This window comes from Dipodomys spectabilis, unplaced genomic scaffold, assembly GCF_019054845.1.
Source record: "Dipodomys spectabilis isolate Male_0828 unplaced genomic scaffold, ASM1905484v1 ptg000042l, whole genome shotgun sequence".
Taxonomy (NCBI): Eukaryota; Metazoa; Chordata; class Mammalia; order Rodentia; family Heteromyidae; genus Dipodomys; species Dipodomys spectabilis.
In genome coordinates this window covers 1,809,415-1,870,362 of record NW_024870719.1, presented here as the reverse complement: position 1 = coordinate 1,870,362, position 60,948 = coordinate 1,809,415, and the positions used below count along the sequence as shown (strand labels likewise).

Below are 60,948 nucleotides of genomic sequence, written 5' to 3'. Positions count from 1 at the left end.
CTTAAGTATAACTTCTTTTTAATTGTTTTAAAATCAGGGGCTGATGCCACTATGATCTTTACATTTTTAAAATGTAAATTTTCAACTCTGACATCTAATTTAAGTATAATAAAAGGTATTTTTCCTTATACTAGGGTTTGAATTAAGGGCCTGTGATTACTTGGCTTTTGTGCTCATGGCTGGTGCTCTACCATTTGAGCCACATCTAGCCTGAGTATGATACTTTTTTTGGGGGGGGGTCTGGTCATGGGGCCTGAACTCTGGGCCTGGGCGCTGTCCCTCAGCTCTTTAGCTCAAGACTAGCACTGTACCACTTGAGCCACAGCGCTACTTCCGGCTTTTTTCTTTTTGCTTATGTGGTGCTGAGGAATGGAACCCAGGGCCTCATGCATGCAAAGCAAGCGCTCTACCACTGAGCCACCTTCCCAGCCCAGTTGTGGGGCTTGAACTCTGGGCCTGAGCGCTGTCCCTCAGCTCTTCAGCTCAAGGTGAGCACTCTACTATTTGAGCTACAGCACCGCTTCCAGTTTTCTGGTGGTTTATTGGAGATAAGAGTTTCATGGACTTTCCTGCCTCGGCTGGCTTTGAGCCATGATCCTCAGATCTCATCCTCCTGAGTAGCTAGAATTACAGTCATGAGCCACTGGTGCCCAGCCTTCAATGTTGTTTTGATTTGCATTTCTTTTACGGCCAGAGATATTGAACATTTCTTCATGTGTTTACAGGCCATCCTTACTTCTTCTGAGGACTCTCTCTTTAAGACTTTAGCCCATTTATTAATTGGATTGTTATTTTGAGGGTTTTTCTGGCGGGGGGGTGGGTAAGTTTTTGAGCTCTAAGTATTTTTTTGATGTGGGGCCTTTGTCTGATGCATAGCTAGTAAAAATCTCCCATTCTGTGGGCTCTTTTCTATCTTATTAGCCATGTCCTTTGCCATGCAGAAATTCTTCAGTTTGATGCAATCCCATTTATTCAGGCTTTGTTTGATTTGTTGTGATTCTGGATCTGAAGCTTTGACCTTTGCCAAGGAGCCGTAGTGTTTTCCCTATTCCTTCCTGTAATATTTTTATGGTATCTGGCCTTACATTGAGGTCTTTGATCCCTTTGGAATTGATTCTGGTTCAGGGTAATATATAAGGATCTAGCTTCAGTTTTCTGCACAGGTATAGCTAATTCTACCAGCACCATTGTTGAAGAGGTTGTCCTTTTTCCTGTAATATTTTCATAGTATCTGGCCTTACACTGAGGTCTAGCTATGTACATATGATCACATAGAATGATATTTGTTGAAATCAATTCCAAGAAACAGAAACAAGAATTTTTTTTGTTATTTTACTTTTCCCCTCTCCTCTCCTTTGTTGCTGTTTTTGGTTTCTGAACCTTTTTTTTCTTTTTTGGCAGTCATGGATCTTGAACTCTGGGCCTGGGCGCTATCCCTCAGCTCTTCAGCTCAGGTGAGCACTCTACCACTTGAGCCACAGTGCCACTTCCGATTTTCTGAGTGGTTTATTGGAGATAAGAGTCTCAGGAGTTTCCTGCCCTGGCTGGCTTTGAATGGTGGTCCTCAGATCTCAGCCTCCTGAGTAGCTTAGGATTACAAGCATGAGCCACTGACACCGGCTTTCTGTACCTTTTACCTTGTATGCGTTTATGTGTTTTGGAGAGGGTAAGGAGAACACAGAAATGGTGGGATAAAGGGTGAACAAATGCAGCAGTGATACTTATTAGACACTACGTTGAAAATGAGCTATGTAACTTGTTGGGAAGGGAGGGAAGTAGGAGAGAACAAGGGAAAAGTTGACAGCATTCAAAAAGAAATGTACTCATTACCTGACATACATAACTGCAACCCTCTGTATATCACCTTTATAATAAAAATAAATAAAAAAAGAGTCTCACAGACTTTTCTGCTTTCCTGCTTGATCTTGAGAGTAGCTACGATTAAAGTCATGAGCCACTGGCACCTAGCAACAGGGAGTTATGAAACTAGTTGAATGTCAGTATTAGTCTAGCTTGCTGATTTATTTTGAGAGGTATCAGAGAGACTGATTCCTAGAACTTGTTAGGGTAATGATACTCTGGATTTTATTGCATATATACTTTATAAAATTATAATGTGTTAGGTCAGTCTTAGATAATTCAAATTTTATTGTAGACATAATAAAATGATAAAGAGATAATATATGGTGTGATATAATGCTATGAGGCAGCTGGCCTACATAATGAACATTCCAGATGGGGTTAAGATTTGCATTGTAGCCTCAATGACAGCAAACACTAATTTGCTTTAATGAGCATATGTTCAATTTAAACAGCTGTAAACCACCTCCAACTTAGGTTTGGAATAAACAGTTCTAGAACTTTCAATTAATTTAATTATGTCCAGATCACAAGGCATAATCCAAGACCTAGTGTTTGTAATTTTTAGAGCTATTAGAGGAAAGTTATTTTACTTTATCAAATGATTTTTTTGTAGATTTCTCTTTCAGAGGTGAACTGCTGATCAACTTGAGGATCTTCCTAAAACAGCCGAATCTCCTACATCTGCTGTTTAGACTTTAATTAAAACTGATCATCACCTGTCAAAATGGTTAACTTTTCACAGCCAGGCTTTGCGGTAAATTATTCTATTTGCATCCCTGGGAGATGTTAAAAACAAGGGCCGGGCTTGGTGGCTTATATCTGTAATACTAGCTGAAGATCTTCAAGATCACAGTTTGAAAGCTAGTCTGGGCAGAAAAGTCTGTGAGACTCTGTCTCTAAAATTACCAGCAAAAAACTAAACTGGATACTGGGCACCAGTGGCTCACATTGGTAATCCTAGCTACTCAGGAGACTGAGTTCTGAGGACTGAAGTTCAAACTGACACTGGCAGACCTTAGAGATTTTTTTTTTTTAATTGTGAAAATACTGTACAGAGGGGTTACAATTACATGGGCAAGACAATGAGTAAATTTCTTATCAAGCATTGATTCTTTTTTTTTTTTTGGGTCTTGTCGTGGGGCCTGAACTCTGGGCCTGGGTGCTGTCCCTCAGCTCTTCAGCTCAAGGCTAGCGCTCTACCACTTGAGCCACAGCGCCACTTCCAGCTTTTTTCTTTTTGTTTATGTGGTGCTGAGGAATCGAACCCAGGGCCTCATGCATGCAAGGCAAGCGCTCTACCACTGAGCCACCTTCCCAGCCCACATTGAGAGATTCTTATCTCCAATTAAACACCAAAAAGCCAGGAAGTGGAGCTATGGCTCAAGTGGTAGAACATCAGCCTTGTGCAAAAGAAGGTAAGGCTTCTGAGTGCAAGCCCCAGTAATGAAACAACAACAAAACAACAGGTCTGGAGACATGGCTCAAGTGGTAGAGCAAAAACTAAATATAAGCAAGCCACTGAAGCAAGCTTAAGGCCCTAGGTTCAAACCCAAATACTGGCGAAAACATAACTGCAGAATCTCATCTTTCTAGCCAATAGTTCCCCATCTCCCTCTTTTTGCAGCAGCCTCAACTTCATATCCTTGGGGTTTCTGGCTCTTTTTCCTGCATCCTCTGTTTCTAATTTCCCAAGTAGCAGGCCTCTCAGTCTCCTCAGTTTTCATCTGGACATTCCCTTTCTCTCTTCCCCCTCCCCTCAGAGATGATGGGTATTTGAATAAACTCTTCTTGTGTTAAAGATAGCTTATTGCTTTAATTATATTTAAATATATTCTACCAACAAAATTAAATGCATGAAGGGATATTTGGGATTGAGAGGGTGGCAGGAATAAACTGAGAACAGGTGTGAGTTTTGAGAAGCAGAGAGTCCAGTAGGACTTTAGAGATGAGGAAGAAAATAGGTTTTCTTAAGGGCAGAACTCCAAGATGAGGTTGGATTGGGCAGTTTGGTTTTTTTTTTTTTTTTTTTGGTCCGGTTGTGGGGCCTGAACTCTGGGTCTGGGCACTGTCCCTCAGCTCTTCAGTTCAAGGCTAGTGCTCTACCACTTGAGCCACAGCACCACTTCCGGCTTTTTTCTTTTTGCTTATGTGGTGCTGAGGAATCGAACCCAGGGCCTCAGGCATGCAAGGCAAGCGCTCTACCACTGAGCCAACTTCCCAGCCCTGGACAGTGCAGTTTGGTAGAAACCAAGACAATGTCTTTTTTTTTTTTTTCCTACTCTTATTCCAAAAAAGATGTGAATGAGTCAAAGGAGATGGAACTTGGGAATAGCTCAATAGGGTCATAAAAATTAATTGAGGTTGGTTGTAGGATTCAGGAAGTAAAGTGGAGAGGAGATTTTTTTGACTCCTGGACAGAAGGTAATATCCAAAGTTCAAGTGGTGGGAGTAGCCTTACTGATTAAAAATTACTCGAGGCTGGCAGGAAATGTGAAGTATTAAGTATAGGGCTGTGATAGTTGGGAGGGGAAGAATTTTTGGAGCATTTCAGAGCATTGTGGGGAATAGAGGGAGAAAAGAGCCAGAGGGCTTAAGAATATCTATCCTGGAAAAAAGTGCTAGCTGGTAAATGTTTCTTGTGGTATAAAAAGCATATACAGAGGCTGGGAAGGTGGCTCAGTGGTAGAGTGCTTGCCTTGCATGCATGAGACCCTGGGTTTGATTCCTCAGCACCACATAAGCAGAAAAAGCCGGAAGTGGCGCTGTGGCTCAAGTGATAGAGCACTAGCCTTGAGTTGAAGAGCTGAGGACCAGCACCCAGGCCCAGAGCTCAGGCCCCATGGCCGACAAAAAAAAAAAAAAAAAAAAAGCATATACAAATTGGAAATTGCAAATGCTCACTTGTCTTACCCATTAAGAACTATTAACTTTGTCACAAATATAAAAATAGATGGTAACCAGTTGTATAATAAATGCTGGCTACATTGTTATATTCATTAGATGTCAATTAGGCACTGACCTTATTTGTGAATACAGCTAGGTGGCTAGTTCTCCTGTTTATTTATTTATTTTTTTTTGGGTCCGGTCGTGGGGCCTGAACTCTGGGCCTGGGCGCTGTCCCTCAGCTCTTCAGCTCAAGGCTAGCGCTCTACCACTGGAGCCACAGCGCCACTTCCGGCTTTTTTCTTTTTGCTTATGTGGTGCTAAGGAATCGAACCCAGGGCCTCAGGCATGCAAGGCAAGTGCTCTACCACTGAGTCACCTTCCCAGCCCCTGTTTATTTTTTTTAATTTATTTTTTGGTCATAGTTTGCCTTGTTTTTTTCCACATTCAACTGAGACCTAATTGAGCCACTCAGCTTTTGTGCATGGCTCTACTTTTCAGAGGTCAGAAATCCTGGGCTGACATGCTTTTTTCTTTTTTTTCTTTTTCTTTTTTGGGTCCGGTCGTGGGGCCTGAACTCTGGGCCTGGGCACTGTCCGTCAGCTCTTCAGCTCAAGGCTAGCGCTCTACCACTTGAGCCACAGTGCCACTTCCAGCTTTTTTTTTTCCTGCTTATGTGGTGCTGAGGAATAGAACTCAGGGCCTCAGGCATGCAAGGCAAGCGCTCTACCAATGAGCCACCTTCCCAGCCCCTATGCTGCTTTTTTTCTGGCCAGAGGGTTCTGAAGTTGGATGGTATGTGTGGGCCTTCTCTGGCTTCCAACACATGCACCACTGGCTATCCCAAGGCGGGGCTTATTCACTTGTATTTGAAAGATACGCTGAGAATGAATGTAAATCTTGATTTGTTCACTGGACCACAATCAGTGGTTGCCATGAAACAGCAGGATTTCATGTAAGGATGCTATGATCCTGTGCTCAGATTATTTGTCTCCCTCTCCTTTCTAGCATCATTCATTTTTCCATTCCTACTTTTCCATCAACTTCTCAGCTCAAACATTAGTTTCCAACTGCCTTCTACAATCCCAGTCTGATTTTTCTTTGTTTTTATGCATAACATAAATATACTCTTTCCTACACTTCACTATAGTCAGTTAATTTGCCTCTCTTTCCTAGTTGACTTCATGAAGACACATCTCTGACCGTCTGGCATGCTATTCTTAATGTCTGGAGCAACATTTGATACTTCCAAATGAATGAAGAGTTATAAATCATGAAAAAACAAAGTTTGAGCAGTAGGCTATTTAATCGAGAGCCATCTAAACACATAAACTCCAGGCCATCTAAATGTATCATTTCAGATGCTATCAGTGCATGGAATTTTTGATGGAGAGTGGAAATATTCCTGGTTCATTTGCTAGCCAGGAACTTGGCCTTTCAGAGTGTATCTCACGGAGTGTGGAGCCATTTTTCTGCCAAGGGCCATTTGGACATTTATATTATCAATCACTTGGAGTCATAAGAAAATGATCAATAAAGTCAGACTACTGCGGGCAGCCACTGAGCAGCATGAGGACAAGCATACGTGTTTGTCCCATCACGTACCAAATCATTTCAGGGCCTTATATGGTTCACCAGCCTGGCATCTCTCACCCCAGCCCCACCCACCGGCACACTGGTCTGTCATTTGCTGCCTGTCATTTGCGAATCCAATAGATCTGTGCTCATCTTGGCCTAATTTACAAGGTCTGTATCTATAGGCCCTAGAGGCAGTCAGATTATGCTAAAACTCTGTTGTCTTTTACTGGGTGTGAACCGGTCTGGAACCAGAAAGAAGAGGTGAAGAATGCAACGGTTCTACAGAGAGCCTTCCTAGATCTCCTTGGGAGGTGTGATTCCCCTCCCTGTTCCCGCGACCCCAGGGCCCCGCCATCCTAGGCAGAGCAGCTCTGAGCTTTACCTGCGTTCATGTGAACGCTACACAGTTGATGGCACGAGGTAACCAACCGGATACATTTTCATTCAGTCTTTTAATTCTCCTGCCCAGAAAGATGCCAGAAGCAGAACTAGGTATTTCACAAATTATTTCCTGGCTTGGCCTCCGGGTCTGGTCTGGGAGATCCGACGGCCACTAGGGCCCGCTTCACTTGCCCTCCGAACTCCAACAGCCACCACCCCTATCCCTGCCCCCGCCCATCAGGGGGCGGGGCGCAGTAGGGCGCTCTCGCGGGGTCCGTTCTCCGGTTGGGGCGGGGGAGGGAGGGTTACTAGAGGGAGGGGGGGCCGGGGCGACGCGCGGTGGCGGCTTGGCCAATGAGCGCCGGCCGGGCGGGGCTGGCGGCGGCTCGGGCGCGGGCGGGGCGGGGCGTCTATGGGTGACGCGCCGAGCTCGGCAGGCCAATGGGCGCAGGGGGGCCGGCGGGCGGGTCTGGAGGCCTGGGGCTTTAGGACGCGAGCGGGCGGCGGGACAGACTGACGTGTGGCTGCATCGCGGGAGACGCATGGCTGGGATGGCGCTGGCGCGGGCCTGGAAACAAATGTCCTGGTTCTACTACCAATACCTGCTGGTCACGGCGCTTTACATGCTGGAGCCCTGGGAACGGACTGTGTTCAGTATCCTGCCAAGGGACGCGGGGCTGGGGCCGGGGCTGGGGCCGGGGTCACATCCTCCCTGTCCTCGGCTGGACAGGGTCTGGGGGAGGGGGTGGCTGGGTGCGTCTGATTCAAGGACCTGGCTTCTGGGCGGTGCGCGGCGGGGGCGGAGGGAGTGGCGGTGGTCTCGGGGCCGAAGGCAGTGATCATGCGATCTAGGAGGGGCTCGAACCAGCGATCACAGGTTTCCGATGAAGTCACGATGAAGTCACCGGGTTAGACGCACTTTCATTTCTGCAGAAACTCCCCGACGGCGTCGTGGCGCCCGGTGCGTCCTCGCCTCCACTTGGGTCTTGTCTGCCTTTGGTCTCCGGTTCTTGGGCGAGGTGGGCGCGGTGTGAGTGGAGCACCGTCGCTCCGGGCTTCCGACGTCGTTGACCTTTAAGTGTCCCCGATTTACCTGGTTTAGGACCTAATGAAGATTCCCATCCATTTAGCAGCTTTTTAACGACGTCCGGTACTTGTGTTCCTGATAGCCCAATGCAGTTCTGGAAAGCAGCTTTAAAAGTTACTGGACCTTTTTGAGCTTCAAGATGGCAATTTTAAAAGTGGGCTTTATTGATTACTTCTTTGCACTGTAGGGCCCGGAGAGGAACCGTAACTTACCCGTTAGAGTTTTAAACTGTTTTGGTTTATAATTAGCAAATTTTTGTTCCGAACATACTGATTAGGAGCAAGTCAGTTAACTATACTGAGAGCAGTTTGCTCGTGTCTTAATCTCGTGTAACTTTCACAGCAATCCCAATGATTGCTTGAGGTTGTGAAGGCTGTGATGTTTGTTGTCTCCTATTAAAGCTGACATCCTCTGATAGTGTTCTTACAAAATAAGTACTGAGTGGGAGTGAGGTATGTCTTTTCTTTTTCACTTTCGGGTCCAATATGAATCAGATATTTCACATTAGATATGTACAAAGCTCTCCCTTTTCCATCCGGGGTCAGTGGAAATAGCTTCCTTGGAAATAATTTTATAACTGCATTGTTGCATTCCAGTAAATGACCGGAATTCCAAGCTTTTAAGTGTGTTGGTGTTAAAATTGCATGAGATTGTACTCAAAGCTGGCTTTTGTTTCAGCCCTTTTGAAGAATTTTAGCTGCTTATAAGGCGATTAATTTATTATAGTTAGCATTCCTCCCACCCCCAAATGTGGAACTTAACTGTTTAGTTGAAGTCTGCTTTATTTCCTGCATTGTTTATTTATTTGGTCTCTAGGTTCTGTAGATTAGATCTCATCAGGTCATACCTTGTAAAATGCATGTTTAATTTAAAAGCTAGTAATCCTGACTCAGAATCATCTTAGTAGAGTTAAAACAATGTGAGATAGATTGAAATTCTCTAAATCAGAGGTTGGGATATAGACTCCAGTACTGTAGTAAAGTCTGGAGTTCACACATACATAGGTTGATTGACATATATGTAAATGCTAGTGTCAATGGTGTTAAGATTTTTCTGTATTATATTGCAATAGTAATAATGCCCAGTAAGCACTCCTTTTTGAAAGTGGAGAAATAAATAAGAAAGTGAAATATAATGCCTTAGGTTTTTAGTTTTGATGTTTTTTTGACTTCTCACTTGTTTATGAGATTAAGGGATTTCTTTTTTCTTTATATTTTTTAGAATAGTGAGAACTGAAATGAAATGGAATCTTGTGGTTCTTAGGATTTTAAATCTTATTTCAAAGTTCATGTTATTGGATTATCCGAGATAGAAATGCAATCCTTTGACATAGATAACTCTTAAATGAATATCAGCTGCTGCATTTGTTGTTTTTCACCTGACTTCTAGATTATTTACTCATTTATTTAGTGTGGTTACTGTGACTTGAACCTCAGAGCCTGGGTGATGTCCCTGAGCTTTTTTTTTGTTTTTGCTCAAGAATTGTGCTTTAGGGCTGGGAAGGTGGCTCAGTGGTAGAGTGCTTGCCTTGCATGCATGCGTGAGGCCCTGGGTTTGATTCCTTAGCACCACATAAGCAGAAAAAGCTGGAAGCGGCCCTGTGGCTCAAGTGGTAGAGTGCTAGCCTTGAGCTGAAGAGCTGAGGGACAGCGCCCAGGCCCAGAGTTCAGGCCCCATGACCTACAAAAAAAAATAGTGCTCTACCACTTGAACCACAGCTCTATTTCTAGCTTTTTGACGATTAATTTTAGTTAAGAGTCTTATGGATGCTGGGTGCTAGTGGCTCACACCTGTAATTCTAGCTACTCAGGAGGCTGAGATCTGAGAATCTCCATTCAAAGCCAGTCTGGGCAGGAAAAGTCTATGAGACTTTTATCTCCAATTAACCACCAGAAAACCAGAAGTGGTGCTGTGGTTCAAGTGGTAGAGCACTTGCCTTGAACTGAAGAGCTCAGGGACAGTGCCCAGGCTCAGAGTTCAGGCCCAGAGTTCAAGCCCCATGACAAAAAAAAAAAAAGTCTAATGGACTTTGCTGTCTGGGCTGACTTTGAAGCTCAATCCTCATAGTTAAGCCTCATGAGTAGTTAGGATTCTAGGCATGAGCCAGCAGTACCTGGCTGACCTATATTCTAAAGGAAATGTATCTGCTGTCAAGTTAGATACATTGTTAAGTACTTGAAAAATAAGATTTATGAGTTTTATAAATTCTTCCCTTTCCATCTATCTTCTGATAGAACATTTGAAGTGATATATTAACTTTTGGTTTATCAACCAATACTTGAACTTTTTTCATATGTAAACACAGTTTTTATGACTCTTGTGTTAAGACAAAATAACAATAAAGAGTTTTTTAAATACTAGTACTTTATACTAGTATTTACTACTAGTATTAAAGTTATTATTAGGAAAGGAGTTGGATACTGAACAAGAACCACTGGCTTTATGTGGGGAAGGAAAGTGTTAACTTTTAGATAATTTTCAAAGGTCTTCTTTTCCTCCTAGAAGCCTAAGGTAGCAAGGAAAAGAGAAAGTTTTGTAACCAGGAAGATTTTGTAACTAGTCAGATATTTCCTGTACAGCCTCATATAATAAATAATAACATTGTTACCAAGTCTGTTACAGAAAGATGAGCCACTTAAAAACAGTTCAAATGAATTTTACCAATCTGGAAGCCAGTGGGTCATGGCTGTAATCCTAGCAGTTTGGGAGGCTGGGATCAGAGGATGACAATTTCAGGCTAACCTTGGTAAAAAGTTCTTGAGACCCTCATCTCACTTGAAAAAAAAAACAACAAAAGCTGAGTGTGGTGGTGTCTGTCATCTCAGTTATACAGAAATATACATAGAAGGATTGAGGTCCAGGCTGGGCTGGTCTGTACAAAAAAGAAACCAAGACCATGTAAACAAACGAACAAGCCAGAGCTATGAACGCTGGTGGCTGATGCTTGTAATCCTAGCTATTCAGGAAGCTGAGATCTGAGGATTACAGTTTGAAGCTAGCCAGCCAGGCTAGGCTATGAGACTCTTATCTCCAGTAAACTACTCAGAAAAAAGTGAGAAGTGAAGTGGCACTGTGGCTGAAGTGGTAGAGTGCTAGCCTTGAGCACCAAGAAGCTCAGGGACAGTGCCCCGGTTCTGAGTTCAAGCCCCAGGACCAACCAACAAACGACAACAATAAAAACACAGGAGAAAGGGCTTGGGGGTCTGCCTAGCAAGCATGAAGCCTCAAGTTGTCCCCCCCCCTACTCCTTTTTAAAGGAATCAGGATATATTTGATTTACTAGGAATTGAACATAGGTCCTTGTTTCTGCTAGTAAATACTCCACCAGTAAGAAACCTGACCTTAAACCACTTTTAAGGTAGTTCTGGAGCTTGTCTGATTTTTTTGCAATCCACAGTGCTACAAATTCAACCCAACACCTTATGCATGCTAGCAAGTGGTCTAGCACTGAGCTATAACCCCAGCCCTGAGCTTGCCTGTTTAATAGAATTCAGTTCACAGAACTCAAAATTTTAGAGTTAAATCTGGCATAGTGTTGCAGTTCTGTAATCCTTGCATGCAGGAGGCTGAGGACTATGAATTCAAGGCAAGTTAGAGGCAGCTAGGGCTGAATAGCAATACCGGTCTAAAAAAAAAAAATCAAATTTAGAGAAGAAAATACTATTGGAAAACTTTTTTGTTGTTGTTGTTGTTGATTATGGGGTTTGAACTCTGGGCCTGAGCGCTGTCCCTCAGCTCTTCAGCTCTACCACTTAAGCCACAGTGCCATTTCCAGTTTTCTGGTGGTTTATTGGCGATAAAGAGTTTCACAGCTTTTCCTTCCTGGGCTGGCTTTGAACCATGATTCTCAGATCTCAGCTCCTGAGTAGCTAGGATTACAGGTGTGAGCCACTGGTGCCTGGCTTGTTTAAGAGAACTTTGATTTATCTTGGCGTTGTTAACGATAGTAAAATGGTTACTGAGTTCTATCTGCCTGTATTATGTACCTTCTACTTGTCAGATGCTATTCTACATACAAGAGCTACAGCTAGGAATAAATCAAATTTCTTCTAATGCCACTAGATAAGTAAGTAAAGTATATGGACTATTAGATTTTTTTTTGTCACTGGAATAAAAACAGGAGAAAAAACATGGAAGTTTTGAAGAGGGAGGGAACATATGGAAAGCTAATTAGGGGTATAAGCATTACAGGCCTAGAGCACAATGTTAGATGCCTCCAGCATGAGCATGTCTAGTGCAGGTCTGGTGTGTTCCAGGCTCTGTTCAGAGTAACAGAGGCAGTGGCTGGAGCCAATAAGGGAATGGTATGAATAATAGGAAAGGAAATTAGCTGACATGGGACCTCCTAGGCCAGTGGAATAGGGTTTGAGGAAAATAAGGAAGATGTGTATACTTTTTGAATAGATTTACTGGCTAAAAATCTGGTAACAATTTTCCCAGTGACATTTGATACTTAATAAAGTGGAAAAATAAACCTCTGTAGCTATGGGCTCCACAGGTATGGATTCAATCAGGGATCCAAAATATTATTTTTTAAGTTAGCATATCTTAATAGTAATGAATCAAATTTATTCTGTTTTTTTTTTTTTTGTTGTCTTTTTGTCAGTACTTGGGCTTTAATGCTTTATTACTTTAAGCCATACTTCCAGTCCTTCCCTTTGGGTTTTTTTGTTTTTTGTTTTTTGTTTTTTTTGGTCGTGGGGCTTGAACTCGGCTTGGGCGCTGTCCCTGGGCTCTTCAGCTCAAGGCTAATACTCTACCACTTGAGCCACAATGCCACTTCTGGTTTTCTGGTGGTTAATTGGAGATAAGAGTCTCACGGACGTTCCTGTCTGGGCTGGCTTTGAACCTTGATCCTCAGATCTCAGTTTTCTGAGTAGCTAGGATTACAGCGTGAGCCACCAGTACTGGGCTTGGCAGTATATTCTATATTCTATCCACTAGAAAAGAAAGCCCTGCTCCATCTGAGCTGCCTGGCCACACTCTTGAAAATGTACTCTTAATAAATAAGATATTTTGGTATGTGAGGATTGGTTGAGGAAAATATTTTGCTATGCTACTTTTGGAGATTAACAGTGATTGGCATAATTTTCAACAATTATGTTTCTGTAGCATGTTTGGCTATAGACATAATAAACAAGACTAGTATAGAAAAGCCTGTGTGCGCCCAGCAGTACCATTCAGTCATCATCTGTTCCTGTTTGGAGAGTTTCTACTGAGCTAGTTAATAAAAGGAACTATTCAAACACAACTCAGCAGTGTTTAGGACTTCTTTACTAACCAGCTCCTTCTTGAAGAAAAATATAGAATCATCTGAAATAGTAACTAAAATTCTCAGTATGTTCAATAAAATCAGTGTGATTTGATCATTAGGAAAAAATTCTCAGTATCAGTGAAAATTAACTACTAGAAAAAATACTCATAGTAAGCTGAATGCCAGTCTTGAAGAAGTTTTTTGTTTTTTGGTGCTACTACTGGAGCTTGAATTCTAGGCCTAGGCATTGTCCTTTAGCTTGTTTTGCCTGTGTCATTTTGGGACGTTTGTTGAGTTATGCTTATCACTTGAATCATAGCTCCATTTCTGGCTTTTTGGGGGTTAATTGGAGATGAGTCTTAAGAGACTTTCCTTCCTTAGGCTGCCTTAGAACTGTGATCCTCAGATTTCAGCCTCTGGAGGAGCTAGTATCATAGGCCTGAGCCACCAGTGCCAGGCCCCAAAGAAAAGGATTTTTAAAAATCAAGATACTTAAACGTAAAGGGAGGGCTGGGATGTAGCTCATTTCAAGATGCTTGCTTAGCAAGTGCAATATCCTGGTTTGATGTGCAAAAAAGAAAAGACAAAAAAATACAGTTTAAAAAAAGAGTAGGGGGGGCTGGGAAGGTGGCTCAGTGGTAGAGCGCTTGCCTTGCATGCCTGAGGCCCTGGGTTCGATTCCTCAGCACCACATAAGCAAAAAGAAAAAAAGCCAGAAGTGGCGCTGTGGCTCAAGTGGTAGAGCCTTGAGCTGAAGAGCTGAGGGACAGCGCCCAGGCCCAGAGTTCAGGCCCCACAACCAGACCCCCCCCCCAAAAAAAAAAGAGTAGGGGCTGGGAATGTGGCTTAGTGGTAGAGTGCTTGCCTAGCCTGCATGAAGCACTGGGTTCGATTCATCAGTACCATATAAACAGAAAAAGACAGAAGCGGTGCTGTGGCTCAACTGATAGAGCACTAGCTGTGAACAAAAGAATCTCAGGGACAGTGCCCAGGCCCTGAGTTCAAGCCCCAGGACTGGCAAAAAAAAAAAAAAAAAAGTAAAGGAGGAATTCAGAATAACCTTGAAATAACTTGAACAGTTTGGACTGCCTTCAAACTTCAATAGAGAAAGAATTTTCCCTGGGGATCTTGGTTTTGTATTTTCTACCTTTATATTTGACACTCCCTTTATATTTGACACTTTGGTTTATTACAAAGTCCCTTGCTCTCATTTTACAGCATATATATCTCTATCATAGGTAATAAGTTAAATACAGTCAGTTATGCTTGTAAGGATAGGTTATGTTTTCTTTGATTTTTAAGCATTAAAATGATTATTTTGGAGGTTAAAGAAAACTGCCCCCCATGAAGGCAGTGGCTCAATCTGTAAGCTAATGGGAAGCAGCACAAAAATGTTAATGCTGTATTCTTTCAATATTTAATATTTACATGGACTGATAGCAAAGCAAAATGAGTCCTTTCACTTCAAATGGATGATTTCATATTTATTATGTATTTATTTTAGTACTGGTTATTAAAAAGTCATTACTTCTAATAAGGGGAGGGGCCACTGAGCAGGAGGGGAACTTAACGGAGAGCTTTGCTTAGGACTTGCTTTTCATGAACTCAGATCCTTTCTTGTTTGGAAATTTGAGAAGAAAGCACAGCTTTGGCCCTTGACCTTCCCTTTGTAGGAATGCATGAGTCTTTGTTTTACTGGGGAGAACTACCTGCCTAGAAGCAGAGGCAGGAGGAATTATAGTGGATAAAATAATGCTTCCAATTCATTAGCCCAGTGGTCTTCAGATTTTGTTTTCCGTATCCCTTCAAAGAACTGGAAGCAAGGACTATGCATTTCCTTGTCCACTTACATTGATATTTGACTCCTTCTAGTAAATTAAAGGATCTTATTTATGCTTGCTTTTCATACATATATTTATATACTGTATATTTTCTAAATATTTACAACTCATAGAAAATGTTCATCATGTAACCCTTCGCAAAGCTAGTCCTCAATATGAAGCCAAATGCATAAAATCAGCTGTAATTGCTATGGGCCTTAATTGCTTTAGTGACATTTTTTTTGTCTGATTAATCATATTCATATAACACCTTTACGGTTCTATGACTTTTTTTTTTTTTTTTTTTTGGGTCCAGTTGTGGGGCCTGAACTCTGGGCCTTAGTGCTGTCCCTCAGCTCTTCAGCTCAAGGCTAGCGCTCTACCACTTGAGCCACAGCGCCACTTCCGGCTTTTTTCTTTTTGCTTATGTGGTGCTGAGAAATCGAACCCAGGGCCTCAGGCATGCAAGGCAAGCGCTCTACCACTGAGCCAACTTCCCAGCCCGGCTCTATGACTTTTTAAAAAACATTTAAGTTGTTTTATTTTTAAGCTTTTGCCTTTAAGCATGTAATATCTTATATTTTTTTGGTCCCGTTGTGGGGCCTGAACTCTGGGCCTAGGCGCTGGCCCTCAGCTCTTCAGCTCAAGGCTAGCGCTCTACCACTTGAACCACAGCGCCACTTCCAGCTTTTGTCTTTTTTTGCTTATGTGGTGCTGAGGAATTGAACCCAGGGCCTCATACATGCAAGGCAAGCGGTCTACCACTGAGCCACCTTCCCAGCCCAAGCATGTAATATCTTTTATTGATTTGGTGGTGGTGTGAGGGAGCTGCTACCAGCTCCTGGGAAGACGATCCTGTCTTCACATATTTACTAGCACCTCAATTTACATACAGGAGCCATCTTGGGAGGTTTGTTGAGTTATGTTCATCAGTGAAAAGCAAGATATTAAAATCTTTTTATTCCCTCCTCCTCTTCTATATCCAAGCTTTGTTCATTTGGCAAAAGGACATTATACTGGGACAACTCCAGGAAGGTTCCACTGTGGACATAGGGGTCTAAAAGTTTCAGAGCTAGAACATTCCAAACCATCTTTTTATTTTCTATTTGCTGGTACTGGAGAGCTTGAACTCATGCCTCAGCTCTCACTTGGCTTTTTTTTTCCCCACTTAAGGCTGGAGCTCTACCACCACTTGATCCATATTTCTACTTCTGGTCTCTTTGGCTGGTTAATTGGAGATAAGAGTCTTACAGACTTTGCCACCCAGGCTAGTTTTGAATGATGATCCTTAGATCTCAGCCTCCTAAATAGTATTACTGGTGTGAGCCACCAACATAGCTTGAAACCCAGCTTTTTGAGAGAGAGGGGGAAAAAAGCTATATAAATGGACTTATTAGTTATAAGACACATTCTGGTTTCAGAATCATTAAAATGAATGTCTTGGACTAAAAGAAATACCTTAACAGGGCTGGTCCCCAGCTATAAAGGCACTGTACTTAAGTTGTTTTTCTAAGTCTTTATCTAACAGCAGATGTTACTATTTCTACTTCCTGGTCAGGAAATTGTCTGAACATGGAGAGTTTGAGTCTCATGTTTTCAAGACCATACAACCAGGAAGTCAGGCGTGGAGGCAAGCCTTCTTAATTCCAAAATATTTACCCTTATCTGGCTTAAGGGTCAGAGGACAGCTTTCAACAGAGAAATGGTTTGTGAATGTGATACTTTGAATATGTTTCAGTCTCTCTAAGGTAACCAGGAAAGACACAGGTGCATAGGTACCACTGAATTGTTAGTTTCTTAGTCTTTGTCTAGTCTCTGGATGCAAAAGAACTGATAGAGCTTCTCAGAATCCAAATAAAGAGAGGTTAGGTTATAGACAGTTGCCACCACACTCTGCTCTTGTAACAACTTTTCTTCTTTCCCTTTTTTTTTTTTAAATTGTGAAAATACCGTGCGGAGGGGTTACAATTACATGGCCAAGGAAATGAGTACATTTCTTTTTTTTTTTTTTTTTAAATTTTATTTTATTTTATTTGAGAACATACTGTACAGAGGGGTTACAATTACATGGTCAGGATAATGCATACATTTCTTACCAAGCATTGCAGCCTCCTCCTTTGTTTACTTCACCTCCCTTCCCAGCCTCCCCCCTCCCCCCCACCCAATCATACCCGCCCTCCCCCCCCTCCGACATTGTAAAGATGGTTTTGACATGACATTTTGTACTTCTCATTGTTGCAACAGGTCCACCTGAATCCTTAAACGACTTGTTTGTCCCCATCTCCTCCACATGTTATACTGACATCAAATATAGTGAAAGCAGGGGTTACACTGTGGGGGAGGGACATACAAAGCAACCAAGAAATAATCTTATAAATGCGTTAGAAACACATGCATGAAAGAAACAAAAACATTAAAATACATATTTGAGGGTTCGTTTTCCTAACATCACCTTCTCTGACTTTTTCCGCTTGACTCATACCTATACTAGATATTGCAAATAAGGGAAACCATGGGACCTATGTTTCTTTGGGCCTGGCTTACTTCACTTAATATAATTTTTTCCAAGCCTTTCCATTTCCTAACAAATGGGGCAATGTCATTCTTTCTGATGGAGGCATAGAATTCCATTGTGTATATATACCACATTTTCTTGATCCATTCATCTATTGAGGGGCATCTGGGTTGGTTCCATATCTTAGCTATGGTAAATAATGCTGCAATAAACATAGTTGTGCTGGTAGCTTTAGTGTGGTCTTTTTTGTAAACATTAGGGTAAATGCCCAAAAGTGGGATTGCTGGGTCATAGGGGAGCTCTATGTGGAGTCTTTTGAGGAACCTCCATACTGCTTTCCAAAGTGGTTGAACAAGTTTACATTCCCACCAACAATGAAGTAAGGTTCCTTTCTGTCCACATCCCCTCCAGCATCTGTTGTTGTTAGAGTTCTTGATTTTTGCTGTTCTAACTGGAGTGAGGTGATATCTCAATGTTGTTTTGATTTGCATTTCTTTTATGGCTAGGGATGTTGAACATTTCTTCATGTGTCTATTGGCCATCCTTCTTTCTTCTTCAGAGAAGCTTCTCTTTAAGTCTTTCGCCCACTTACTTATTGGGCAGTTGTTTCTTTGAGGGTTTGTTGTTGGGTGGTTTAATTTTTTGAGTTCCAAGTATATTTTAGATATGAGACCCTTGTCTGTTGTATGGCTAGTAAAGATCTTCTCCCAGTCCGTGGGCTTTCTATTGATCTTGCTAGCTATGTCATTTGCCCTGCAGAAGCTCTGCAACCTTATACAATCCCATTTGTCCAACCTTTCTTTGATTTGTTGTGTTTCCGGGTCTCTATTCAGAAAATTTCGGCCTGAGCCAAGGAGACCCAGGGTTTCTCCTATTCCATCCTGTAATGTTTTCAGAGTGTCTGCTTTGGGTTCAAGGTCTTTGATCCATTTGGAGTTGATTCTGGTGCAGGGTGATATATAAGGATCTAGCTTTAGTTTTCTACATGTAGTTAACCAGTTTTGCCAGCACCATTTACTGAAGAGGCTGTCTGTCTTCCATTCTATTGTTTTAGCTCCCTTATCGAAGATTAGATGGCTATAGGTCTGTAGGTTCAGGAAATGAGTACATTTCTTATCAAGCATTGTTGCCTCCTCCTTTGTTTCCCCTTCCCATCTCCCACTCTCCTCCCCTCCTCCCCCCACTCCTTTTTTTTTCCTTTCTTCAGTATTGAGATTTTGAACTCAGGGACTTATGTTTGTTAGGCAGGAGCTTAGGTGATCTACCATTTGAACCATACCCCTAACCCTCTTGTAACCTTTTAGCTCACTAACACAGTGAGCTGTCATACCAAACTAGCTGTAGTCATCTAGTACTGGAACAGATTAAACATTACCATGTTTGTTTTCTTAGTTGGTAGTTCAAGTTAGTTCCCTTACCTCTGCTGCTGTCCATAGGACTGATTGTCTTGCTCTGTATAGCTGTGCAGATAGCAGATTCAAGCTGATCCCAATGGCAGACCATGAGTGCTCTCTCAGGGGCATTTTCTGACTCTTCAACAGATGACAAAAGAACATTCCACAGCCTTTTGAGTAAGGTGGCAGCAGGGATGTGGACCCAGCTGGGTAGGCTGGAGCAGAACCAGGTTAAGAGTTGCAGCAATTGCATGAAGGATGCTTTGGTCCAGCTGGCCAGAAGGAACTCATATGAAGCTGCAAAGAAGCTATGTGGAGAAGACAGAGGTGGGGGTAGGGAGATCCTACTGGGGGTCACTGAGTCTCCTAGGGCATGTCTACAAGACTTGAAGGTCACAGTCGCAGACTAGTTGTCTTTTGGAGTCTAGGGCAGGAGAGGTAGCTAGATTGGGGCCCCTGGATTCCAGTTCCTGCCTGGTCCTCATTCTCCTGTTGTACAGCTTGAGCAGAATCAGAACTGTGGTGAAGATGATGATGACCACCACAACGACAGCAACAATAGCTCCTGAACTCTAATACAGGAAGGCTTCTCCCTTGGTACTCATGTGGTCATGAGAAGATAGCATCTCCCAAAATTGTGGCTGTGGTCATCTGGATCTAATAGTAAGCAATACCTAGGGACATAGGATACAGCACATAGGCTGCTCCCGGGTGGCTGCTGAGTGCCAGAATCCAAGTACAGACTCCTTTTTGAATGCCCAAGTCATTCCACTTTCTGGGAGAGCAGTGAGTGGTTGCAGAGCAGGTCTTGCCTCATCTTGGGATTGGGGACTCTTAATTACATCTCTGTTTTGTTCCTTCAGAGATGGTAGGAAGGCAGGTATGCTGTAGAACATCAATGGCCAAGTTGTGGGTGTTTTCATGTGTATTAACCAAATGAGGTCCAACAGATAGGTTGCATTGCTTGGAGCTAGCGTCCATGGCTACAGAAAATGCAGATTCCGTGGAGGGTGAGGCTGGTTTTCACTACTCAGGGACTCTGTTCTGCCTCTGCTGGGCCCACCACTCTTTGGTGCTTGTTCTATCACTTTTATTTCAGAAGATGGATAGATGAAGTTTGGTGTTGTGCCAGAAATATGTTAAACTGAATGAAACAGAATACAACCCATGTTATTAGCCCTTTGTTTGGTGTCCCAGAAGTTGTTTAAATATGCAGTTAGGACATTCCAGAAGTAAAGAGGGGGAAGTGACCCTGAGAGAGGGCATGGGAAGAAGAGAACAGTATGGGACAATTCTCAGGTCAGCTTTAGGACAAGGCAGTGGAGCAGATCTGTGAATGGATTCTCCTGAAACCATCCTGACTTCCTGGGATGTTACCCTGGCACCTCTAGGGTTTCTGAACTCTGGTTTGAAGAAAGCTGCTCTAGCCTGTTTCAATTTGCTTTTATATTCAGCTGGCTAAGTTCTAGAACACTAGAACATCTCTTGGCTGTACTCCTTAGGGTATTATAACATCTTCTTTAGTAACTGTCAGGTAAGGTGGAAGAAAATGAAAACATTGGCTGAAGTGGAAGAGCATCTACCTAGCAAACTCAAGGCCCTGAGTTCAAACCCCAGTACCACCAAAAAGAGAAAAGAAAAGCAGGCTGAACAAGATCTAGGTAAGCCGTGTCAGGACAGGTGGGAAAGATCCTGGGTGGATAGTGGTAATGGGCCGTGAGCACACATCAGTATTCTCAGTGTTTTAGCAAATCTGTCAGTGACAGTGCCTGTACATCTTTTTTTTTTTTTTTTTTTTTTATTGATTTTAGCAAATGGTATGTGTTAAGTCTACAAATATGGAGCACCAGGCCAACGGCCAGCATAGGGGCTTTGTCTGCATTGGTGTACTAGGGTGGCATCGTTCCTCAATCAGTGTAAATTACATCCATGTCTCCAGATTTGTTTCCATGAACTATACTAGAAAAATGCATCTTAACCAAAGATAGATATATATTATCACAGATACAAGATCATATATAGTATGTGATACATCATTGTATGATTCAATTCATACAAAGCTGAAGGCATAAAAATAACTTAAGTGGATATTGTTCAAAGTGGTGGTCATTCTGGAAGGTAGCACCTTGGAGAGACCTTAACTTATAAGGCACTTTTTGGAGTGCTGGAAGCGTTCCATTTCTGATGGGAGTGGTATGTATAGGGGGACTCATGTGTATATTTTGCCATTGGATTTTATAATTTCTAGTATGTGAGTCATTCCTCACCAAAAAGAAAAAAAAAAATCTACCAAGTAAGTTCAGTGATCATTGATGACTTCTTTAAAATCCATTAATTTTGCCAAATCCAAAAAAAAAATCTGTGAGAAAAAAACAGATTCTTTGCTCTGTTCATTATGAGAGCAAAATCAAATGTGAATAATTTAGTGATGGGTTGAGGTTTGACATCTCAAAGCGTTTGGGGCCTAAATTTTTCAGAAGCTCTTGGTTTCACGGTTCACGTTGGCACTCCAGGGCTTCACACCATCAGAATTCAGATATCTGCACTGAGTGCCTGTACATCTTATCTCCACTGTTGTTGCTGCTTTTTTTTTTTTTCTTCCAGTCCTGGGACTGGAACTCAGGGCCTGGGCAGTGTCCCTGAGCTCCTTTTGCTCAAGGCTAGCACTCTATTATTTGAGCCACAGCACCACTTGCGGCCTTTTCTGTTTATGTGGCACTAAGGAATTGAACCCGGGGCTTCATGCATGCAAAGCAAGCACTCTACTACTATGCCCTATTCCTAACCTTGATGCTTTTTTTTGTGCCTGTCCTGGGGCTTGAACTCAGGGTATTGATGCTGTCTCTGAGCTTTTGTGTTCTGGGCTAGTGCTCTACCACTTGAGCCACAGCTACATTTCTGGCTTTTTGATGGTTAACTGGAGATAAGAGTCTTAACAGAGTCTTCCTGGCCTGGCTTCAAACTTCTATCCTCAGATTTTAGCCTTCTGAGTAGCTACTATTTCAGGCATGAGCCACCAATGCCCAGCTTGCTGCATCGTTTTTTAAAGACGTGTGATCCCTCTAGGCATCCAGTGTTGTAGCATTTGTAGCACTTATAAGCTCAGATGAGTTCTTTCATTTTTTTTTCCTTTTGTGCCAGTATTGAGGCTTTAATTTAGGGCTTTGAGTTCTTGCTTTTCCTTCTTTGGTCATGGGGCTTGAACTCTGGGCCTGGGCGCTGTCCTTCAGCTCTTCAGTTCAAGGCTAGCACTCTACCACTTGAGCCACAGCACCACTTCTGTTTTTCTGGCTGTTTATTGGAAATAAGAATCTCACAGACTTTTCTGTGACTTTTCAAAGCCTGGGCTGGCTTTGAACTGCGATCCTCAGATCTCAGCCTCCTGGGTAGCTAGGATTACAGGTGTGAGCTACCGGCGCCTGGCAAGTTCTTGCTTTATTTTTGAATAGCATACACTATATGCTCAAATTTAATAATTAAAGGCTGAGTTCTGGAGACCTGATGGAGTATATGTACTTTGCATAAATTAAAAATAATTGTGGGACAAGGTGCCAGTGGCTCATGCATGTAATCCTAGCTAATGAGAAGGCTGAAATTTGAGGATCATGGTTTCGAAGGCAATGTCTGTGAGAATCTTATCTTCAATTAATCACCAAAAAGCTGGAAGTGAAGCTGTGGCTAGCCTTGAGAAAAAAGGCTAAGAGACCTGCTCAGGCCCTGAGTTCAAATTAATCACCAAAAAGCTGGAAGTGAAGCTGTGGCTAGCCTTGAGAAAAAAGGCTAAGAGACCTGCTCAGGCCCTGAGTTCAAGTACGAGTATTGGAGTTCAAGTACACACACACACACACACCCCAAGTACGAGTATTGGAGTTCAAGTACACACACACACACACACACACACACACACACACAGTTCAAGTACACACACACACACACACACGTATTGGAGTTCAAGTACACACACACACACACACACACACACAGTTCAAGTACACACACACACACACACACACACACACACACACACACACACACACACACACACACACACACACACACACACACACACACACACACACACACACACACACACACACACACACACACACACACACACACACACACACACACACACACACACACCCAAGTTGTAGATTGAGAGGTAGAGCTGTGGCTAGCCTTGAGAAAAAAGGCTAAGAGACCTGCTCAGGCCCTGAGTTCAAGTACGAGTATTGGAGTTCAAGTACACACACACACACCCCAAGTCGTAGATTGAGAGGTAGATAATGTTTTATGATCTGTACTTATGAAAAGTGGAAGTTTTACTCATAAAAGAATTTAAACCATTAAACCAGTGTGTGTTATATATGTCTTGAAAAAAAAATCTCAAAATAATAGAAATGGTTAGAAAACAATGTGGAGGCAGACCGCAGACCAGATCTGTGCAAACTAATAAACACTAACTGGAACAATAATTGACAGTTGGGGGGCAACTTGGATAGCAGCTGGCAGACAGCTAAGAGCACCGACCAAGGTGGTAGCTACTAATTTGTCATAACCTGCAGGGTGCCATTGAGGCTACAGAGGACCAGACTGCAGTACAGGACGCCATGCCTCCCGTCCTCTGCTGAGAACTGTGCTAGCCTGGAGCTGTCCCGGAAAGGGAGCCCAGGTGCAGATGCTGATTTCTAATGTTCTTAAAATAGAGTTCAAAGGACTGTCTATGCAGCAGCTGAGCAGAGAGAGCTTTCCTGCTGAAAGTTATTTTCCCCCCCACCCTACTAATCTGACAGTCCTAACCAATGAAAACTCTCATTTGAAATAATATAGCTCCCATATTGTCCAAGTGTTATACTATGAGCTCACTGATGTTCCAGAAACATAATCTATAGCAGAATAGATTCTTTTTTTTTTTTTGGGTCCGGTCGTGGGGCCTGAACTCTGGGCCTGGGCGCTGTCCCTCAGCTCTTCAGCTCAAGGCTAGCGCTCTACCAGTTGAGCCACAGCGCCACTTCCGGCTTTTTTCTTTTTGCTTATGTGGTGCTGAGGAATCGAACCCAGGGCCTCCTGCATGCAAGGCAAGCTCTCTACCACTGAGCCACCTTCCCAGCCCAGAATAGATTCTTTTTTTTGAGTCCGGTCGTGGGGCCTGAACTCTGGGCCTGGCCACTGTCCCTCAGCTCTTCAGCTCCAAGGCTAGCACTCTACCACTTGAGCCACAGCACCACTTCCGGCTTTTTTCTTTTTGCTTATGTGGTGCTGAGGAATCGAACCCAGGGCCTCATGCATGCAAGGCAAGCTCTCTACCACTGAGCCACCTTCCCAGCCCAGAATAGATTCTTTTTTTTGAGTCCGGTCGTGGGGCCTGAACTCTGGGCCTGGCCACTGTCCCTCAGCTCTTCAGCTCCAAGGCTAGCACTCTACCACTTGAGGCACAGTGCCACTTCAGGCTTTTTTCTTTTTTTGCTTATGTGGTGTTGAGGAATCGAACCCAGGGCCTCATGCATGCAAGGCAAGTGCTCTACCACTAAGCCATCTTCCCAGCCCAGCAGAATAGGTTCTATTTTGGAGTAGATGGAGATTTTTCTCCCCTCACACTGGGACTTTTTTGTGTGTTTTCAGTCTTGGGACTTGAACTCAGGGCTTAGGCACTGTCCCTGAGCTTTTTTGCTCAAGGTTGGTGCTCTACTGTTTTGAGCCACAGCCCCACTTCCTGTTTTCTGGTGGTTAATTGGAGATAAGAGTCTCACAGACTTTCCTGCCCGGGCTGGCTTTGAACCACGATCCTCAGATCTCAACCTCCTGAGTAGCTGGAAATATAGGCATCAGCCACCAGTGCCCAGCTTACACTGGGACTTAAAAAAAAAAATTATTGCTGGGCATCGGTGGCTCATGCCTGTAATCCTAGCTACTAAGGAGACTGAGATCTAAGGATCTTATTTCCAGTTAACTACCAAAAAGCCAGTAGTAGAGCTGTGGCTCAAGTGGTAAAGCACTAGCCTTGAGCAAAAGAAGCTCAGGGACAATGAGTTTAAGCCTTAGGACTAGCACCAAAACAAAAAGGATGTGTGTGTGTGTGTGTGTGTGTGTGTGTGTGTGTGTGTGTGTGTGTGTGTGTGTGTGTGTGTGTGTGTGTGTGTGTGTATAATTTACTTATATCTTCTCTCTCTCAGGAGGCTGGGATCTGAGGATGAGTGGTTTGAAGCCACTCCAGTCAGGAAAGTTCATGAGACTTAGCTGTAATTAGCCAGCCAGAAAAGCTGAAGTAGGGATATATCTTAAATGGTAAAGTGCCAGCCTTGACTAAAAAACTAAAGTACAGGATCCAGGCCCTGTTCAAGTCACATACACACACACAAACACCAAAACAAAAAACAAAAAACCCAAAAAACCTCTTGAAGTTATATGAAAGTCCATTTACCTCCTCCAACAAATTGTTTATGCCTTATAATGCTGTAATTTTTGCTTGTCATAGTTATATGCATTTCAAAGACATCAAAAGGAAGAACCACCATACTCATTAACACTGGAAATAACTAGATTTACACTGGATTTTTTTTTCCTGCCAGTCCTGGGGCTTGAACTCAAGGCCTGACCACTGTCCCTGAGCTTCTTTTTGGGCAAGACTAGCACTGTGCCACTTGAACCATAGTACCACTTCCAGCTTTATTTGTTTATGTGTTACTGAGGAATAGAACCCAGTACTTCATGCATGCTAGGCAAGCACTTTACCACTAAGCCACATTCTCAGCCCCACACTGGGATTTTATTAGTAGCTTTTACTGGCTGTTGAACTCAGGGCCTTTCTCTCTCAATTGGCTTTTCTGCTCAAGGCTAGCACTCTACCACTTGATCCATACCTCCACTTCTGGCTTTTTTGTTGGTTAATTGGACTTTTGTGCAAGCTGCCATCTTGAGATTGCATCCTCCTGCATAGCTAGGATTATAAACTTGAACCACCAGCAACTGGCTCACACTAGGACTTTAGATCTTCAAGAAGGCAATAAAAACTTGTATTTACTACATTCATTTGTAACTTTGATGTTTCTGAATCAGAACTATAAACCATTTCCAAGATTTTAGTTCAGAGTGGAAAATTTTCAGTTCATGATCAGCAGCCTGTTTGTCATTGGTTTAGTTTTTAAAGAGTTTGTCAGAAAATCATAGCAGAAACAAGCTCCGTATTTATATTGTTTAATCAATACACTGAAAGCCTAGAGAATGGATTTTACTTCTTAAACACTAACTTCTGATGTGGTACCAAATTGCTTGTCATTCACCAGACTCTAGCAGTACTAATATCATCCACTGCTTTAATATAGCGTGATTAGAAATGTATCAAGGGGTAGTTGATACATTTGAGGAAAAAAAACCCAATTTTAAGCATTGCTGCTGGGGATATTCCCCAGTTTTTTGAGGTCGTAGAGAAAAGTTAGAGTACTAGAGATTTTTCTGGGCCAAGTGCTAGTGGCTCACACCTGTTACCCCAGCTACTTGAGACTGAGGTTGGGAAGATTGCAGTTCCAGCTTCAAGAGAAGTTTTTGAGAGAAACCATCTCAACAGGAAAAGCAGAGTGTGGTGGTGTTGTGTCTGTTGTCCTAGCTTTGGTAGAGTATGTAAATAGAATTACAGTCCAGGCTGGCCTAGGAAAAACAAATGAGATTTTATCTCAAAAATAACCAAAATGGTTGGGCATTGGTAGCTCACGCCTGTAATCCTAGCTACTCAGGAGGCTGAGATCTGAGGATCGTGGTTCAAAGCCAGCCCAGGCAGTCCATGAGACTCTTACCTCCAATAAATTACCAGAAAACCAGAAGTGGCACTGTGGCTCAAGTGGTAGAGTATTAGCCTTGAGCTGAAGAGCCCAGGGCCGAGTTCAAGCCCCACGACCAAAAACAAAACAAAACAAAACAAAAAAAAAACAACCAAAAAAACCCAAAGGGAAGGACTGGAAGTGTGGCTTAAAGTGATAAAGCGTGCCTAACAAATGTGAAGACCTGAGTACAAACCCCAGTATTGTGGAAGGAAGAGAGATTTCTTGAAGCTGGTAAATGCTTTGACTTAGAGCGTTGATTGCTTTTCAGTCAGCAGCTTCTGATAAATATGTTGTCACATGCTGTCCCCAGCTTCTCTTTAAGATGTTTCCTTAGGGCTGGGAATGTGGTTTAATGATAGAGTGCTTGCCTTGTGTACATGAAGTCCTGGGTTCAATTCTTCAGTTCCACAGACACAGAAAAAGCCAGGATTGGCATTGTGGCTAAAGTGGTAGAGTGCTAGCCTTGAACAAAAGAAGCTCAAGGACAGTGCCCAGGCCCTGAGTTCAAGCCCCAGGACTGGCCAAAAAAAAAAAAAAAATTGGTTCCTTAGAGTATATTTATCAAAACTTTGGAGTATTTCCATGAATAAGTAGTATTTTACAACTGGTTTTACTGAAAAGAAATTGACTAATACAAGATTGTATTTTTTTTTTTTTTGGGTCCGGTCGTGGGGCCTGAACTCTGGGCCTGAGTGCTGTCCCTCAGCTCTTCAGCTCAAGGCTAGGGCTCTGCCACTTGAGCCATAGTGCCACTTCCGGCTTTTTTCTTTTTGCTTATGTGGTGCTGAGGAATCGAACCCAGGGCCTCATGGGTGCAAGGCAAGCGCTCTACCACTGAGCCACCTTCCCAGCCCCAAGATTGGATTTTTTTTGTTTTTTTTTTTTTGTTGTTGGTCATAGGGTTTGAACTCTGGGCCTGGGCAATGTCCCTGAGCTTTTTTGCACAAGGATAGCACTCTACTACTCTGAGCCACAGTACCACTTGAGGTTTTCTGGTGGTTAATTGGAGATGAGTCTCCTACGATGAGTTTGAACTGCAATCCGTAGATTTCAGCCTTCTGAGCAGCTAGAATTATAGATGCAAGCCATTGATGCCTGGCAATATTGGATTGTTTTAAAAGTCAGTTTACCTTTCTGATATGATGAGTGCAATTAATTATTTTTCCGGTGTGGGGCTTGAACTCTGGGCCTGGGCGCTGTCCCTCAGCTCTTCAGATCAAGGATAGCACTCTACCACTTGAGCCACAGCACCACTTCCAGTTTTCTGGTGGTTAATTGGAGATGAGTCTCATGGACTTTCCTGCCTACACTGGTTTTGAACTGCTATCCTCATATGTCAGCCTCCTGAGTAACTAGGATTACAGATATGAGCCACCGGTGCCCATCTGCAATTATTTTTTTTAAAAATTAAAAAAATGTATTAGTTGCATGGTAGTGGTAGTGTTTTCTTATTTCCACACATGCATATAAATGTGCCACATCAACCTCACCCCCTGCCTCTCCTTTATTCCCTCATTCATTTAAAACAATTTTATCAGGTTTGATGGTTGTTCTAAGCATCAAAATTTTGATTGTGTAAAACATTGTTATTATTTAGCTTAATGAAGAGGTATAATCCATACCCTCTGGAACAAAGATCTCCCAATTTTTCCTAGTAAAAACTGCTTTTGAGTTTTCTGAAGTTTTGTCAATAAGGCACAAATGCTAACTGTGGAATTGCTGTTTGGGACAGGAAATGTTTGTAGCTAGCTGTCTCTTCTGATGTATAGTACTTACATAAAAAAGAAAACATTTCCTCATGGAGTTTCTTTTTTTTTTTTTCAAAGTTGCTGGGATTAGGGTTGAAGTTAGCCTTTAATATGCAATTATTTTTCTTATGTAGCTAGAAACTTGGCTTATGATTAGTTAGGAATCTCCAAGGAAACAGAAGCAACATACAACTATATAGTTTTACCTGAATTTGCTTATATATATATATACACACACACACACAAATATATTAAACTTATGAAATATTTGTTATATCCAGGTTATAAGTAACCGTAAATTGCTCATTCAGCCCTTGACCAAGTTTTTTTTTTTGTAGGTTGTGGGGCTTGAACTCTGAGCCTGGGCGCTGTCCCTCAGCTCTTCTGCTTAAGGCTGGCGCTCTACCACTTGAACCACAGCGCCACTTTTGGTTTTCTGGTGGTTTATTGTAGATAAGAGTCTCACCGGCCTTTCCTGCCCAGGCTGACTTTGAACCACAATTGTCAGATCTCAGTCTCCAGAGTAGTTAGGATTATAGGTGTGAGCCACCATGCCTGGCATCTTGACCAAGTATTTATCTTTAGGATCTGCACATATTCTGGTACATTACCTGTTCTGTTCTAGAGTGATACATGACGAACCTGTTTTATTAGGTACTTACATTTACAACTGGTGCAAAGGCCCAGCTTACATTCTGTCTTCTTAAGCACTTTTAAATTTGGTGATAGTGATGAGTCATAATGACACAAAACAGAACAGTTCTTTTTAAAGAAAAAAACAACAAAAAAACTTTTTTTGTGTGCTGATCCTGGGGCATGAACTGCTGTCCCTGAGCTTTTTGTTTTTTTTTTTTTTTTGGGTCCGGTCATGGGGTCTGAACTCTGGGCCTAGGCCCTGTCCCTCAGCTCTTCAGCTTAAGGCTAGCCACTTGAGCCACAGTGCCACTTCCAGCTTTTTTTTTTTTTGCTTATGTGGTGCTGAGGAATTGAACCTAGGGCCTCATGCATGCAAGGCAAGCACTCTACCACTGAGCTACCTTCTCATCCCTCTGAGCTGTTTATTCTCAAGGCTAGTACTCTACCATAGTTTGACTTCTTTTTGGGGTGGTGGTGTGCTTAATTGAAGATACAAGTCTCACAGACTTTCCTGCTCTGGCTGGCTTCAAACTATGATCTTAGATCTTAGCCTTCTGAGTAGCTAGGGTTACAGGGGTGAGCCACTGATGCCTAGCTTCTTTCCCTCCCTCCCTCCCTCCCTCCCTCCCTTCCTTCCTTCCTTCCTTCCTTCCTTCCTTCCTTCCTTCCTTCCTTCCTTCTTCCTTCCTTCCTTCCTTCCCTTCCTTCCTGCCTTCCTTTTCTCTCTTTCTTTCTCTCTCTTTCCTTCCTTCCTTCCTTCCTTCCTTTCTTTCTTTCTTTCTTTCTTTCTTTCTTTCTTTCTTTCTTTCTTTCTTTCTTTCTTTCTTTCTTTCTTTCTTTCTTTCTTTCTTTCTTTCTTTCTTTCTTTCTTCTCTCTTTCCTTTCCCTTCCTTCTTTCTCCTTCCTTCCTTCCTTCCTTCCTTCCTTCCTTCCTTCCTTCCTTCCTTGCTTGCTTTCTTTTCTCTTTCCCTGAGACTTGAACTCCTTTCTTGAATACCAGGATGTTGTCCCTGATACTTTAACTCAAGGCTAATGTTCTACCATTTGACCTACAGCCCTACTTCCAGGTTTTTGGTGGTTAATTGGAGATAAAGAGTCTCATGAACTTCTCTGCCCTAGCTGGCTTTGAACCTCAGTCTTCAGAGCTCAGCCTCCTGAGTAGCTGTGATTATAGGCATGAGCCACCATTGCCTGGCCTATCTTCATTTTTTAGTTTTTGAGATTTTATTAAATTGCTTTAGTCACAGAGCCCCCTCTAGAGTATAAATGTATAGCTTATTTATAGTTACTGATACATAAGCAACAGAGTTTCATATGTTACATTATATAACTGGTTGATTTTTGTGTTTTTTTCTTTGTATGTATTGCCAATAGAGAATGGTTTGAAGGATGAGAGGTGCTCACCTAAATTTCTTTTCAAGTAAATTAGATCCTAATATATATATATATATATTTTTTGGGGTCTGGTCATGGGGTCTGAACTGTGGGTCTGGGCACTGTCCCTCAGCTCTTCAGCTCAAGGCTAGCCCTAGATCCTAAAATATTAATGAAGGGAAATTTTGTATTATAGAAGGTGATGGCTTCCTATGATTACAATATAGATTAATAACAGATTAGGGGCTGGGAAGTTGGCTCAGTGGTAGAGCGCTTGCCTTGCATGCCTGAGGCCCTGGGTTCAATTCCTCAGCATCACATAAGCAGAAAGAAAAAAGCCGGAAGTGGCGCTGTGGCTCAAGAGGCAGAGAGTGCTAGCCTTGAGCTGAAGAGCTGAGGGACAGCGCCCAAGCCCAGAGTTCAGGCCCCACGACCGCCCCCCCCCCCCCCCCACCCAAAAAAAAAAAAATAACAGATTAGTAGCAGTTTAACTTCGGGTAGTCTAAAACATAGGTCTGAGGTGTGATGGTGAATATGAATGCTCAAAGCCTTGAAGAATGTTTTTAGCAAGGATTATGTTCCCTTGTGACGCAGAATAGATTTGATTTGTAGTTCTCATGTCAACCCTGAAAAAAGAAGGGATGTGTACACATCTTTTATAGATGAGAAGATTGATGATCCAGATTTTTTGACATAGCAAGGATGGCATATTATAACCCAAACTCAGGTTTCTCCAGTACCATACTGTTTCCTTTTAGTTTTGTTAGTTTTTGTGTTGGTACTGGGGCTTAAATTTAGAGCCTCACACACTTGCTTGGCTTCTTCACTCAAGGCTGGTTCTCTACCAGTTGTGTCACAGCTCCACATTCAGTTTTAAAAAAAATTAAATATGTTTTAAAATTGTCATTATTATTATTACATAGGTGATGTCCAGAGGGGGTACCATTTCATAAGTCAGGTAATGAGTACATTGCTTTTTTGGACAATGTCACCCTTTCTTTTGTTCTCTCCCAGTTCACATTTGGGTTTTGGTTGGTTAATTGGAGATAGGAGTCTCTCACATTTGTCTTCCCTGGCTGGCTTTGAACTGCCGTCTTCAGGGCTCAGCCTCCTGAATAGCTAGGATTACAGGAATGAAGCCACTAACATCTGGCTGAGAAATCTTTTTATTAAATATTTATTGAGCATGTGTTGTTAGATCATGGAGCTATAAAAAATAAAAATGTGTTTCTGTGTTCCAGGAGTTGATAGTCTAGCTATAATAAATACATAAAATTAAATGAACAAAGCTTTGTGAGCATTGGAGAGTAGTTGGTTCTGCTGGGAGAATGGGGAAAGTTAGAAAAATGTGAATGCTGGAGAAGGCCTCTGCAGGCAATAACTAGTGGGGTTGGGAATGTGGCTTAGTGGTAGAATGCTTGTTTAGCATGCATGAAACCCTGGGTTCAGTTCCTCAGTACCACATAAACAGAAAAAGCCAGAAGTGGTGTTGTGGCTCAAGTGGTGAATAGTATCTTTGAGCAAAAAGAAGCTCAGGGACAGTGCCCAGGTCCTGAGTTCAAGCCCCAGGACTGGCAAAAAAAAAAAAAAAAAGCCTCAGTTTTACTAGACTTCGTATATGTGGGAAGATATTGTAGTTTAGTGATAAAGAACACAGATATTTGGAATCAGTTTATGTGGTTTAGAATGAGTTCTATTGCTTCTGATGTCAGGGATGTTACTTAACATGGCGACTAGCACACAATAGATATTCACAAAACAAAAGTTGTGTCCACCACTATTCTTTTTTTTTTTTTTTTTTTTTGGGTCTGGTCATGGGGCCTGAAATCTGGGCCTGGGCGCTGTCCCTCAGCTCTTCAGCTCAAGGCTAGCACTCTACCTCTTGAACCACAGCGCCACTTCCGGCTTTTTTCTTTTTGCTTATGTGGTGCTGAGGAATCAAACCCGGGGCCTCAGGCATGCAAGGCAAGCGCTCTACCACTGAGCCACCTTCCCAGCCCCAACACTATTATTCTTACACATGTGGTTATTAAGCACTAAGCAAAGACAACCGAATGAACCCACATAACATTGTTTGCAGAGACTCATGTAGCATGGCTATATGTGGATGTGCGTTGGGGGATAGTTTGGAGTACTGGCAAGTTGTCATGGCAAAGTAGCACAGTGGATGTGCTTAGTCACTAGCTGTAGTAGTAGGCTGCTGTAGTAGTAGGAACTATTTGAAAGAATAATGCAAAGTTCATACAGGAGAAAAGAGCCAGAGGTGGATAGGGAGAAAATTGTCAGAGATGTGAAGAAAGCTCTAGAGAAGCATTTTGAAGAGGAATGACTAAGTATCAATCTGGATAGTCATTGGATTTGACAGAAGGCCCCTGGTGACCTTAGAATCTGTGTGCAGTGCGGGTGGGGTGAGCTGTGGGAATGAGTGTAGGATGGTTGTGATAGTCAGCCATCAAACACGTGGCATGATGGGGAAACAGCAAGTGTGTACTTTTCTGTTTGTCTTAAATTAGGTGGTACATAGAAGATTGCAATTTCTGGAAGAATAGAACTAGGAGGGATTAAAATGTGAATTAAGAAGTTGATTATAGGAGATGTTCACCCACTTTTGCTGGATGAGTCTTGGTTTGACCTCTGTGTCTACAAACAGCTTCCTGTATGGCCTGGACAAACCACTCAAATGTTTTCTCAGCTGTTGATGAGTACTTGCCACAATAAACATCTCATAGGAAAGCTGTAATGGCTAAACAAGATAAGGTTAGCTGGAAGAGATTGTCAGCTGAACTTTAGACAAATATTATAGTAAGTACACTGTTTAAACACTATCTTCTAAAAATGTTTGCTATTTAAGACTACTAGTATTTAGAATGGAAGGATATGAGAGAGAAAAGAAGTATAAAAGGAAAGATAGGGAAGAAAGAGGAGGGAGGTATGTAAGAAAGGAGGGACGGAGTGAAAAGTCTGAGAGAGACAAGGAATGTGAATGAATGAGTGAACAAATGAATCCAAGATGGCTCCAGTTTAGAAAGCATTGCTTTCTTTCTTTTTTTTTTTTGGCCAGTCATGGGGCCCGAACTCTGGGCCTGGGCGCTGTCCCTTAGCTCTTCAGCTCAAGGCTAGCACTCTACCTCTTGAGCCACAGAGCCACTGCTGGCTTTTTTCTTTTTGCTTATGTGGTGCTGAGGAATCGAACCCAGGGCCTCAGGCATGCAAGGCAAGCGCTCTACCACTGAGCCACCTTCCCAGCCCATAGCATTGCTTTCCTCTTAGCATTGCTTTCCTCTTAGCATTGCTTTGTGAGGTCACAAAGGAATCCTAGTTTTTCAGATGTTTTGTTACTACTATTTACTGTGACCTTAGAGGGAGCCCCTGGTTGACTTGCCTGTCTGTGGCTTCAGTTCTTTCGTAAAGAGAAGAAAAGACCGAGGCCACCTTAAGTGAACAAGCTGACTTTTATGTGAAGCTGTTACAAATAGTGGCAATAGTAATAATGTTTAGTAGAGGTAATAATAAGTGTTTGACACTGCAAATGATAACTAATGCATGATTGATTTTAGCTTTACCTAATTTCATAACATTAAGCCTTGTTATAGTCTAATCCTAAAGTTCTTAGATCATACATTTTTCTTACTGCTTAAATTAAGTTGCTAGGCCTTTTGTGGTCTTACCTACAATTTTATTATACACATTTTTTTTTCCTTTTTTTTGTGCCTGAACTCAGGGCCTGGGTACTGTCTCTGAGTTTCTTTGCTCAATGTGAGCATTCTACTACTTGAGCCACAGCTCTACTTACAGCTTACTTGGAGACAGAGTCTCATGGACTTTCTTTTTCTTTTTCTTTTTTTTTTTTTTTGTCATTTGGTACCTGAATTGGGGCTTGAACTTGGGGTCTGGGCATTGTCCCTGAACTTTTCTGCTCAAGGCTAAGGTTCTACCACTTTGAGCTATAGCTCCACTTCTAGTTTTCTGGTGGTTAATTGGAGATAAATGTCTCATGGACTATCCTGCCCCAGACTGGCTTTGAACTGTGATCTTCTGCTCTCAGCCTTCTGAATAGCTGTCTGAGCTGGCTTTGAACCTCAATCCTGAAATCTCAGTTTCCTGAATAGCTAAGATTACAGGCATGAGCTGTCTGCTCCCAGCCACACATTTGTTTCTTAAATTGAAAAGTGGGCTGGCTGAGTGCCAGTGGCCCATGCCTCTAATCCTAGCTACTCAGAAGGCTGAGATCTGAAGTGGCGCTGTGGCTCAAGTGGTTGAGTGCTAGCCTTGAGTTGAAGAGCTGAGGACAGCGCTCAGGCCCAGAGTTCAGGCCTACAATGGACAAAGAAAAAAAAAAAAAAAAAAGAAAAGCAGTACTTTCTTTGCTTAGTTGTAACTAGTCTAATAGACTCTAATAGAGAGAAAAACACTATCTTGTAGGGTGATAGTAAGATAAAATGAACTACAAAAAAACTTAAACTTGGATTGTTGCCAGACACAGTTGTTAGTAGCTATCATTATCATTCTTTAAGTCTCTTTTGGGACTTGGAATCAATATGGAACTCTTATTCAGCTTTCTTGCTCATAGCTGACCATCTCTACCACTTGAGCCATGCCTTTACTCCAGCTTTTTGCTGGTTCATTTGAGATAAAAGTCTCTCAGATTTTTCTGCCTGGGATGCTTGTGATCCTGTACCTTACTCTGCATCTTGAGTGGTTTAGGATTAAAGGTGTGAGCCACCAGTACCAGCACTATTAGTTCTTTATAAATACTTGATATATCTGAAAAACACTAACACAAAGTGGTTGTTGAAAAAGGGTGCGACTTTGTTTTGGATACACTGAAATAAGTGAGTTTCCTTAACTAGAACTCAGATTCTATGCTGGTGTCTGTTGTGGGGATGGCTCTCTACACTGGGTACGTGTTTATGCCCCAGCACATCATGGCTATTCTGCACTACTTTGAAATTGTACAGTGACCACAACAAGACCAGGATCCAGAGGTTCCTTGGGAGAAGACACACTCTACAAAGTTGGAATAAGATTTGATCTGATGCCACAAGAAACTCTACTGGACGTCAACATCACCAACCTTCACAATATAAAGACTAAATTTCCATGAGTAGAACAGGAAAAAGCATCCTGACTCATGTGTTGTGTTCTTTATTTTTAATTTTAAAAGAGGCTCTTGTATAGTAGCTTTTGTCTATTTTAACATTGTAGTCATTTGTACTTTGATATCAGTATTTTCTTAACCTTTGTGACTATTTCAATAAGACCCTGTGAAAGCTTTTCTTAATGTAATTTTGAGTACATTTTAATTGCCTTCTATTTTTGAAATCCAAGGTCATTAGTTGGGCTCTATTGTTCTTGCAATTGTAATGGCATATACACCTGCCTGGGTATATTTCTACTCTTGACCAAAGTTTTGTAAGAAACAATACATGATTTGGGGCAGGGGGAGAGGGAGGGAGGATATTTTACACAAAAGACTTACCTGTAAGCTTGAACTCAGGAGTTCAGTTTTAGCTATCTAGATTCTTAACAGCTTTTGATTTAAAACTACTAAAGAGTTTCTTAGCAATGAAAAAGAAAAAGATCTTGCTAAAATTAATATAAAGAACATTTCACCTTTTAAATATTTAATTCTTATGTGGATTTACTTCCATGAGACTTTAGTGCTGGTTCTGTGACAGAGGTTGGTTAAGTAGATTTATTCAGGGATGCTTAGATACAAAGTAGAGTTTTGACTAGAAGGGGATCAGTTTCCATGGAGATACTATTAGCAGTGTATGTTCTTCCTGAAATTTAGGTCCATGATTGTAACAGGTGCTGGGAATGTATTTGCATATTGTGATGTAATGAGATGAATTGTTTTAAAAAAGTGTAAACTTGGTTCAAATCCTTGCACTCTTTGTATTTTTTTTAAAGATTTTTATTCCTTAGATGTAAAATGACTACCTAATTTTTGATGTAAACTCATTAAATCCAAAAAGGAAAAAAAAACAGTCAATTTAGAAGTGTATTTTTTTCTTTATGATTAAATATTGCTCTAGTAGTTTAGTTCAGAGTTGATTGAGGGACCAGATAAGTAATAATACACACATGCACACACACATATATAATACACATACATATATATGTATTTACATATTTATGGTCTCTGTTGCTCTTTCATTCTGATTCAGGCTGGTCTGGAACTTGCCATGTAGCATAAACTAGCCTTGAATTCTCAATTGTCTCAGCCTCCCAAGTTCTGGGACTATAGGTGTGTGCCACCAGTGCCTGCAGTAAGTGTTTAAATCTTTTTTTTTTTTGTTGTTGGTTGTAGGGCTTAAACTCTGGGCCTGAACACTGTCCCTCAGCTCAAGGCTAGTGCTTTATCACTGGAGCCACAGTGCCATTTCCAATTTTCTAGTGGTTTATTGGAGATAAGAGTCTCATGGACTTTCCTGCCCGGGGTGGCTTTGAGCCACAGTCATCAGATCTCAGCCTCTTGAGCAGCTAGGATTACAGGTGTGAGCCATGGGCACCCGGCTAAGTGTATATCTTAATCCGTCTCTGAACATAAAAGTTCTGATAATTAAAAACAAAATATGCATTATATATATTTTTTTGTTTGTTTTTTTGGTCCTGTCGTGGGGCCTGAACTCTGGGCCTGGGCGCTGTCCCTCAGCTCTTCAGCTCAAGGCTAGCGCTCTACCACTTAAGCCACAGTACCACTTCCGGCTTTTTTCTTATGTGGTGCTGAGGAATGGAACCCGAGGGCCTCAGGCATGCAAGGCAAGCGCTCTACCACTGAGCCACCTTCCCAGCCCTTCATTATATATTTTAAGATGCTTTTTCACCAAAGTTTTGTGAATCTTTAAAAATTCAAATTTTTTGGGCCTAGATCTTTTAAAGTGCTTTCTAGTCCAGAAGTCTCAAGCATTAGACCTTTAAAGTCCATTGATACCATCACAATTAGAATGGAGTAGTAAGCATGGTATGTATTTAAGTTTTGAAGTAGATAGAAATTAAGTATGGTTATATGTGAGCTGTATTGTATTCATACTTTCAGGCAGAATAATGAATATGAAGATTTAGGATTTATTCAATTAGTGTTTAGCTTTGCTGTTTCTCCATTGTCCTCAGTAAGATCTACTGACAAGTGGGTGCTCATTATCCCTCTGGTGAGCTGAGACAGATCAGGTGAGAATCATTAGTTGCAATGGGTATCCACATCACCTTCTTGGCCTTCTAAAAATCCTTAATTCACCCCCATTCTGCTGAAATCCATCCAATTGTTAATGTATGGCTAGTGATCATGAATGCTGGCCTGTTAGATATGGAAGAAAAGTTTGGCCTTAGAAGAAGACTTTTGACAGTTAGAGAACAGGACTATGTCCATTGAGAGGAAACTATCATCCCATGGACTGGTGTTAACTTTCTGGCCTATTTGTTAGTAATTAATAATGGGAAGAGAATTTCTACTTTCTGAAAAGGAAAGTATAAGCCTGGTGTGTGTGGCTCATGCCTATAAGTCTAGCTACTCAGGAGGCTTAAATCTAAGAAACCTGGTTCAAAGCAAGTCCAAAACGGAAAAGTCTGAGAGACTTATCTCCCAATTAATCAGCAAAATTCCAGAAGTGGAGCCATGGCTCAAGTGGTAGGGTGTCAGCCTTGAGGGAAAATGCCAAGTGAGAGTAGGAGGCAGTGAATTTAGCCCAGTGCTGTCATAACAACAGCAGCACAAAAAGAATGCAGACTGGCTTTATTTTAAAATGCTGTCCAGAGCTGAAATGAATCAAGAAGGTAGAAGATGTATGTATGCTGTATGCTTGAGACTCCTCTATTACATGCAAACCATCACATGTACAGACATCACCCTTTGCATTGCCCTGTGGGTACTGTGGGTATTGGTGCTTAGCAACCATAACAAAAGCTTTATTATCACCTTGGCCCTTTTCCTGTGATCTGAGAACCTCATGTTTTCCGCCAACATCTATAAAACTCTGTCTTGTTTTTTTGTTCTGTTTTTTTGTTTTTGTTTTTTTGCCAGTCGTGGGTGGGCTTGAACTCTGGGCCTGGGTGCTGTCCCTCAGCTCTTTAGCTTAAAGCTAGTGCTTTACCACTTGAGCCACAGCACCACTTTTGGCTTTTTCTGCTTATGTGGTTCTGAGGAATCGAACCCAGGGCCTCATGCATGCAAGGCAAGCACTCTACCATTGAGCCAACTTCCCAGTCCAAAACTCTCAGTCTTAACTTGTTAGCTTGCAAGCTCATATGAGTAAAAGCTCAAACTCTTCACCGTTCTTGTCAGTTTTGGTGATAAAAAATTAGAATGGGATGTTGACAGTTGTGGTCATATAGAAAGACTAGGTCAGATTTGGACATGAGACAACTGTCTAGGATTTAGTGGTAAGCAAACAGTTTTTTCCATGTACTGGATAAGTTAGAGGAATACGGATCCCTTCTCCCCTCCACCCCGTAGGCTAGTGGTTAGCTGATAGGTAGTGGAAGCCAGAAGGAAACTGCCTAAATGGTACCTTGGTTGTTGCTTATGCTCCTCTAGGTAGGTGGAGGAGGGATCGAATGACACTGTGTCCACAGGCTTCATTGTCCTCGAAGGGCACTGTGGATGTGTCTTAGCTAAAGAATCCTCAAATCCGAAATAAGTCAGAAGTGAGGAACATTCTGTTCAATATGGACGTTTGGGTGCTCTGAAAACTTTGGAAGCTTGAACAGGTGACCCACAAGTGAGTGGCCACCTGTAGCTGAAATTCAATACAAATTCTGAATTCTCAAGGAAAGCCATTCTTTCCTTCTAGCTCCTGGCCTTCTTCTAGCTTTTTCCAGCCCTGAAGTTTAAAGAGAAAAATGATTCAGGATGGAGCTCAAATCTATCTGTGCTTGAATATGCCAGGGAATTTGGGCAGAAGAGAGAGATTAAAAAGTTTTGATTGGCTTGATTGGTTATAGCCACACAAGATGCTAGCATTCCTCTTGGAAGACTGGGTACCTGAATGAACTGCAAATGTAACTTGGAAGGGAAATGAGTGTGGTCTTATTGTATTGGGTGCTTTGGGTCTTTTTAGTTTAGCATTGTACCTTTCACATGAATGGCAATTGGCATATGAGTTTTTCATGCCTGTACCTTGATTGGTTGAAAGTACAAGAAAAGATTCTAATAATTAGGAAGTACTGTATGTGTCAGTTACTTTTATCATGATAGAATCAAATTAAGGGAGAAGAGATCTATTTTGACTCACAGTTTCTTTTTGTTGTTGTTTGTGTTTTGTTGGTCATGAGGCTTGAACTCTGGGCCTTGCACTGCCCCTTAGCTGTTTCAGCTCAAGGCTAGCACTCTGCCACTTGAACCACAGCACCACTTCTGGTTTTCTGGTGGTTAATTGGAGATAATAGTCACTTTCCTGACAGGGCTGGCTTTGAACTGCTATCCTCAGATCTCAGCCTCCTGAGTAGCTAGGATTACAGGCATGAGCCACCAGTACCCAGCTTTTTTTTTCTTTTTTAGAATATATTTTCCAATTCTTTACACTTTTATTAACACACTTACAAAAAATAACATTCAAACACCAAGAAAATTAAATAACTTTGGAAGCAGAGTTCATAGCTTTCTGCTTATATATAAGTGACAATTCTGGGTTGTTGGCACAAAATAACATTCATAAAATCCTTACTACTATATATCAAACATAAGTTAGGCATTAGTCTATCAAATCCACATTTCTTCTGTAAGACTAATCACAGTAAATCCTTAGATTTTCCCAAACAGAAAATCTGGCAGTACACAAAGACTTTCTAGTAAAAAGGCATATTTTCTCTTTAGGAAACTACAAGTCAACAGTCTGTAGTAGTACATCAGCAAGCAAAACAATATTTTACCAAACTCAAATTGAAAAAAACACTTTTAAAAAGTGATGAAATGTTTTAATTTAAAAAATAGATTTTTTTTCTGATGTAGCCATTTAAAAACAAAGTTAAATAACCTGAGGACTCCTCTTGAAACTGATTATCTAACTTAAAAAAATGTAATCAAATTTTTTTTTTTTTTTTTTTGGGTCTGGTCGTGGGGCCTGAACTCTGGGCCTGGGCATTGTCCCTCAGCTCTTCAGCTCAAGCCTAGCGTTCTACCACTTGAGCCACAGCGCCACTTCTAGCTTTTTTCTTTTTGTTTATGTGGTGCTAAGGAATCGAACCCAGGGCCTCATGCATGCAAGGCAAGCACTCTACCACTGAGCCACCTTCCCAGCCCCATAATCAATGTTTTATAGTAGTTAAATTAATTTTAATTAATAGATTTTATATATGTCTTGTTTCACAGACTTCTTCCAACTAAGCTTCCTCTCCTACTTTTCCAGTCACTTCTCAGAACCCTCAATGATGGGACATTTCATATTTCATATTTAGACTATAACAGTGCACATAGAGAAGTGCTGGTACTTATGAGTCCCAAGAATCCAATTGACTAGCCAGGTGCTGGTAGCTCACACCTATAATCCTAGCTACTTAGGAGGCTGAGATCTGAGGATTGTGGTTCAAAGCCAGCCCAGACAGCAAAGTCCGTGAGACTCTTATCTCCAATAAACCACTGGAAAACTAGAAGTGGCACTGTGGCTCAAGTGGTAGAGCACTTGCCTTGACCTGAAGAGCTGAGGGACAGTGCCCAGGTCCAGAGTTCAAGCCCCAGGACCGACAAAAAAAAAAAAATCAAAGTGACTCATTGGAACTTTGTCTGTGACTAATGATTTAACCACTTGCATAAGTAAGACTCTTCTATCTGGAAGTGCTCGCTGTACCTCAGCTCTTCCGCTCAAGGCTAGCCTCGACCTCTTGAGCCACAGCACCACTTCCAGTTTTCTGAGTGGTTTATTGGAGATAAGAGTCTCATGGAACAAAAACAAAAACAAAAACAAAAAAACACAAAAAACAAAAGAACAAAAAAAGCAAAAAACAAAAAAAAAAACAAAAAAACAAAAAAAAAGTTTGACTTTGGAGGAACATAAATTTCATTTTCTTAAAAAAAAAAAGAGTCTCATGGACTTTCCTGCCCAGGCTGGCTTTGATCTCGGCCTCTTGAGTAACTAGGATTACAGGCATGAGTCACTGACGCCCGGCTTAGACTCATCCTTTTAATATGACTTTTTTTTTTTTTTTTTTTTTTTTACTGTGAAAATACTGTATAGAGGGGTTACAAGTACATGAGCAAGGTAATGAGTACATTTCTTATCAAGCATTGTTGCCTCCTCCTTTGTTTCTTCTTACCATCCCTTCCCATCTCTCCCCGGCAGGCCCTCCACCCCCAAAATCCCCCCTCGAGCCAAAGTTGTAAAGTTTGTTTTTTCGACATAATGTCTTGCACATCTCATTGTTGCAATGGGTCCACCTATATCCCTATTTAAACAATTTGTTTTTTCCCTTCCCCTCCCCAACTTATCCAATATAAATACAGTGAAAACAGGGGTTATCTGTGGGGGAGGGACATACAAAGCAACAAAGAAATAATCTTATAAATATGTTAGAAACAAGAAAGAAAAAGCATTTGAGTCCTTATCTTGGGGTTCATTTTGCCTAACATCAACTTATCTGACTGTTTCTGCTTGTCTCAGACATATACTAGTTATTGCAAATAAGGGAAACCATGGGACCTACGTTTCTTTGGGCCAAGTCTTTCCATTTCCTAACAAATGAGGCAATGTCATTCTTTCTGATGGAAGCATAGAATTCCATTGTGCACGTATACCACATTGATCCATTCATCTAATGAGGGGCAGCATTCATCTAATGCTGCAATAAACATAGTTGTGCTGGTAGCTTTAGTATGGTCTTGTTTGTGATCATTTGGGTAAATACCCAAAAGTGGGATTGCTGGGTCATAGGGGAGCTCTACGTGGAGTCTTTTGAGGAACCTCCGTACTGCTTTCCAAAGTGGTTGAACAAGTTTACACCCCCACCAACAATGCAGCTGGGTGCCCCTCCAGCATCTGTTGTTGTTAGAGTTCTTGATTCTAGCCATTCTAACTGGGGTGAGGTGGAATCTCAATGTTGTTTTGATTTGCATTTCTTTGATGGCTAGAGAGGTTGAGCATTTCTTCATGAGTCTATTGGACATCCTTTCCTCTTCAAAGAAGTTTCTCTGTAAGTCTTTAGCCCACTTATTTATTGGGCAGTTGTTTCTTTGAGGATTTGTTGTTGGGGGATTTAATTTTTTGAGTTCTAGGTATATTTTAGATTTGAAGTAAGCAATCCCCCTCTCCTTTTTGTGCTGGCACTGGGGCTTGTCCTCAGAATCTGAGTGCTATCCCTTAGGTTTTTCTGCTCAAGCATAGGACTCTACCACTTAGGCCTCAGCTCTACTTCCAGCTTTTTGCTGGCTAATTTGAGATAAGTGTCTTGGATTTGTCTGCCTGGGCTGGCTTTGAACTGTGATACTCAGGTCTTAGCCTCCTGAATAGCTAGGATGACAGGCATGACTCACCTGCATCCAGCATGAAGTATCCCTTTTTGAAAAATAACTCTTCCAATCTGATCATCATGCTTTGTGACTCTGGCAATGAAAGTAGCATTGTTGGGTGGATCAGCTGGATCCAAGGGCAAGGAAAAGAGGACCAACGTTATTGTCTAATGGAAATACCATATTTAAGAATACAGCTGACTCTATAGTAGCATCTTAGTTTTGGAAGAGAAAGTGGCTGCATCCTTCTGAAGATGCTTCATTGATTGTTCTGCTGCTGGAAGCCAAGCTGTTGGTGTGTGTGGTCCTCACCTCACAGAGACCCTGTAAATACCTGGCCTAGTTTGTTGATGGTTTGGAAACTTAACACTGATAGTATCCACTGAGTGGGACACTGTTCAGCCTGAGTTCCATCTCTGCAGAACCAAACCTGGCTGAAGTTGCTCCATCCACTTGCACAGTAGATGCACGAACTAATAACTGTTCTCAGCCTTGCCAAGATTACCTTTCCTAAAGCTTGTTATAGTTTTACTGACTTTTTCACTATAGCCACTGGCCTAGGAGTTTGGTTTTTCACTTGGAAACCCACAGACTGGTAGGTTCAAAGCACTTTTTTTTTGGGGGGGGGCGCATAAAATGTGATAATAGAACTGTACTGATTGAACTGTGTGAATTACTTTACGTAGATGCTCATAGTAGAAGTCAGTTTCCTGGTGTCATTGCTGATATACCACCCACACCATGGAGGGAGTGGAAATGGGAGGATCAAGGTTTGCAGTCACCTCCAGCAAAAGTTAGCAAGACTATCTCAAAACAAGCTGGGCATGGTGGCATATACCTGTCATCCCAGTTATGAAGCCAGCAAGGTGGGAAGATTGTGATTTATGGTCAGATCTGGGCTAACGCATGAGACCTTATCTGAAAAAAAAAAACTAGAGCCAAAAAAGCTAGGGCATGGGTCAAATGATAGGACTGTTGCCTAGCAAGTGTAAGAACTCAAATCCTGCTGCTGAAAGAAAAGAAAAGAAAAGAAAAGAAAAAGCATCACCCAGCTTGTCATTATATTGGAATGCATCATCCACTGGACATGACAATATAGCTTGCACCACAGGCTTGCAGCAGCTACCTGTATATCACATCGCATGAACTACCCATGGCCTCCCCTTCCCTGCTCTTGACAAAGTAACTATGTCAGAGTTACCCATAGAATCCCTATGGGCCTCATTGCTGTTGACACATTTTTTTTTTTTTTCAGATTACAACATCTCAATTCTAGACTGGGCAGCAGATTACAACCATTCTGTTATAGTCTTGGAAACTAATCCATATCATGGTTTTAGCTCTTTGGCTTTCTATGCCATTTGCAGCTTAATATTGGTATGGATTTTGTTGTCTTAATCACAAAAGATATTTAACAAATTGCTGGTCATCCAGGTATTCCATGGACATTCACACTCTCTACCATCCTTAGGCATTTGATATTATTGAACAAGGGAATAGCTTCTCTAGAACCTAGCTCATATATATATATATATATATATATATATATATAATATTACATATATGTATACAATAACTATAATAAATACTATATATATATATATATATAAATATATATATATATATATATAGGGGGGGGTGTTAGTCCTGGGGTTTGAACTCAGAGCCTGGGAGCTCTCCTTGAGTTTTATTGCTCAAGGCTAGTACTCTACCACTTTGAGCCACATCTCCATTTCCAGTTTTCTGGTGATTAATTTGCAATAAAGGTCAAATGGACTTTCCTTCCCAGGCTGGTTTTGAACTGAGATCCTCAGATCTCAGCCTCTTTGGTAGCTAGGATTATAAGTGTGAGATGCCAGTGCCTGACTGCCTTTCAGATATTTAAGGAAATATCACTGACAGTTCATGGGGATCTGATGACCACCCAAATGAGGCTATTCATAGTTGCTGCAATTATGGAATAATGGATTTGTTATTTATCTCCACTTTGCTGACAGTTATCTCTATAATTGTCATTATCAAACTTGGAAAGATGTCAAACATTTTAGCTAAAGTCACATATGACACCATCATGGCCTTGGAAAGAACCTTAGTGAGCCTCAGCTCACTAACCAGTTAGTTATGGCTGGCTGATGGTGATTTCTACACACTCTCTGACGCATCTTGTGTGTGGCTTTGGCCAAGTGGAAAGGTCACTATTTGGTAACTAGAGCCTGCTAATGGGATTGGGAGACTACTTGGGTCCTGGAGCCTGTAATTATGATTGAGATCAGTGTGGCCTCATTTTGCTGTCCAGAGTCCTGTTGGTGTTAGTACTAGTGAAATGTTTTGTGAGACAAAGTGATTTAGTTCTAACTTCTGTTAATTAGGGTAGCTAATAGAGTGGCATCATCATGGGAATTTTTTTGGAAAAGCTGAATATGTGTAGAAACTGCACCAAAGTACACCATGGTGGAGAAGTGTTCAGGTCTGTGGATACTGTTGAGGGATAGTTCTCTATAGACCTCTTGCATTTCTACTTGTCTCGTGAGTGGGCCCTGACTATTCCAGTCTTGTCAAGGATGTTTGCATGGGGAAACAAACCTTGTCAGAAAGGCAGAGCATCTCTTTCAGGGCAAGGACAGGTTTCTTTAGTGCCTTGGAAAATAAAGTTTCTATCTCTGGAACAACATGGAAGGATGCTTATTGTTTAAGACAAATAGAACAAAAAAAATCTGGGCCTTCTAAATTGAGGAATGTGTGTGTGTGTGTGTGTGTGTGTGTGTGTGTGTGTGTGTGTGTGTAAGTCAGTCAGTCCTGGGGCTTAAATTCAGAGCCTGGGTGCTGTCCCTGAGCTTTTTTTTTTTTTTTTGTCAATTGTGGGGCTTGAACTCTGGGCCTGAGCACTGTCCCTCAGCTCTTCAGCTCAAGGTGAGCACTTTACCGCTTGAGCTACAGCACTACTTCCGGTTTTCTGGTGGTTTATTGGAGATAAAAGTCTCATGGAGTTTCCTGCCCAGGCTGGCTTTGAACAGTGATCCTCATATCTCAGCCTCCTGAGTAGCTAGGATTACAAGTGTGAGCCACCAGCAACTGGCTGTCCCTGAGCTTTTATGCTCAAAGCTGTGCTCTATCATGTGAGCTACAGCTCCACTGCCAGCTTTTTGGTAGTTAACTGGAGATAAGAGTCTCATGGACTTCCCTGCTGGTACTGGGTTCAAACCATGATCCTCAGTTCTCAGTCATCTGAGTAGCTAGGATTATAGGCATTTGCCACCTGTGCCCAGTGCTGGGGTCCTTTTTTTTTTTTTTTTAAATAATAAAACTAGTTGTGTACATGTTATTTAGGCTGTCTTTGTGCTACTTGAAAGGAATTAGAGCTTGAAGGACAAGAACAAAAACATGCTAATGTTCTACCATAGCTCTTGTAGTTAATCATGACCTTTATCTCTGACCACATTATATATTTTCTGCTAGAATCCATGGAACAGTTCACAGCCTAACTTATTAGTTTGCAAATAGGATAGGATTCATACTCCTGCCAAGCACTGGTGTCTTATACCTATAGTCCTAGATACTCAGGAGGCTGATATCTGAGGACTGTGATTCAAAGCCAACCTGGGCAGGAAAGTCTGTGAGACTTTTATCTTCAATTAACCACCAAAAAGCCAGAAGTAAAACTATGGCTCAAATGGTAGAGCACTAGCGTTGAGCACAAAAACTCAGGGACAGAGCCCAGGCCCAGAGTTCAAGCCCTAGGACCACCTGTACACACACATACACAATCTCATACTCCTCATAGTTCTTTATAGCATGTATCCTGAATAATAAAATCATGACATGGTTTAAGTAAAGCATTATAATTCATTTTCTCTCTGTGTCTCTCTGTCTTTGTCTCTGTCTGTCTGTCTCTCTCATTCTCTCCCTCTCCCTCCCTTCCTCCCTCCCTTCCTTCCTCCTGTCCTCTCTCCTTCCCTCCCTCCTCCTTTTTTGGGCCAAGGTATTACTGTGTTGTCTAAGCTGATGTCAAACTCCTAGTCTCAAGTGATCTTCTTATTTTAGCCTTTTGAACAAATTGATATTATATGCATGCACTGTAACACTTGACTTGAAGCATTACAATTTTGGGGAGTCTTCATGCTTTGTCAATTTTCAACCTTGGAATGTATTAAAAACCTTTGTTTTGTTTCTGATATAATAATAATAATACACTAATCACTCAAATTAAAAACCCTCTCCTTTATAGCAGTACTGTCATTTGAACTTGACTATATGCCTGCTTGAGTCATATGTTCACCTCTTTTTGCTCAGCTTTGTTTTGAGATTGGATCTTTTTTATTTCTCACCCTGGCTTGGACTGTGAACCTCCTATTTATACTTCCTACTACCATGGGTATGCTAGGCATGTGCCACCATATCTAACCTTTTCTGTTGGGATAGGCTCTTTCAAACATTTTCCCTCTGCTGGCTTGGAACCACAGTCTTCCCCATCTCAGCCTCCTGAAATGAGGATTATAGTTCCTGTAATCCTCTGATCACTAGAATTATAGGCATGAGTCACTGCCCAGATTGCCAGTCAATCTCTGAAGGCAGTTTTATTAGGAAAATCCCAAGCATAACTTTTAAACACTCCAAAAAAGCCCAATTAAAGGAAATAGGACTGTGACATTTTGGAGGAGAAAGGTTGGACTGGAGTCAACATGGAAAGATTTACAATCTGTGTTCTTTGGCTTTGAGATCTTTCACTTGGCCACTTCTCAAGTCAAAATCTGATAGTGAGAACAGCCTGTCAGAAAGAGAGCTGGCCCTGGCATTCTCAAGGGAGACTATGCACAAACCATATACCAGAAGTTGCTGGAGCAGGGCATTGGCAGGCAAGAATACAGGTGTTCCACCAATGTTAAAGGCAGGGGAAGGATTAGCCATTCTTCTGACAGCTCCTGTCCACACATACCAAAGTAAAACACGTGGTGAATGAAGTATTTTGTATTTTTTTGAAGAAGTTATTGAGTGACCCTAACTCTCCCAATGTCTTACACACACAACTGTCAAAAATATCCTAAAGGGGCAGGGCACCAGTGGCTCATGCCTGTAACCTAACTACTTGGGAGGTGTTGTAATTAGTTGTAATTAGAGGCAGCCTCACTGTTTGATGGGTAAAATAGTGTAGAGTTAGCATTCATTTACCATCATCAATATTTTTTAGTTGTGAGCAAAAAGCTCCTGCTGCAATGTGAGAAGGAGAATGTACACCATCCCATATCATACTCCAACATAATTCCAACAAGTATTTGGCCAATGTGTATTGTTCAACATCAACCTCTTAACCATTAACCATGTGTTAAGAAGGGAGTCTTATAAACTTTTCTGGTCTGGCTGGCCTTGAACTATGACCTGCCTGTAGCTAGGATTACAGGTGTGAGCTTCAGCACCCATTTTACCTGTTAATTTTTATTTTGTGCTGGTCCTGCAGTTTGAATTCAAGGCCTAGGTGTTATCCCTGCACTTTTTTGCTCAAGGTTAATGCTTTACCACTTGAACCACACCTCCACTTCCAGCTTTTTGGTGGTTAATTGGAGATAAGAGTCTCATGGACTTTCCTGGCTTTAAACAGTAATCCTCAGATATCAGCCTTTTGACTAGCTATGATTACAGATGTGAACCACTGGCACTCAGCTTGTCCATTGATTTTTTTTTTTTTTTGGTCAGTCGTGGGGCTTGAACTCTGGGCCTGGGCGCTATCGCTCAGCTCTTCAGCTCAAGGCGAGCGCTCTACCACTTGAGCTACAGTGCCACTTCCGGTTTTCTGGTGGTTTATTGGAGATAGGAGTCTCAAGGTCTCTCCTGCCCGGACTGGCTTTGAACTGCGATCCTCAGATCTCAGCCTCCTGAGTAGCTAGGATTACAGGCGTGAACCACCAGTGCCCAGCTTGTCCATTGATTTTTGAAGACCATCTTTAACTTCTGATACTTCTAAACAATACTAATTTTATAAATATTATGAAATATCAAATATTTCATGGGCTTAAATTATGCTTCTTCAGGTGTATAATACTTAGAAAACTGATTTGGTTATGTTAAAGGCACTGATTTGACTATGTTAAAGACAATAATCAGAGATGATTTTGAGTTTTGTGCATTTGTTTAATTTTTTTCAAAAAAAATTTTTTTTGTTGGTCGTGGGGCTTGAACTCTGCGCCTGGGCGCTGTCCCTCAGCTCTTCAGCTCAAGGCTAGTGCTCTACCACTTGAGCTATAGCGCCACTTCCAGTTTTCTGATGGTTTATTGGAGATAAGAGTTTCACAGACTTTCCTGCCAGGGCTGGCTTTGAACCGTGATTCTCAGATCTCAGCCTCCTGAGTAGCTAGGATTATAGGTGTGAGCCACTGGCGCCTGGCTTCAACATTTTTTGAAATTGTTGAATAAGGACAAGTAGGACCATTAGTTGAATATTTATTGTAACCAATATAAAAATACTGACATATGTGTTTCTGGTTGGTACAATGTTAGGTAGGAAAATTTTAATATACATAAGAATAGAAAACATTTATTATGTCAGTAAAAATGCAAGTAATTATTTCACAAGAATATAAGGAGCTGGGAGGGTGGTTCAGTGGTAGAGTGCTTGCCTTGCATGCATGAGGCTCTAGGTTCGATTCCTCAGCACTACATAAACAGAAAAGGCCAGAAATGGCACTGTGTCTCAAGTGGTACAGTGCTCACCTTGAACTGAAGAGCTGAGGGGCAGTGCCCAGGCCGAGTTCAAGCCCCACAACCGACCAAAAAAAGAAAGAAAAAAAAAGAAAAGTAAGAGTTACTTAAGCTATGTATAGAGTATATGAGGTGTTTATGAATTGAGCCACAGCTATTTTCACTACATTATCATTTATGAAAATGTTTCTTTCCTTTTTTTTGACAATTCTGTAGTTTGACCTCAGGTCTTCACACTTGTTAGGCAGGTGCTCTACCACTTGAAACATGCCTCTAGTCATTTTGGACTTCGCTATTTTTGACATAAGGTTGGACTTCAATCCTCTTATTTGTGATTCTCACAAAACTATGAACATGACTGTCAGGTACCACAGTATCAGCTAGTTATTGGTTAAGATGCAGTTCACTAAAACTTTTGGTGTTGGTCTTGAAGTGCAATGCTCCCATTCTCCCATTCTCTGCCTCCCAAGTAGCTAGGATTACAGACATGAGCCATATGCTAGTCTTTTTCCAATATTTTAACTTTGGAATGTTTTTAGCCATTCAGAAAAGGTGAAAAATGGGGGTCTGGGACTGTGGCTTAGTGGTAGAGTGCTTGTGTAGCCTACAGGAAGCCCTAAGTTTGATTCCTCAGTACCACATAAACAGAAAAAGCCAGAAGTGGCACTATGGTTCAATTGGTAGAGTGCTAGTCTTGAGCAAAAGAAGCTCAGGGGCAGTGCTCAGGCCCTGAGTTCAAGCCCCAGGATTGGCAAAAAAAAGTTGAAAAATGGTACAGGTACCACTCATACAGCCTTAGTCTAGATTTCCTATTCCTTACACTTCCTGACAATTTAAAAGAGTTATAGATACATTTTTATTTGGGGGAGTTGAATACAAGTAGTGCAATTAGTTACAAAACGAAACCAAACTATGGCAGAGTTGGCCATTGTCAACTGATAGTTGCTTCTTGTAAGCTTTTCTCTATTTAGGCCATAGGTTCTTTTGAATCATAGCAAGAGAAGAGAAGAAATGAGATAAACTTTCTTCAACAAAGTATCTCTTTCTCACTCTCCTTTTCTCTCTATCTTTTATGATGCTTGCTGCTTTGCAGAATTAACTGTGTATGTCAAGGCAGGGCACATTCAATTCTCTTCTTACCAAGTGGAGAAAGTTCTAGGTTATTTTGGGTTATTCTGGAATACTGTGTCATCCATCAGGAAGTTGACTCTGATTTCTGAGTTCTGATATATATATATATATATATATATATATATATCCCACAAACTTGTCTTTAGTTGATAGTTTGTAGCATTCTTGTTCAGATAAGAAGGTTTAGTGCTGGAGGATTTATGATATCTACACTAAATTTTCCATTACCATACCTTGACCTTGGCCTTATAAGTTGTAGCCCGTACAAAGCAACTAATTGCTAGCCTGTCCAGACAAATGATCCTCTTTAACTCTGGGGCAATGGCTAACAAGGTCTTGATAATTGTGATTAGCCACTGTCAGCTGTGATTGCCTGATTCTCTCTGACACTCCCTGTGATTAATGGGAACCCAGTTCCCGAGGTTTTTTCTTTTTATCCTTCATCTCTCAGGGGTCTCCAGAATGAGAATGATGAAGCCATTTTTCTTTCATTGTGGTCTTCTATAATGAAATATGGTAAAAATTCATCTTGTCTCAAGCATACCATTTTTTTTCCTTGTCAGATCTATAGTCTTTCTTTTACTGGACAAATTTGTTATCTATAAAAAGCAGTGGTTGTGTACTTCTTTTTGATCCAGGGAGCTCTGGCTTGACCAAAACAAGTTTTAAATCTGTAAATTTAGTGGAGGATTAACTCTATCCTTAATCAAGAGATTTGGTTTCCTTTTTAATGAATGTGAGAAAAAATGTTCTCAAGAAAAGATATGTAATCTTCTGGAATATTTTAGTATATGTGCTGCCAAAGTGAGTACATCTTCTGGAATATTTAAAGTGTCTCATTTTTCATGCATAGTTGACTAAACCTCAAGGCAAATGATAGTAGGAGAAACCCAAAATAATTTTCTTCTTTTGTGTGAGTGCTTGAACTCAGGACCTTGAGCTCTTCCTTGGCTTTTCTGCTCAAAACTGGTGCGCTGTACCACTTGAGCCACAGCTCCATTTCCCATTCTTTGCTGGTAAATTAGAGAGAGACAAGAGTCTCACAGACTTTTCTGCCTGGATTGGCTTTGAATTGTAGTCCTCAGATCTCAGCTCTGTGAGTATCTAGGACTGCAGGTATGAGCCACTAGAATCCCCCTCACTGCCAAACTAATTTTTATATACCTCAGGAGTGATGATAGACAGGAGAGAGAAGTTTGGTTTCACCTCATTTAAATGAATCGTCACTAAGGAATTGATGGAATTTTAGAGTAAAAAGTGCTTGGTGCTTCTGTTTAATCTAAAGCAAGCGCTTGCTAGCATGTACTCCTAAGCATTGGCTTCTAGATAATACTGGATTTAATATTAACATGTGAAGGCAGCTAGAATAGGAAGATAAGATCCTATTTCCTGATGACAAATCCTACCAGTTATCCAGTTTTATGTATTTCTCTCACTGGCTTTTGCTTAGTAGTATTTGATATATATTGTCAGCTGAATTCAGGTGATTTTGTAATTGTACACATTTATTGCCTAAACAAAACACAGGAAAATGAAGGTTTCTATATTTAAATAAAGAATCATGTTTTGGCTATCATATTAAATGCAAGTCTTCACCTGGACACTGGTGGCCTGTACTTGTATAATTCTAGCTATTCAGGAGGCTGAGATCTGAGAATTGAGGTTCAAGTCTTGGGCAGAAAAGTCCATGAGACTTTTATCTCTAATGAACCAGCAAAGATTGGGAAGTAGAGTTGTGACTCAAGTGTTAGAGCGCTAGCCTTGAGTGAAAAAGTGAAGGGATTGCAGGATGCCTGTGGCTCATGCCTGTAATCAGGAGGCTGAGATCTGAGGATTGTAGTTTGAACCTAGCCTGGCAGGTAAGTCTATGATCATCTTATCTCCAGTAAATCAGCAAAAAACTGGAAGTGGCTCAGGGGCTCAAAGTGGTAGAGTGCTAGCCTTGAGTGAAAAAGTTCAGAGATAACACCCAGGCCCTGAGTTTAACGCCTATGACTGACAAAAAAAAAAGAAAAAGAAAAAGAGAAGAAAAGCAAAGTGATAACACTCAGGCTCTGAGTTCATGCTGCAGTACCGACACAAAACAAAACAAAATAAATGTAGGTCCTTTAAATTGCCAAGATGATATTTATTGGGACATATTGCTAACTGGTTCTTGGGCAATCTCTTCCATGTGACCCAAGATTTCTTACTATTCATAGGAATGAAATAGTATTAATCATAATGACCTGATTGTCTCTTATTCCACTCACCTCAGCAGGTTTACACTTTGTAAAGGACTTCTGGTTGTCTCTGGAATGGCATGTCCCATGACCTCATGAATGAAGACTCCCCAGCCTGGCTTTGCCACCTCGACAGGGTGCTGTTTGGGTCTTGCTGGTTCTTCCTGGGCCCCAATGCCATCTTTCTGAGCTCTCCATTGTACTCAGAGAGGGGTAGAAAGCTGCTCCATACCTTTTTCTTTTATGGCACCTGCTCTCAGAATCAGGTGTGGGTCCATTGGAAGCGAGAGAGCATCATTCTAATTATTATAGTTACCTAACTATTTTTAACTTAATTTATTTTATTGCTATTATAGAAGTGATGTTCAGAAGGATTACAATTACATGAGACAGGTAATGAGTACATTCTCTTTTTTTTTTTGGTCAAGGGGCCTGAACTCGGCCTGGGCGCTGTCCCTCAGCTCTTCAGCTCAAGGCTAACGCTCTACCACTTGAGCCACAGTGCCACTTCCGGCTTTTTGCTTTTTGCTTATGTGGTGCTGAGGAATTGAACACCTTGTATGCCTCAGGCATGCAAGGCAAACGCTCTACCACTGAGCCACTTTCCCAGCCCCTAAATTCCCTTTTATACAGTGTCTTTAGTTCCCTCATTCTCTCCTAGCCCTCCCTCCCATCTCCGCCCACAAATTGTGTAGTTCTCTTTCATTAATACCTAGTGAGTTCCACTGCTGCACTTTGTTACCCCTTTTCCCTTGAATTCTGTGCCCCTTCCACTCTCCTAAAGAAATACATGTGAATACATCATGGATAATAGTTACCCAACTATTATATTGAACAATTACTATGGGCTTAGCAGTTGTAAACCTCTTTCCAATATATATATTTCTTTTTTTGGGTCTGGTTGTGGGGCCTGAACTCTGGGCCTGGGCGCTGTCCCTCAGCTCTTCAGCTCAAGGCTAGCGCTCTACCACTTGAGCCACAGCGCCACTTCTGGCTTTTTTTTTCTGCTTATGTGGTGCTGAGGAATCGAACCCAGGGCCTCATGCATGCAAGGCAAGTGCTCTACCACTGAGCCACCTTCCCAGCCCGTCCAATATTTTTTTCCAGGTGTATTCTACAGTCCATTTCATGGAATTCTGTTATTATTATTATTGTTGTTGTTGTTGCTGTTTTGTTTGTGTGTGTGTGTGTGTGTGTGTGTGTGTGTGTACTGGGGATTAAACTCAGGGCCTGGGTATTTAGCTGTTTTTGCTCAAGGATTGTACTTTACCACTTGAGCAATACCTCCACTTCTGGCTTTCTGGTTGTTCACTGGAGATAGTCTCATGGACTTTTCTGCCTGGACTGATTTAAAAAAGTTTTTTTTTATTGTGAAAATACTGTACAGAGGGGTTACAATTACATGGGCAAGATAATGAGTACATGTCTTACCAAGCATTGTAGCCTCCTCCTTTGTTTCCCCTTCCCATCTCATCCTCCCCATACCCCCCTCAACCCTCCTTCCACCCCACCAAAGTTGTAAAGTTCATTTTTGACATAATGACTTGTACATCTCATGTTGCAATGGGTCCACCTGTATCCCTATTTAAACTATTTGTTTTTTCCCTTCCCCTCCACAAATTATAACAACATCAAATACAGTGAAAGCAGGGGTTATACCATGGGGGAGAGACATACAAAGAAACAAAGAAATAATTTATAAATATGTTAGAAACAATCGCATGAAAGAAAAAAAAACATTTGAATACATATCTAAGATATGTATTCAAATGAACCCTAAGATATGTAACATAACATCAACTTATCTGACCTTTTCTGCTTGACTCAGACATATACTAGTTATTGCAAATAAGGGAAACCATGGGACCTATGTTTCTTTGGGCCTGGTTTACTTCACTTAATATAATTTTTTCCAAGTCTTTCCATTTACTAACAAATGGGGCAATGTCATTCTTTCTGATGGAGGCATAGAATTCCATTGTGTATATATACCACATTTTCTTGATCCATTCATCTAATGAGGGGCATCTGGGTTGGTTCCATATCTTAGCTATGGTAAATAAGGCTGCAATAAACAGTTGTGCTGGTACCTTTAGTGTGGTCTTGTTTTTGAACCTTTGGGTAAATGCCCCAAAGTGGGATTGCTGGGTCATAGGGGAGCTCTATGTGGAGTCTTTTAAGGAACCTCCATACTACTTTCCAAAGTGGTTGAACAAGTTTACACTCCTACCAACAATGCAGTAAGGTTCCCTTCTGTCCACATCCCCTTCAGCATCTTATTACTAGAGTTCTTGATTATAGCCATTCTAACTGGGGTGAGGTGGTATCTCAATGTTGTTTTGATTTGCATTTCTTTTATGGCTATTGAGGTTGAGCATCTCTTCATGTGTCTATTGGCCATCCTTCTTTCCTCTTTAGAGAAATTTCTCTTTAAGTCTTTAGCCCACTTTGGGCAGTTGTTTCTTTGAAGATTTGTTGTAGGGGGATTTAGTTTTTTGAGTTATGCCTGGACTGATTTTGAACAGCAATTCTCAGGTCTCAGCCTCCTGAGTAGGTAAGATTTCAGGTGTGAGTCACCAGTACCCAGCTCTTTTAATTCTTTACAAAGTAAATTCTATTGTTAGTTCTACTTCACATAGATAGCAACAGCCTCCAGAAGTTAGTTTGCTCTCTGTGACCCACAGAACTCATAGCAGCGGCTTGCCAAGTCTTCCTCATTCTATGCAAATGGTAGTCTTCATTCTGTGGTTGGTGATTCGCCCTGTCTATAATAACCTAAGCTTCCTTCTGAGATGCCTTCCAGCAGGCACATCTTCAACCTCCTAGCAAACTGGTTTCAGTTAGATTCTTCCACAGATTCATTAACAGTATATAAAGTCATGAAGATTTAACAATTACCAGAGTGTAATTGTTTCCCCTTGAATCAGATACTTTGGTCTTTTGTGAAAATTGCTTTATCCTCATGCATACTTATGCTAATTGCTAACTTAGATTTGAACTGGGTCCCTGGCTGCTGTCCTCCTTATCACACTGCTTTCTGATTGGCACATCCATAAAGGGCCTTATTTGTCGATATCCTGAGTTAAACCTGTTTTTTTTCCCCTCTAACTATACTCAGGACACTCTTATTTAGGTCTTTTCCCTTTCACTGTATATTATATGCACAAAATGTATACCTCAACATGCTGCTTTTCTGGGTGTAACTTTTATTCTACTTTCAGATTTTTCTTTTGTTGGTTGTGGGGCTTAAACTCAGAGCTTGGGTGCTGTCCCTGAGTTTTTTTTGCTCAAGGCTAGAGCTCTACCATTTTGGGCCACAGTGCCAGTTCCAGTTTTCTGGTGGTCAATTGGAGATAAGAGTCTCATGGACTTCACTGTTGGGGCTGGCTTTGAACCGCGCAATCCTCAGATCTCAGCCTCCTGAGTAGCTAGGATGACAGGTGCCTGGCTTTCTACTTTCATATTCTAAGAAGTCTTCTGGTCAACTACCAGCCTTCCTCCTAATCTTCCTCTTCCACAGTGCATAACACGTTCCAGCAAGCTTCAAGATCATGGAACATCTCTCAGCACTCGAGCTTAAGGAACCCTGAGTCATCTCAGGTCTAGTTGGACTTATCTTCACTTCTTTAGCACCTCCCTCCATGCCACGGCTGGGCCCTGCTGTGGCATGCCTAACTGCTTCAGTTTAGCCATCTTAATCTCTGAGCCATGTCCCTCCTCTTCCTTCAAGCATTCCAGGCTTCTCACCACTAAGTAGTTAAACTAGTGACATAGGTCACTAGTTTCTGTCACTAGCTATCCCCCTTTCCTCCCTCTTTCTCCTCTCCCCTCATCCTATGCATATCATTCATTTCCTTTTCCTACATCCCTTTCCTATTTCCCCTCCCCTTTTTCTTCCCCCTTCCCATTTCCTCTCCTCTATTCTTATTTCCCTTTTCCTCTCTCCCTTCTTCCATCTCCCCTTTCCATTTTTCTCCCCTCCACTTTTTTCTCCTTTTCCCTCTTCTCCTCTTCTATTCAAGATGGGATCTTGCTATATTGCTCAGGCTAGCCTCAAACTCTCAATCTTCCTGCCTTCTGACTGCTGAGATAACAGGTATGTGCCACCCTATTTGCCTGCCTACTCTTGATGTCAATAGGCTGCCTAAAGTACCTGCCTGAATGCTTTCCAGTCTGACCCAACAAACAGGCCCCACCTGAAGGAGAGCCCAGTAGAACAACCCCAAGATATAGGATATGCATCTAACTATTCCACCCACTTCTATCTGCTAACACAGGGTCCTATCACCACAGGTAGGACAGGAAATAGCCGAGCTTCATTACATACCAGAGCTCCACTAGGATGTCAACCACCTCCCTTTTCTGCAGTTGCACACTCTGTGCCTGGGGATCCTCCCTTCCTCTCCCCATTAGGTTCTAAGAAGACAGGAGGCTGGCGCTAAAATCTGTGTTTTGCCTATAGCCCGGGGACTTGAGTTCCAGACTTCTAGCAAGGAAGCAGAAGCAGTTCAAGTATTGACAAATTACACACTTCTCAGAAGAGCTTAACAGATTGTCAGCTAAGCAGACACTGAGTTTGCAGAATCCCAGTTCCAGTCCCAAGGACAGCTTCAAGCGTGAAGCTGAGAGAAGATACTTTAGGAGTCAGCACACACTTGAATGCTATTTAAACTCAGACAGTTTTAAGTTGTGTCAGACAGCACTGTAGGTAAGGCTTATTATACTCTTAACAATTTAAGGGACAATCTGGTGTTTAAAGGAATTACATCTTTATTGTAAGATGATATTTAGATTTTTTTTTTAGAGACAAATGTCTTGTTATCTATCCCAGGCTAAACTCATCCTTCTGGCTGCTGGAATTACAGGTTTATGCCACCACACCCAGAGATACATGGATTTTTCCAGTGAGATAGACCATATAAAACTCCCAGGGCTGGTAACAAATGAAAAGGAGTTCCTTAGGAAAAACTGTGGAGGAACATTCTAGACAGATGAAACAGTACATGCTCCCAAGTGGGAAGGCCTTGGGGCATAAATATCTGGAGAAAGCAGAAGTCTTCCCTAGGACCAGTAGTAACTTCATTCATAGAGTAATTAGAGTGCTCTGTTTATCTGTCTATCTGTTCTGTTTAAGAAGAAGATTTTATGTTGAGTAGATCTGGACAGCATAATTAAATCTCTGAGAAGGGAATATTATTCTCATTTGATAAAGAAGGAGACTGAGGCTTTAAGAAGGAGGGAAAAATAGGAGTATCATGGCTCAAGGCCAGTCTAGTCAAAAGTAGTGTAAGCACTGGTGGCTCACATCTGCAATCCTAGTTTCCAGGGAGGTAGAGACTGGGAACTTCATGATTTGAGGCAAACCTAGGCAAAATGTGGTGCATATTTAACATCCCAACCACATAGGAGATTGAGATTGGGAAGATTTCAGTTCCAGGAAAGATTGGACAATAAAGTTCTCAAAGATACCACCTTCAAACACACAAAAAAAGCTGGACATAGTGGTTTATGCCCATAATCCTAGCTATGGATGATCCAGACTGGGTCATGGTCTTGTCCAACCCAGGTGAAAAGTGAGATTCCAAAATAATCAGAGCAAGCCAGGTGCTTGTGGCTTACACCAATAATCCTAACTATTCAGGAGGGTGAAATTTGAAGATCATGGTTTGAAGTTAGAAAAGGCAGAATGATCCTTGCGACTTATCTCCAATTAAACAGCAAAAAGCTGAAACTGAAGGTATGGCTCCAGTGGCAGAGCATGACCTGTGAATAGGAAAATCTAAATGAGAGCATGAGGCCCTAATGGGCAGGAAAACAAAACAAAACAAAAAGAGCAAAATTGGAGGGAGGCATGGCTCAAGTGGTAGACTGCCTAGCAACCACAATGCCCTAAATTCAAACCCTATTGCTGTAGCATGTGTGTGTGTGTGCGCGCGTGTGTGCACGCACGCACACACACACACACACACACACACACACACACACAAAGTTGAGTCATAAGCTCATGATCATGAAGCCAGTGGCCTGATGTGCTAAATTCCTATTGGACATCTCTACCTGGATATTCCTATGGATTCTTCAACAGAGCACTTTTCTGTAGGTTCTCCTTCTTTCCTTCCACCCCTAGCTCCAGATCTTCTTTCTGGATTCCTGAAATCAGTTGGGATATCTTTTTTTTTTGTGCCAGACCTGGGGCTTGACCTCAGGGCCTAGGCACTGTCCCTCAGCCTTTTTGCTCAAAGTTAGTGCTCTACTACTTGAGCCACAGCTATACTTATGGCTTTCTGCTGGTTAATTGGAGATAAGTCTCACAAACTTTCCTGCTTGGGCTGGGTTCAAACCATGATCCCCAGATCTAAGCCTCCTTAGTAGCTAGGATTTTAGGTATGAGCCACTAGCAACCAGCAGTTGGAGAAATCTTAAATCCCTAGATTAAAAAAAATACTATTTTCTTGTAAAGATTCGGTCCAGAGAGGTTACAGTTACATTCGTAAGGTAATGAGTACATTTCTTGTTGAGCATTGTTACCCACTCCTTTGTTTTTCTCCTATCCCTCTCTCACTTCCTCTACTCCTCCCCCTCCCACAAAGTTGTAAAGTCCGTTTCCAACATAGTGTCTTGTGAGTATCATTGTTGCAATGGGCCATCCTGTGTCATTGTTTCAGCATTTTGTTATTCCCCTTCCTCAAGATGCAAGGTACCAAACTCAAGCACAGTGACAACAGGAATATACCATAGGAGGAAGAACATACAAACGAAACAAAAAAAATCACGTAGTACATTAAAAACAAAGAAAAACCTCTTATGTCCATATCTTAGATTTTTTTCTTCCTGTCTCTATTACCTATCTTCGCTCATATACTCTACCACCAAATCTTATATACTTGACCTGCTAAGTACACATTTTCCTACTCTGTTACCAGTGGTTTGTTTCAGTTTACTTATTTGATTAGTGTGACAAATTCCTTGTAGTCTCCCTGCTTCTAAGACCTTGCTTTCTTCCAATCCACCAGTCTAGGGTTTGAGAAATTTTTTTTTTCTTTGGTCAGTCGTGGGGCCTGAACTCTGGGTTTGGGTGCTGTCCCTGTGCTCTTCAGCTCAAGGCTAGCACTTTACCACTTGAGCTACAGTGCCACTTCAGGTTTTTTGGTGGTTAATTGGAGATAGGAGTCTCACAGACTTTCCTGCCTGGGCTAGCTTTGAATGGTGATAATCAGACCTCAGTTTCCTGAACAGTTAGGATTACAGTTGTGAGCTACTGGCCCCTGGCTCTGAGAAATGCTTTAAAAGTATAGATCAGATCATGTTGCTCTTCTTCTTGAAATCAGGGCCTGAGCACTCTCCTTGAGCTTTCTTTTTTCCTTTTTTCTTTCTTTCTTTTATTTGGCCAGTCCTGGGGCTTGAACTCAGGGCCTGGGCTGTCCCTGAGCCTCTGTGCTCAAGGCTAGCACTCTACCACTTGAGCCACAGAGCCACTCACAGCTTTTTTAGTTTACGTGGTACTGAGGAATTGAACCCAGGGCTTCATGCATGCTGGACAAGCACTATACAACTAAGCCACATTCCCAGCCCCTTCTTTTTTTTTTTTTTCTGATAGTTTATTGGAGATGAGAGTCTCATGGACTTCTCTGCTTGGGCTGACTTTAGATCATGATTCTCAGATCTCAGCCCCCTGAGCAACTAGGAATAGGGGCATGAGCCACCAGCCACCAGTTTATTGTTATTTTTAATGTGTAGTCTAAGTATATATTTAACTCAGTGTTTCCAACAAGATAAAAAAAATAAAACTTTGCTAACCATGTTGGTACATATATAATCCCAGCTGTTTTTGAGGCTAAGTCAGAAGGATTGTAAGTTTAAGGCCTGCTGGGGCAACTTGGTGAGAACTTGCCTCAAAAAAAAAAAAGAAAAGAAAAGAAAAGAAAACAATCTTATAAGGTATTTTCTTGCAGTTATTCTTTGCCTTCATATTAAGTTAAATTTTTATTTTTATTTTATTTTATTTTTACTATTTGTTTGCCATTAGCTGTTAGACTTTAAGCATTTGGCTAAATGCTTTTTCCTTAGTCTCCTGCTAAGGGTTGTAAGATCAGATTTGGCCTCACTCTCCTGGTGG

General features: G+C 41.6%; 1 protein-coding gene across 1 annotated transcript; it reads left to right on the top strand.

Annotated features, from left to right (window-relative positions):
• The first annotated feature begins 7,191 nt into the window (after positions 1–7,191).
• On the top strand, positions 7,192–36,459 carry Sptssa (serine palmitoyltransferase small subunit A). The gene is made up of 2 exons (XM_042677828.1): positions 7,192–7,359; positions 35,208–36,459. The coding sequence occupies exons 1-2, from the start codon at positions 7,248–7,250 to the stop codon at positions 35,309–35,311; spliced, it is 216 nt and encodes a 71-aa protein (XP_042533762.1). The 5' UTR covers positions 7,192–7,247; the 3' UTR covers positions 35,312–36,459.
• Positions 36,460–60,948: the final 24,489 nt, after the last annotated feature.

Coding starts and splice junctions, on each gene's coding strand:
- Sptssa (XM_042677828.1), top strand. CDS start 7,248: ATGGCTGGGATGGCGCTGGCGCGGGCCTGGAAACAAATGTCCTGGTTC. Junction 7,360..35,207: donor CTGGGAACGGACTGTGTTCA/GTATCCTGCCAA, acceptor ACTAGAACTCAG/ATTCTATGCTGGTGTCTGTT.